The following is a 72,089-nucleotide window of genomic DNA, read 5'->3' as shown; positions in this document are numbered from 1 at the left end:
CCTTGCTTTAAGGCGTCACAATATATCACAAAATCATCATTCCCTTCAGGTAATGACAATATAGGTGCCGTAGTTAACTTTTTCTTTAACAATTGAAATGCTTTCTCTTGTTCATCTTTCCATTCAAATTTTTTCCCTTTATGCGTTAATGCAGTCAAAGGTTTTTCTATTCTGGAAAAGTCTTGGATGAACCTTCTGTAGTAACCAGCTAGTCCTAAAAATTGGCGTATATGCTTCGGAGTTTTCAGGGTTTCCCACTTTTCAATGGTTTCAATCTTTGCTGGATCCATCTGAATACCTTCTTTGTTCACTATGTGACCGAGGAATTGAACTTCTTCCAACCAAAATGCACACTTTGAAAACTTAGCGTACAATTTTTCTCTCCTTAACAACTCTAGCACTTTTCTCAAATGTTCTTCGTTCTCTTGGTCATTCTTTGAGTAAATAAGTATGTCATCGATGAAAACAATGACAAACTTGTCAAGGTATGGTCCACACACTCGGTTCATGAGGTCCATGAACATAGCTGGTGCGTTAGTCAACCCAAACGGCATAACCATAAACTGTAATGACCGTAACGCGTCCTAAAAGCAGTCTTTGGAATATCATGTAAGGACCCGCCCTAATCCATCTGGACGAATACATTACATTTTGTTTCATCGCGAGGTACTTGACCTCTATATGATACATTTTACAAACATTGCATTCGTTTTTAAAAGACAAACTTTCATTACATCGAAAGTTGACGGCATGCATACCATTTCATAATATATCCAACTATAATTGACTTAATAATAATCTTGATGAACTCGACGACTCGAATGTAACGTCTTTTGAAATTTGTCATGAATGACTCCAAGTAATATCTCTAGTATGAGCAAATGCACAGCGGAAGATTTCTTTAATACCTGAGAATAAACATACTTTAAAGTGTCAACCAAAAAGTTGGTGAGTTCATTAGTTTATCCTAATCATTCATTTTCATCATTTTAATAGACCACGAGAATTTCATTTTCATTTATCATAAATATACGTCCCATGCATAGAGACAAAAAACAATCATATGGATTGAACACCTGGTAACCGACATTAACAAAATACATCTAGAATATCCCCATATATAAATATCGAAGTACTAAAGCAGTTCAAGTTCTCTGACTGGGGCGTGTCAAAGCCCATAGATCTATCTTTAGGATTCGCATCAATTGGTGGCAATTATAATAAACACCAATTCTTAGGCTACCAAGTTCAACAAGGGCGATATCCGGTATAACGATTCAACCATATAATGTAGTTTCGATTACTTGTGTCTATTTCGTAAAGCATTTATAAAAGCTCATGTATTCTCAGTCCCAAAAATATATATATTGCAAAAGCATTTAAAAAGGGAGCAAATGAAACTCACCATACGATATTTTGTAGTAAAAATATGCATATGACGATACTGAACAATGCAGGGTTGGCCTCAGATTCACGAACCTATATCATTTTTATGTATATCAACACACATATAATTAACATGTAATAATAATCAAACTCGTTTGTATATATTAACTATATACTACTTATTTAAAATAGTAATACAATATTTATATAGTTATCATATATGTATTTGATATATTTTTATATAAATAACTTTTAGTTTGTTAATATAATGATTTTAATAATACTAAAGCCGTGTTGGATAATAATAATATTTAGGTTTCATAATAAAATATTAACTTTTGATAATAATACTAGTTATTTTATTTGTTGTAATAATAAGAATGATAATAATAATATATTGAAATAATGATACTTATAATAATGATAATACTAGTAATAAAAATAATGATAATAATAATATTAATGATAAAATCATGTTTAAGGATAATAATAATAATGATAAAATAATAATAATAATAATAATAATAATAATAATAATAATAATAATAACAATAATAATAATAATAATAATAATAATAATAATAATAATAATAATAATAACAATAATAATAATAATAATAAAATTGGAGTAATAATAATACTACCTCACTTGAAAAAGCTCCAAAAAGAAAATAACTGCATTAAACAGGGCTTGAACTCGTGACCTCCCACTAATCCGAAACCATCACTAACCACTCCGCTGTTTCTACTTTTGTATTTATTCTTCCAGCTAAAACTATTTAAACCAATTATTTTCATTTTGGCCCAATAATACCAAATGGAACACGGCCCAACTTTCCTAGTCCAAAGAGGACTCCTTCGGGCTAACATATATCCAACTCTTTCTCAAAAAAATAAATAATAAATAACACCACAGTCGGGATTGAACCGGTGACCTCTCGTTCGCTTAACACCCCTTTAACCATCGATCTGTCTACTTTTTTTCTGTTTATAAGTGCCACTTATATTTTTTTTGTATAACCCGTTCTGTCTTCTTCTTCTTTTTCTTCGAGTTCACAGACCCCAAATAACAATTAATTTTAAGTAGCAGCGGTTATGATTCTTCTTAGCTATTATGACCCAATCATACTTTTATTTAACACTATATATGTATCCTAATATCAATATTAAGCACATCTAATCTCTAAATCTCTTCATCATCTTATTTCAATATATAGTTATCGTCATCATCAATTATATCATTTATCAACTCATTATCGTGATCCTTTCATGATCATCTTCATTTCATTACCAAAATAATCATCTAAATCATCATCATCTTATCGTTCTCCCATGGTTATCATCACTTTTAATATTCATTTTACTTTCCATAATCACTAATCATAATGGGCAAATATTCGGCACTTAATAATACTAGAGTAACTAATATATCAATAACTTTTAGAGACAAAGTTTAGTGGGAGATATTTCTTTCGGTTTCTTTTAATCAAGTGGGGTTATCCACTTTGTGTTTGTCGACCCAAAAGAAGCAAGAAATATTGCATTTATATTCAAGTAGCAAGTGGGTTTTGGCTTTCGGTTTCAACAACTAAAGTGGAGCAGACCTCATGTTGATCGACCAACAATTTCCAACTTGATCCACTTGCGTGTATATGATGGTGTATTGATTAAATATGTTCATTATTTACATGTTGACAAAACTTTAGCTGTGACCCGCCATCCATATTAAATTAGTTATCATCATTAATTATTATCATCAATCATTCTCACATTCGTAATATAAACAGAATCAGGAGGCGAGTATAGCAGAAGGATCATACAGTTGAAAGTATAGCAACTTAGTTGGAGGCAGGAAGGGGAAAAAATATATAGTAACAGAAGCTGCAGCAAACATGTTGACAGTTGGTGATGGTTATTGTTATTCGAAAATAGAAATAGGAGTGTTAGCAGTGGCGGTGGTTGTGGTGGATATGGTGATCGATGGCAATAGAGAAAGAAGAAAGGGAAACGTGGAAAGTGATGAGGATTGAGGTTCTTGGTGGTGGTGATCATATGTAATAGTAGCTCGTTAATGGGTTTTTGTTGAGTGGGTTTCTTTAAACTATAGCTAGAACAAGTGAAGATGGTGGTTAATTAGTTCGTTAAACAGAAATATCGAGCATGGTGGTGATGTGGTAATGGGTTTCGGACTAGAAGTAGAAACAGTAGACATGGAAGCAAGAATTCAAATAACAGCGGTTTAGTTTCATTCGTTATTGATTGACAGAAAAATATAGTTATCCGTGGTAGTAAATGGTTGTTGTTGGTGGTGTTTTTGAGAGGTTAAGGGTGCCGGATGGGTTGTCTTAGTTGAAGAAGATGGTGGCGGACATGGTGATGGTTTGTGGTGTCGAACCAATGATCACAAGAGACTATGGTGGTGGTGATAGAATTATAAGTATAATGGATTTGGGAAAGGATGATTTTTCATGTGCGTTTATGTATATAATCCTATAAGGAAATATGTGGTGGTGGTTGCTATCCTAATACCCATGTGAATATACATATGCTAAATTATTAGATGGAACGAAACAAGATACATATAAAGTCTAAAAGATAACCAGTAATAATTTTAAACATATTCGCCTAATCAATTCACGGATATCAATCGAAAACAGAAGTAAATATAATATAGATAAAGATAGGAATTGATAGATAGGGATGGGTAACAGGAAGGTAGTCTATTAAACAAGAATCTGTAAACGGGAGTGGTGATGTTTAATATCTTAGTTGCATATGTATATGTGTGATATATAAGAGTTAGGTGATAATTAGAAACAATGAAATCCCACCAATACTCCAATCACGGATTAAAGATGCTTGCATCTGGAAAAGTAGAAAAGGACTTGAAACCGATTTTGGAAGCTATCTGTTTGATTATTTAATATTAATAATAAATAATATAAATATTATTAATAATAATGCTTTTAATATTAATAATAATAATAAAAGTAATAACAATAATACTCATACCAATGATAATGATAAAATTTAAATAAAAAAATAATAAGTTTAATAATAGTTAATAATAATGCTAATAATAATTATAAATAATAATCGAAACTTCCAGTGAGTATTACAATTATTTAATATTTATTTTTAATATACTTTTATTTATATATACACATGTTTTTAAATAATTATTAAAATATCATATTTCGTAACAACAATATTTTAAATTATACTTCAAATTATTATATATATATATACACACACACACACACACACACATAACTATTTACAATTAGTTGTTCGTGAATCGTCGAGAACAGTTGAAGGGTAATTGCATATATGAAGCAGTTGAATTTTTTTTTTTAGAATTAACATTACAGACTTTGCTTATCATGTCGGAAACATATAAAGATTAGGTTTAAATTTGATCGGAAATTTCCGGGTCGTCACAGTACCTACCCGTTAAGGAAATTTTGTCCCAAAATTTGATCGAGGTTGTCATAGCTAACAATAAAAATGTTTTCATGATGAATATGAGTTGATAAAATAGAGTTTTATCATTATTGAGTAATATAGATAAAACAATTCGATTATGTGAAGCGTACTTGTGAAGCTGTCACAAAAGATTGAGATAGAAATTTAACTTTTGACGTAGTCACGGTGAATTTCCAAAATTTAAGGAAATTAAAGAAAATTTTCGTAATCTATATAAGATCTGATTCTTCGGTGAAAAAGTTAATTAAGATTTTTTTAATTAAATGCGATGATCTGCCTCGATTGCTCGGTCCGGTATTTCCACTATAAATGAACTTCTTCTGTTCCATTACTTCCTACCACTCTCATTTTCTATGTTTTAATTCATACTTTCAAATCATCAGTCTATATGCTTCATCCAGTTTTAATTCTGGATATATTCCTGACTTTCATATCGATCATTCTCCTTTTTCATCTACCACCGGAGGAATCTGTTTACTTCTACTTTGCTCTTGGGGTTATTGTGTTAATCATACTCCCGTGTCTTTATACTGCTTTTCATATTAATGTACACAGTTTGTGATTTCTGTGTTGTTGTTGAGTTTTATATCTTCCCTTATGTTTCGGAGCTCTTTGTTTTTTTTATTTTCTTCTCGACCTCTAGTAAAACGAGTAACGGTCCAGAATTCGTAAGTATGGAGTTTCGAATGATTATAGTATTCTAACCAGAAAGGAATGTATTAGCACGATTTGGTTTGTCAAATTACCAGAATCCCTGAGGATGGAACTATCAAGAATATATTTTCTTAATATGTTCAAAGGTTAAGTAGAATGAAAGAGTTATGTAACATAGTTCATGATAAAGGTATGATCTGTGATCCTTTATCACGTTTCATTAGAAACTCAGCATGACTTACTGTAATATAATCACGTTGCCCGGGCGTCATTATATTATACTAACCCATGCTTCAATTCCCAACACTTCTCAACAATTCATTCATAATTTATACTTAGATTTTACAGAAGTTTCCAATATAATGGAATACAGAAAACACGAAGAGGTAGATAATTTCGAACAAGAATATTTATGAAAATATCCTCAGAAATATTGAAGATATTTATGATGATATTTTGGAATTTCTAAGTTCGAAGGTTGATGAAGAAAAATCTTCCGCAAGATTTTAACATGACTTCGGAGCAAGATATTCTCTAAAGATTTCATCGGATCCAGAATTACCTGGATTCTTTGAATATAGGGTTTGGTCCTTGTTTTCGTCCTTAGTCTCCTTCATGGTTACCTCAATCCGTTTTTCAGTATCAAATTTTCTATCGAGCGTTCCCAACACTCCATTCTTTATTATCAAACTTTTGGCCGTTTAGACTATCTACAATTTTGCTGTTTCCTCTGCATTTATGCTACCATATTTGAATCATCGGTTATCAATCCGAGGTGGTTTCAAGAGAATTGTGTTTTTAGATGATTAAATGCTGATGGTAATATGGTGGAGTATAAAAGGTTCCCCGGTAACAATAAAATAGAACACATATATATCAAGGTTATAATTCTAACGAAAAGTCGAAGTTGACTTGCTGGAGCTGTGACAAAATTGGCTAATTTGAAAAGGAATTGCAAAGTTATTTTCGGTAATAACAAAGCCAAAGGAGCTAGCACAGATACGTGTTAAACGTTTACTCAGGTTCCGAGTGTTTTCAGGTGCATAACTATATGCATACATCTTTCCTTTTGTGGATGAAGTGCGATTGATTCATCCTCTCGATTGAGGTGTTTTCAAGAATCATGAAAGGTTTGAACGCAAATTGTAATCGTCAAGATACAAATGAGGTTTAAGATGAAATCAAGTTATAAAGGATGTTTAAGATGAAATCAAGTGGCAACTTGAGGAAATATTTAACTGTAGTAGATGAAATTTATTTACGATCTTTTAAGTCAAAAGTGTTGTAATTAATATTTCCTACTCTTTTAATACTTTTTAATTGTCCAATGATAGTAGTCCAATAGTCCAATAGTTCAAACAAAAGTAGTATATTATAAGGATATAGTCATATAGGAACAGTTAGCTAGGAACAGTCAGCTAGAATTTGGTTAGTATAGATTTAAAATTTTACGTAGTTAATTAATTAGTTACTAATCAATTTTATTTTGTTCATTATTTTCTTCATTATGCCACTTGTCAAATCTTGATTTGGATTCTAATAAGTCAGAATCCAAATATTAAATTGAATGAAATTGGTTATTCTATGGTGAACGGATACGTATATCTGTGGATGTAAGTAGAATAGTAAGTGACTGTTGAATCAGTTTCGAAGAATGTACAGTGTAACTTATTAATGTGAAAACTAAATATTCCTCGGGTATTACCTACCCGTTAAAATATTTTCACCATTAACAGTTTGCACAAAAGGATTTTTAATCACAATCTTTATGAAAATATATATACATATATATTTTCTTCAGATGTAATCATAGATTTAATGAGTCAATAAAATATTAATCTCATGTAATTTACCGTTAGAACTAGAATACCTAATCTTTAAAACTTTAGAGATTACATAGTCGCCATGTCGAACGAAGATAATCGATGTAAAAGGATATGCAGAACGAAGATTATGTTCGAGGTATAGATTGTGATGTTGAGGCGTGTGTTGTTGAAACTTGGGTTGTTGGTGGTACTGTTGGTGCCAGTGATGTTGCTAAAGCTGGTACATTTTGCACCACATTTTTCAAAGTCATTATTCGAGTGCGAGCTCGTTGACTTCTTCTATTATTCCAGTTTGATTGGCGGTTGGAACAAGCGGGTGAATAAGGTTTAGAATTGTAGATAGAATATAATCGTGACAAGCTACCCTAAAAATGAGAGTGAAAATGGTGTTTCGGACTGGTTCGCCGGTAAGTGCTTCAGGTTCTTTGTCCAGAGGTGAATTCGGTTGGTGGAAAGGATCGACTTATTATCGTCTTCATTGATTAAGTCGACTACGAACCCATCATATGAATTGGGGATGGCTGATTGGTTGATTCATTCTGGTTACACTGCTTTCGGAGCTCAAATGGTAATTCATATCGGAATAGCTTTCGAATCCGAGGAATTCGAACTGGTTGAGGAATCCATCTTGTACGATCAGGGAATTGATTTGTGATATGAAATAGATTATAGGACTTAGATTGATATTCCAAAATCCCATAGGTTACAGAGGATTCTTTGGAACTGTCAAGCAAAGTTTACAGTAATAGATACGCTATGATATGAATTTTGTCTATACACTATTCATGCAATCAATGCAGTAAGATGTGTCTAGACTAAGAATGATAAGCAAATGATTCCCTAAGAATGATAAGCAGGTAACTTTCGAGATAAGCAAAACTTTTGACATGCACACACGGTCAAAGTCCAGACTCACTAATGCATCTTAACAACTATCAGTTAGACACACTAATGCCAGACCTGGTTCGCTAAGACCACTGCTCTGATACCACCTGTAAGGACCCGTCCTAATCCATCTGGACGAATACATTACATTTGGTTACATCGCGAGGTACTTGACCTCTATATGATACATTTTACAAACATTGCATTCGTTTTTAAAAGACAAACTTTCATTACATCGAAAGTTGACGACATGCATACCATTTCATAATATATCCAACTATAATTGACTTAATAATAATCTTGATGAACTCGATGACTTGAATGCAACGTCTTTTGAAATATGTCATGAACGACTCCAAGTAATATCTCTAATATGAGCAAATGCACAGCGGAAGATTTCTTTCATACCTGAGAATAAACATGCTTTAAAGTGTCAACCAAAAGGTTGGTGAGTTCGTTAGTTTATCATAATCATTTATTTTCATCATTTTAATAGACCACAAGAATTTCATTTTCATTTCTCATAAATATACGTCCCATGCATAGAGACGAAAATCATTCATATGGATTGAACACCTGGTAACCGACATTAACAAAATGCATCTAGAATATCCCCATATATAAATATCGAGGTACTAAAGCAGTTCAAATTCTCTGACTGAGGCGTGTCAAAGCCCATAGATCTATCTTTAGGATTCGCGTCAATTGGTGGCAATTATAATAAACACCAATTCTTAGGCTACCAAGTTCAACAAGGGCGATATCCGTTATAACGATTCAACCATAGAATTTAGTTTCGATTACTTGTGTCTATTTTGTAAAGTATTTATAAAAGCGCATGTATTCTCAGTCCCAAAAATATATATATTGCAAAAGCATTTAAAAAGGGAGCAAATGAAACTCACCATACGATATTTTGTAGTAAAAATATGCATATGACGATACTGAACAATGCAGGGTTGGCCTCAGATTCACGAACCTATAACATTTTTATGTATATCAACACGCATATAATTAACATGTAATAATAATCAAACTCGTTTGTATATATTAACAATATACTACTTATTTAAAATAGTAATACAATATTTATATAGTTATCATATATGTATTTGATATATTTTTATATAAATAACTTTTAGTTTGTTAATATAATGATTTTAATAATACTAAAGCAGTGTTTGATAATAATAATATTTAGGTTTCATAATAAAATATTAACTTTTGATAATAATACTAGTTATTTTATTTGTTGTAATAATAAGAATGATAATAATAATAATATATTGAAATAATGATACTTTTAATAATGATAATACTAGTAATAAAAATAATGATAATAATAATATTAATGATAAAATCATGTTTAAGGATAATAATAATAATGATAAAATAATAATAATAATAATAATAACAATAATAATAATAATAATAATAATAATAATAATAATAATAATAATAATAATAATAATAATAATAATAAAAATAGGAGTAATAATAATACTACCTCACTTGAAAAAGCTCCAAAAAGAAAATAACTACCTTAAACAGGGCTTGAACCCGTGACCTCCCGCTAATCCGAAACCATCACTAACCACTCCGCTGTTTCTACTTTTGTATTTATTCTTCCAGCTAAAACTATTTAAACCAATTATTTTCATTTCGGCCCAATAATACCAAATGGGACACGGCCCAACTTTCCTAGTCCAAAGAGGACTCCTTCGGCCCAACATATATCCAACTCTTTCTCAAAAAAATAAAAATAAATAACACCACAGTCGGGATTGAACCGGTGACCTCTCGTTCGCTTAACACCCCTTTAACCATCGATCTGTCTACTTTTTTTCTGTTTATAAGTGCCACTTATATTTTTTTTGTATAACCCGTTCTGTCTTCTTCTTCTTTTTCTTCAAGTTCACAGACCCCAAACAACAATTAATTTTAAGTAGCAGCGGTTATGATTCTTCTTAGCTATTATGACCCAATCATACTTTTATTTAACACTATATATGTATCCTAATATCAATATTAAGCACATCTAATCTCTAAATCTCTTCATCATCTTATTTCAATATATAGTTATCGTCATCATCAATTATATCATTTATCAACTCATTATCGTGATCCTTTCATGATCATCTTCATTTCATTACCAAAATAATCATCTAAATCATCATCATCTTATCGTTCTTCCATGGTTATCATCACTTTTAATATTCATTTTACTTTCCATAATCACTAATCATAATGGGCAAATATTCGGCACTTAATAATACTAGAGTAACTAATATATCAATAACTTTTAGAGACAAAGTTTAGTGGGAGATATTTCTTTCTGTTTCTTTTAATCAAGTGGGGTTATCCACTTTGTGTTTGTCGACCCAAAAGAAGCAAGAAATATTGCATTTATATTCAAGTAGCAAGTGGGTTTTGGCTTTCGGTTTCAACAACTAAAGTGGAGCAGACCTCATGTTGATCGACCAACAATTTCCAACTTGATCCACTTGCGTGTATATGATGGTGTATTGATTAAATATGTTCATTATTTACATGTTGACAAAACTTTAGCTGTGACCCGCCATCCATATTAAATTAGTTATCATCATTAATTATTATCATCAATCATTCTCACATTCGTAATATAAACAGAATCAGGAGGCGAGTATAGCAGAAGGATCATACAGTTGAAAGTATAGCAACTTAGTTGGAGGCAGGAAGGGGAAAAAATATATAGTAACAGAAGCTGCAGCAAACATGTTGACAGTTGGTGATGGTTATTGTTATTCGAAAATAGAAATAGGAGTGTTAGCAGTGGCGGTGGTTGTGGTGGATATGGTGATCGATGGCAATAGAGAAAGAAGAAAGGGAAACGTGGAAAGTGATGAGGATTGAGGTTCTCGGTGGTGGTGATCATATGTAATAGTAGCTCGTTAATGGGTTTTTGTTGAGTGGGTTTCTTTAAACTATAGCTAGAACAAGTGAAGATGGTGGTTAATTAGTTCATTAAACAGAAATATCGAGCATGGTGGTGATGTGGTAATGGGTTTCGGACTAGAAGTAGAAACAGTAGACATGGAAGCAAGAATTCGAATAACAGCGGTTTAGTTTCATTCGTTATTGATTGACAGAAAAATATAGTTATCCGTGGTAGTAAATGGTTGTTGTTGGTGGTGTTTTTGAGAGGTTAAGGGTGCCGGATGGGTTGTCTTAGTTGAAGAAGATGGTGGCGAACATGGTGATGGTTTGTGGTATCGAACCAATGATCACAAGAGACTATGGTGGTGGTGATAGAATTATAAGTATAATGGATTTGGGAAAGGATGATTTTTCATGTGCGTTTATGTATATAATCCTATAAGGAAATATGTGGTGGTGGTTGCTATCCTAATACCCATGTGAATATACATATGCTAAATTATTAGATGGAACGAAACAAGAAACATATAAAGTCTAAAAGGTAACCAGTAATAATTTTAAACATATTCGCCTAATCAATTCACGGATATCAATCGAAAACGGAAGTAGATATAATATAGATAAAGATAGGAATTGATAGATAGGGATGGGTAACAGGAAGGTAGTCTATTAAACAAGAATATGTAAACGGGTGTGGTGATGTTTAATATCCTAGTTGCATATGTATATGTGTGATATATAAGAGTTAGGTGATAATTAGAAACAATGAAATCCCACCAATACTCCAATCACAGATTAAAGATGCTTGCATCTGGAAAAGTAGAAAAGGACTTGAAACTGATTTTGGAAGCTATCTGTTTAATTATTTAATATTAATAATAAATAATATAAATATTATTAATAATAATGCTTTTAATATTAATAATAATAATAAAAGTAATAACGATAATACTCATACCAATGATAATGATAGAATTTAAAAAAAAATACTAAGTTTAATAATAGTTAATAATAATGCTAATAATAATTATAAATAATAATCGAAACTTCCAGTGAGTATTACAATTATTTAATATTTATTTTTAATATACTTTTATTTATATATAGATATGTTTTTAAATAATTATTAAAATATCGTATTTCGTAACAACAATATTTTAAATTAAACTTTAAATTATATATATATATATATACACACACACACACACACACATAACTATTTATAATTAGTTGTTCGTGAATCGTCGAGAACATTTGAAGGGTAATTGCATATATTAAACAGTTGAATTTTTTCTTTTTTTTGAGAATTAACATTACAGACTTTGCTTATCATGTCGGAAACATATAAAGATTAGGTTTAAATTTGATTGGAAATTTCCGGATCGTCACATATCATCCTCCTTCACCCGCATTTGATGATACCCAGAACGTAAATCAATCTTCGAATAAACCGACGAGCCTTGTAGTTGATCAAATAAGTCGTCGATTCTCGGTAGTGGGTAGCGGTTCTTGATGGTAAGTTTGTTCAACTCTCGGTAGTTGATACATAACCTAAATGTACCATCCTTCTTCTTGACAAACAAAACAGGAGCTCCCCACGGTGATATGCTTGGTCGAATGAAACCACGCTCTAAAAGTTCTTGTAACTGACTTTGTAATTCTTTCATTTTGCTGGGTGCGAGTCTGTATGGAGCACGAGCTATTGATGCAGCTCCTGGTATAAGGTCTATTTGAAATTCAATGGATCGATGTGGGGGTAATCCCGGTAATTCTTTCGGAAATACATCGGGAAATTCTTTTGCGACGGGAACATCACTGATGTTCTTTTCTTCAGGTTTAACTTCCTTGATGTGTGCTAGAATGACGTAACAACCTTTTCTTATTAGTTTTTGCACCTTCAAACTACTAATAAGATTTAATTTTGCGTTGTTCTTTTCTCCGTACACCATTAAAGGTTTTCCTTTTTCACGCATAATGTGAATCGCATTTTTGTAACAAACGACCTCTGCTCTCACCTTTTTCAACCAGTCCATGCCAATTATTACATCAAAACTCCTTAAATCGACTGGTATTAAATCAATTTTAAACGTTTCATCCCCCAGTTTAATTTCTCTTTCCCGACATATATTATCTGCTGAAATTAATTTTCCGTTTGCTAATTCGAGTAAAAATTTATTATCCAAAGGCGTCAGTGGACAACTTAATTTAGCACAAAAATCTCTACTCATATAGCTTCTATCCGCACCCGAATCAAATAAAACATAAGCAGATGTATTGTCAATAAGAAATGTACCCGTAACAAGCTCCGGGTCTTCCTGCGCTTCTGCCGCATTAATATTGAAAGCTCTTTCGCGGCCTTGCCCATTAGTATTCCCTTGGTTTGGGCAATTTCTAATAATGTGTCCCGGTTTTCCACATTTATAACAAACTACGTCGGCATTATTTGTTCCGACCTTATTTGTTTCTTTATTTTTGTTGTTCTTTGGTCCGTAAACCTCACATTTTGCCGCGCCATGACCACTTCTCTTACACTTGGTGCAAACTGTTGTGCAAAACGCATTCGGATGGTACTCTGCACACCTGAAGCATGGTTGTTTCTGTTGTTTGTTGTTATTGAGGTTGTTGTTTGGATTGTTATTGTTGTTGAAACGGTTGTTGTAGTTGTTGTTGTTGTTGGGACGTTTGTTGTAGTTATTTTTAGGATTGCGGTTATTGTTGCGATTGTTGTTGCGGTTGTGGTTGTAATTGTTATTGTTGTTGTACTGGTGACTCTTGTCACCGTTTTCCTCCCACTTCCTCTTGAGTTGTTTCGTGTTGGCTTCTTCGGTCGCCTGTTCTTTAATTCTCCCCTCAATCTGATTTATGAGTTTATGAGCCATTCGAATTGCCTTCTGTATGGAAGCGGGCTCGTGTGAACTCACATCTTCTTGAATCCTTACTGGTAACCCTTTTACAAACGCGTCGATCTTCTCTTCTTCATCTTCGAACGCTCCCGGACACAATAGGCATAACTCTGTGAATCGTCGTTCATATGTGGTAATGTCAAATCCTTATGTTCGTAACTCTCTAAGTTCTACCTTGAGCTTATTGACTTCGTTTCTAGGACGGTACTGCTCGTTCATCAATTGCTTGAATGCCGACCACATTAGTGCGTAAGCAGTATTTTGTCCTACCTGTTCAAGATAGGTGTTCCACCACGTTAACGCAGTACCTGTGGAGGTATGCGTAGCGTACTTAACTTTGTCCTCTTCAGTACACTTACTTATGGCAAACACCGATTCGACCTTCTCGGTCCACCGTTTCAATCCAATTGGTCCTTCGGTTCCATCAAATTCCAAAGGTTTGCAGGCAGTGAATTCTTTGTAGGAGCATCCTACACGATTTCTTGTGGAATTAGTTCCACTGCTAGATCCAGAGTTATTGTTATTTTGCATCGTAGTCTGTACTGCGGCTATGTTTGCTGCAAGGAAAACACGGAAGTCTTCCTCACTCATGTTCAAATTCTGACGAGTTGCCGGTGCCATTTCCTTCAAAAATAGCCCAAAGAATTAAGTTAATTATATAGAATTTTAAGAGAAGTCAATAGTATTTCGTAGCATAGTATGAACTCATTTATAAAAGCTTTTTCTTCATATTAGCGTTTTATAGTTTTAATTCGGGTAGTACCTACCCGTTAAGTTCATACTTAGTAGCTAATATACAATTCAACTACTATAATTCTCTATGAAAAAACTGATTATAATAATATTTCGCGTTCAAATTTTATACAATATTTACAAACTTACAATAACGCTATTATACATATAGGATGAAATATAGCACATAATAACTTTGCTATTCAGCAGCTATAAAATCAATTCTAGTTAATACGTAAGTCGTTCAGCAAAAGAAATAAAGACACGTAATTCATAAGTCCAGAAACAAGTAATGCATTCTGGTTTTACTAAGACGACTTCCCATCCTTGGTCTTGTGGAAAGTAACTGTTATGACCATTGGCTAGGCAGCATGTTGTAATGTCGTCAAAAGGACGAGGGTTTTGCAATGTCTAACAACCCCGTAATAATCTAAAAACCTTGTTTCTCACCCCAACTACTGAATCCGTCACTTGTGGGAAGGTTTTATTTAAAAGTTGTAATCCGATATTCTTTTTCTCACTTTGGTAAGAAGCGAACATCACTAACCCGTTAGTATAACATGCTTCTTTATGTTGCATGTTAGAAGCTCTTTCTAACTCACGAAATCCTATGTTGGGATATGTTGAGTCAAAATAGGTTCTTAACCCGTAGCGTAAAATTGCATTTGGGTTCCCTGCATTTAACGCTTTAAAGAAAACACGGCGTAACTTACGGTCTCCCCAATGTGATATACCCCATCTATCAAAGGAAAGCCTTTTATAAACTAAGGCATTTCTGGAAAGTCTTTCAAATATTTGACAAGTTAATTTCGCCATAACTAAATGTGCTGATGAATTCTGACTGACTCTAGACAAGATTTCCTCAATCATATCCTCTAATAGGTCTTCTAAAATATTCAGTTGTCTACCCTTAACGTCCATTTTGTTTTTATACTGCAAAATAGACAAGGATTAGATTCGTAAAATATAATTAACAAACAATACAAGCAATTTTTACATAGAACATAAAAGTACAAGAACACTACAATACATATAATGCACAACATGATTACAACCCTCTAATCCGAATAACTGGTTTCATCTTCTTCGGACTTGGTTCGTTTTCCTAATTTTCTAGGGATATATGGTGTTCCTCTAATATGAGCCGTCGTTTTCCACAATGGTTTAGAAAAACCTGGTGGTTTAGAGGTTCCCGGGTTATTGTTACATTTTAAGAAATACGGACGTTGTCGATACATATAAAGTTCATCGGGGTTGGAATCAGGTTTCTATATTTTTATACCTTTTTCCTTATTATTTTCTTTTGCTTTATTAAATTGGGTCGAGGTAATTTCTATAACATCATCGGAATCCTCATCGGAAAATTGGTAATCTTCCCAATATTTTGCTTCCTTGGCGGAAACACCATTGACCATTTTTGACTTTGGTCCGTTGGTTGAGGATTTTCTTTTATTTAATCGATTTACTATAGGTATCAATATTTCTTCCTCCGGAACCTCTTCTTCTTCCGGTTCTTCCTCTTCCGGTTCCTCTTCTTCCGGTTCCTCCTCTTCCGGTTCCTCCTCTTCCGGTTCCTCTTCGGGAATTTGTGAATCTTCCCAAAGTATATTCGACTCTTCATTATTATTAGGTGAGTCGATGAGATTTGTACTAGAGGTAGACATCTATCACATAATATCAAATACATTAAGAGATTAATATATCACATAATATTTACATGTTAATAATATATGGTTTCCAACAAAAAATGTTAAACAATCGTTTTTGAAGAAAAACACGGTCGAAGTCCAGACTCACTAATGCATCCTAACAAACTTGGTAAGACACACTAATGCAAAAATTCTGGTTCTCTAAGACCAACGCTCGGATACCAACTGAAATGTCCCGTTCATATTGATTATAAACGTTCCATATTAATTGATTTCGTTGCGAGGTTTTGACCTCTATATGAGACGTTTTTCAAAGACTGCATTGGTTTTTAAAACAAACCATAACCTTTATTTTATCGACAAGATTAAAAAGTCACCACCTAGATTATCCAAAAATGATAATCTAAAATATCACACTTACACACTACCAATACATATTGGTTTACAATATTAATATGTTACAACAAAGTAAATCTCGAATGCAGTTTTAAACAATATTATACAAGCATGCTGACACCAAAACTTGTTCATATTTTAGCATGCAACAGCAGAAGCTCTTAATAATCACCTGAGAATAAACATGCTTTAAACGTCGACAAAAATGTTGGTGAGTTATAGGTTTAACCTATATATTTATCAAATCGTAATAATAGACCACAAGATTTCATATTTCAATAAACATCCCATACATAGAGATAAAAATCATTCATATGGTGAACACCTGGTAACCGACCTTAACAAGATGCATATAGAATATCCCCTATCATTCCGAGACTCCCTTCGGACATGATGAATTCGAAGTACTAAAGCATCCGGTACTTTGGATGGGGCTCGTTGGGCCCAATAGATCTATCTTTAGGATTCACGTCAATTAGGGTGTCTGTTCCCTAATTCTTAGATTACCAGACTAAAAAGGGGCATATTCAGTTTAATAATCCAGCCATAGAATGTAGTTTCATTTACTTGTGTCTATTTTGTAAAACATTTATAAAACTGCATGTATTCTCATCCCAAAATATTAGATTTTAAAAGTGGGACTATAACTCACTTTCACATATTTTTACTTCGTCGGGAAGTAAGACTTGGCCACTGGTCTATTCACGAACCTATAACAAATATGTACATATATATCAAAGAATGTTCAAAATATATTTACAATATTTTTAATACATTTTGCTGTTTAAGTTTATTAAGTCAGCTGTCCTCGTTAGTAACCTACAACTAGTTGTCCACAATTAGATGTACACAAAATAAAGCAATATATATTATCTCGAATCAATCCACGACCTCGTGTATACAAGCCTCAGGCTAGATCACAACTCAAAGTATATATAATATTTTGGAATCAACCTCAACCCTGTATAGCTAACTCCAACATTACTGCATATAGAGTGTCTATGGTTGTTCCGAAATATATATATATAGATGGGTCGATATGATATGTCAAAACATTGTATTCGTGTCTATGGTATCCCAAGATTACATAATATATTAGAATACATGTATAATACAATATAAGTTAGCTAGGATATGATTAATATAGATTTGTTACCAATTTTCACGTAGCTACAACAAGAAAAATTATCCAATCTTGTTTTACCCATAACTTCTTCGTTTTAAATCCGTTTTGAGTGATTCAAGTTGCTATGGTTTCATATTGAACTTTAGTTTATGAATCTAAACATAAAAATTATAAGTTTATAGTCGGAAATACAGGTTACAAGTCATTTTTGTAAAGGTAGTCATTTCAGTCGAAAGAACGACGTCTAGATGACCATTTTGGAAAACATACTTTCACTTTGAGTTTAACCATGATTTTTGGATATAGTTTCATGTTCATAAGAAAAATCATTTTCCCAGAAGAACAACTTTTAAATCAAATTTTATCATAGTTTTTAATTAACTAACCCAAAACAGCCCGCGGTGTTACTACGACGGCTTATATCCAGTTTTACGGTGTTTTTCGTGTTTTTAGGTTTTAAATCATTAATTTAGCATATCATATAGATATAGAACATGTGTTTAGTTGATTTTAAAAGTCAAGTTAGAATGATTAACTTTTGTTTGCGAACAAGTTTAGAATTAACTAAACTATGTTCTAGTGATTACAAGCTTAAACCTTCGAATAAGGTAGTTTTATATATATGAATCTAATGATGTTATGAACATCATTACTACCTCAGGTTTTGTGGATAAACCTACTGGAAATGAGAAAAATAGATCTAGCTTCAAAGGATCCTTGGATGGCTTGAAAGTTCTTGAAGCAAAATCATGACACGAAAACAAGTTCAAGTAAGATTTCCACTCGAAATAAGATTGTTAAAGTTATAGAAATTGAATCAAAGTTTGAATATGAGTATTACCTTGTATTAGAAAGATATCTTACTGTAAATAATAAAGATTTCTTGAGGTTGGATGATCACTCAAAGTGGATTTGCAAGATTGGAAGTAAGCTAGCAAACTTGGAAGTGTTGTTGGTGTGTTCTTGAGTAGTTGTTTTATAACTTGGTTTATGTATGGATTTATGAACTAGATTGAGCCAGATTTAGATGAAGATGATGAAGAACACTTAGAAAAATGGAAGAACACTTGAGAGAGAGTAGTTTGATTCAAGAAAATTGCAAAGTGAATGTGTTTGTGGTACTCCATCTTCACGTGAACTTAGGCCTTCCATATAGGCTCCATTAGTTTGTTGTTTTGTTAGATATTTCTTGCTAGATGTTAAATGATGGTTCCCAATGTGTTAGGTGACTCACAAGGGCTGATAAGAGCTGATCATTGAAGTGTATATATTAATAGTAAATACATTTAGAAGCTGTGTATTATACGAGTACAAATACGAGTGCATACGAGTAGAATTGTTGATGAAAATGAATGAAGATGTAATTGTAAGCATTTTTGTTAAGTAGAAGTACTTTGATAAGTGTCTTGAAGTCTTTCAAAAGTGTAAGAATACATATTAAAACACTACATGTATATACATTTTAACTGAGTCGTTAAGTCATCGTTAGTCGTTACATGTAAGTGTTGTTTTGAAACCTTTAGGTTAACGATCTTGTTAAATGTTGTTAACCCATTGTTTATTATATCTAAAGAGATGTTAAATTAATACATTATCATGATATTACGATATATTAATATATATTAGTATGATATATATACAGTTAAATGTCGGGACAACGATAATCGTTACATATATGTCTCGTTTCGAAACCCTTAAGTTAGTAGTCTTGTTTTTACATATGTAGTTCATTGTTAATATACTTAATGATATGTTTACTTATCATTTATCATGTTTATATATAGTGTAACAATATATTAAAATGATTCATATGTAATTAGTAAAACGTTGTTATAATGATAATCGTTATATATATCGTTTTCAAGTTTCTTAATTCAATAGTCTCATTTTTATGTATATAACTCATTGTTAAAATACCTAATGAGATACTTACTTATCATAATATCATGTTAACTATATATATATATATATATATATATATATATATATATATATATATATCCATATATATGTCATCATATAGTTTTTACAAGTTTTAACGTTCGTGAATCACCGGTCAACTTGGGTGGTCAATTGTCTATATGAAACCTATTTCAATTAATCAAGTCTTAACAAGTTTGATTGCTTAACATGTTGGAAATACTTAATCATGTAAATATCAATTTCATTTAATATATATAAACATGGAAAAGTTCGGGTCACTACAGTACCTACCCGTTAAATAAATTTTGTCCCGAAATTTTAAGCAGTTGGAGGTGTTGACGTATCTTCTGGAAATAAGTGCGGGTATTTCTTCTTCATCTTATCTTCTGGAAATAAGAGTATCTTATTATTCTATCTATAGATATTGAATGAGATGGAAGCTGTGGTGCAACCGGTACTTGTTGACTCAGAGTTTCATCGATTTTAAACTATAGAAGGTATGTTCTTTGTTAAATTTTGCTAATTATAAATGATCTCTTTCAAGTGGTTTTGTAATGAAAATATTATTTATGGTCATCGTTTTAGATGGAATTGAGTTGATCAATTACTTAATTTAAAACATTGTGTGTCTCTTGCGAGTACTTTCTCATTGATCAGTTATGACTTATAATTGGTTGTCTTCATGAAGTTCTATTTGGTTACTTAACTTGAAAGGAGATTTGTATTTGCATGATTCAAGGAGGATTTGCGCATACGGCTTTTGTGCACCGGTTTCGAAAAAGAAGTTAATGTCATCTATATGCTTTAGAGGGTACTTCCAACAACAACAAAAAAAATATGTGAGGGACATGATTGTAGTTCTAGACATCTTATTGAAGTGGTTTATTTTATGATCGTGTGAATTAAACATGTCTTGTCTACTATAGTTACAGCTAAGTAATTTTGCTGATGTATTAACAATATGAAATTATAACGACAGATAAGCTCATAGACATGTGATTTTCTTGATTCTATTTATGTATATAGTCAATAGTCAGATATATAAGATATGAGATAATTTTAACCCGAGGTCACTATATCTTGAATTAATTTAGGTTGAAGCAAACGTAAAGTAACACTCCCGCAACAACAGCTTATTTGGGTAACTGCTCCAACCTCTACGCATCCTGTTTAATAGGATCTACTGCTCTTGATTTGTAGTTGGTACTAAACGTAGCAAGATAGAACGGGTTGGGTTGACGTATGGTTATAGCAGCCACAACATCTATTAAAATAGAAGGTCAGCTGTTTGCTGCAATGCTGCTGTCCAAATAGCTTTACACGTGAATAGGTTGGAATAAAAGGTTTCATATAAGTTGCTTTATATAACCTACCCGACGTTGATTATGTAGCTATAACTATTTTAGCACCATAGCGCTTGCTTCCTTTTGATAAAAGATCTGCAGCTCTATGAATACACATACTTAAATTGACATGCCATAAATCTTGGTCTCAATGATCATGGTTTTATGTTGTATTTTTTTAAAGTGTGTCCAGTTCAAATCCAATCCACCGGTTGCTGAAAACATAAATTATTTCATGGGCTTTGCATTATGCGCGGCCAAGAACACACTAGTCTAACTACAAACTCTAAAACTTTTATATTTACCAGTGTCATAGATGAAAATTTACAATTTTACAAATTCATTCTATCTTATCTAATTACAAACTTCGCAAACTCAACAAAACTTTACAATTTTAACAATATTTTTATTTAAATTATTGAAGCTTTTACATTTAATTACCATTATTAAATAAGTTACATGTAATAGTAAATTTAATAAAGTATGTTTAATTCACGACAATGATGACATGTTTTTAGAATGAATTTTCTTGTGTAGTATAATATTTATATTTTACAGAGAAAAAAATTTATGCTTATTTCATAGTTATGAAATATTTTAACATTCTTTTGAATATTTGAAAAAGTATTCGTTATTCTGCTCAACCAACTAGATAAAGATGCAAATGAATCAACTAAGGTTCCGTTTGATTCACGAAATTTCAAGAGAATTTAATGAAATTTGTACTGAATTCCTTATACCATTCCATTTGGTTGACATATTTTTAAAAGAATTACGGAGTAAATTACTTAGAATGTTTATATTCCTTCATCCATAGAATTTTCATTGGTTAAGATGTTAATGGATTTGAATTTCTCCAACATTGAATCCATGAAAAATCAAAACATCCTCAAATATTCATGTTTATATTTTACGTGCATTTCGACCCGCGTTTTGGACGTGCGTTTTCGACGCGCATTTTTTACGCACGTTTTGGATGTGCGTTTTGGGCGTGCATTTTGAGCGCGTTTTTGGCTCACGCTTTCAATTCGCGAGTCTGAGAATGAAAAAGAAAATTGAAAACATATGTATAGCTTTTAGTTATTTTATGAAATGAAATTCAAATTCATTTAATGTCAATAGAAACACATTACTCATATTCCATGGATTTATTAATTCTAATTCTATCGGATTTCATTTTTTTTTTTTTTTGACACATTACATTCATTCCAAAACAGTCTTCCAATCAAATTGGCCTAAAATTTGAATAAATATGAACCTAGATATGACATCGTTAATTTTATAAGTGCGTTGCATGTAATATGTAAATTTATGATTTCGTAAATGTTAATGTCGGGCATTGAGCACGTGCGTTAAATGACTGTTAATGAACGAAAAAACTTTAACTATATAATATTTGATTAGTAAGAATTAGAAATTGACTATTAGTTGTTTGATCACAAATTCACAAACAAAAGTAACAAATTTGATTGATAAAAGGGCACGTAGCATCAAGGTTGTAAAATAATATTGTATTAAGAAACATCAATTTGATATTAATGTCAACTCTACTACTGAAGTTTTAATAGCAAAGAAGGTTTTCCTGATTTAATAAGAAAATAACTTTCTAGTCATTTTATTTAAGTTGTACTTGTTTATTTTGTTATTTTGGTTTTAGAAAATAAATCTTGGATTTAATAAAAGATGACAAGTGGAATTAAATTTTATTGATTTTAATTAAGTTGTATATTTTGTTATTTTATTTTTAGAAAATATATCGTTGAAATTAATTCAATAAAAGATGATATGTGACAGAAAGATTTAACGCACATATCATCTTCTCATTACCCCGCTGCTATATATATATATATATATATATATATATATATATATATATATATATATATATATATATATATATATATATATATATATATATATATATATATATATATATATAAGATGTATAGATATTTTTTTTTGAACAACAGTTTGAGATCACTCGGAGGACTAAACCATCCACGCGGTAAAACCTTCCTCCCCCACTGTCCCCGCAACGCGATGTGCAGTAGACACCCTTGAGTGGAATCCAAGGGTTAAGGGCATCCTTGTGTGCAATGCTGCACCCCACGAGAGTTGAACTTCTGACCTCTCGCTAAAATAAACAGACCATTACCACATGACCTACAACACAAGGTCATATATATATATATATATATATATATATATATATATATATATATATATATATATATATATATATATGTGTGTGTGTGTGTGTGTGTGTGTGTGTGTGTGTGTGTGTGTGTGTATGGTGAGGATCCAGAGAGAATTAAGGGTAAGAGAGAACTCATAAAACTCACAGACTAAGCTCAATATGAACGTAGATTGACTCAATCTGTGTGCAGATTGAGCTCAATCTATGAGTTCTATAGAATCTTTCTCTCACCCTTAGAGCACAGGGTGTTCGTGTCTTTGCACTAAGGTCAATTTCAGTGTCTATTTGGGACACCGAATTTGACTAAAGTGGAGGTGTCCACATTGTCTATTTCAGTGTCCATTTTTTATTTTTTATTTTTTAATTGAGTTTTAATATTTTATTTAAATTAATTTAATATAATAAAAACAAAATACTAAATTGAAATTCATGAAATAAACTACATTACATTTATTAAAATTCATAAAATAAACTAGATTGCATTTTTTCAAAACATTCATAAAATAAACTAGATAACGTAATAATTCGTCTCATAAAATTCATAAGTCGACTCGAAGATTCCATAAATGCTCAACCAAATCAGATCGTAAGCCTTCATGCACTTCTCTATCACGTAGCTCCATTGTTCTTCTTGCACGAGCGTCGCACCTATCGATCCAAGTGCGTTGTATATGTTGAACGGACTCAACTACCCAATCATTTTCATCAAGGTTGTAACCATTGTCTTCGATAATGATGTTGTGTATTACGATGCACATATACATAAGTTGTCTCATTAGTTTCACCTCGTAAGACCATGCGGGTTGTTGAAGAATATGCCAACGACCTTGTAGGATCCCAAAAGTTCTTTCAACATCTTTGTGAGCGCTCGCTTGTTTCTTTGTAAAGTAAGAACGTTTTTCGCCAACGACACTTGAATTTTCTTAACAATGCCGCCCATGTTGGGTAAATACCATCAGCTAAGTAGTACCCTCTTTTGTACTGAACACCGTTTATATGATAAGGGACGTCGGGCATTTCCTCATTAAGCATTGAGTTGAACAAATCACTAGTGTTTAACACATTTATATCGTTGTTTGAACCCGCCACACCACAATACGCATGCCAAATTCCATTATCATACGAGGTGACGACTTCAAGCATAATAGTTGGGTGACTGTGATCGCCTCGCATATATTGGCCTCTCCACGCAACTGGACATTTTGCCCAAGCCCTGTGCATACAATCTATACTACCCAGCATGCCCGGAAAACCATGAATCCTTTCATGAACTTCACATAAACGTGGAATGTCGTGCAAAGTAGGCTCTCTTAAGTAAACATTCGTGTACAAATCAATGATACACTTACAAAAGATGTGTAGAGATTTCCGGCCAACTCGTTAAGACATTTACAGATACTCGTCCAAAGCATCTGGTGTATAACTGTGTGCTAGCTGACGTAGTACGTCTGTCATCTTTAGATGTGTACTAATTCTCCACTTACCACGTGAATCTTGTCTTCGATGAAAGCACATAAAATAATACGGCAATGGATTTGCTGAGTAGCTTAGAATATCATTCATAATTCTAAGAAAAACACATCGCTGCATTAGAAATCTTCGTATGAAATTTTCATCCGTATATTTGCAACTCTCGTCAAAATAATTGTCCATCAAACGTTCATGTGTTTAATAATGATTACGACATATATAACGACGTGAGTTTACATCATCTTCATCTTCAAAAGATAATTCTTCAAGTAAGTTTAGTGTATAGTTGGTGAACGAGTCGTGAGAAGAACTCGAAGATGACGACATTTTGTGATTAATGGTGTTGTATTAAAATGATAATTTAAATATTGTATAGAGAAAGTGGTAAAAAAGAGATATAATTGTGCGTGTAAAATGAGTAAAATAAGTGTGGTATTTAAAAAAGAGAGAGGAAAACAAGCCGTTGAACTGCTAGTTTTTGAAAATCAAACACGAAAAACGGCTAGTTCACCACCGTCTGTCACCCGATGCTGAAAACCGACACCGAGATCGATGGTGGTCCGGTGTCGACCGACCGTTGATCCCACCGTCGACTTCGGTCGACGCCGAAAATGGACGGCAAACACCGGATGCTCTTAGTTCTCTCTGAATCCCTTCAGTATATATATATATATATATATATATATATATATATATATATATATATATATACAGTGGCGGATCCATGATATTTTTCACCGGGGGCGAAATTTTTTTTAAAACCAGAGCAATTTTTTGAGTAAAATATGGAGGTTTTAGGGCAAAAAATTGAAGTGTTTTGGCAAAATTTGAAGATTTGTGGGTAAAATTTGAAAAATTTTGGGCAAAATTTGAACGTTTTGGGGCAAAAAAAAAATTCACCGGGGGCAAAGTCGAAAAATTCAAAAATTTTACACTAAAATTTCAAAATCCACCGGGGGCGGGCGCCCCTCCCTCTTACACTCTAAATCCGCCAGTGTATATATATATATATATATATATATATATATATATATATAAAGGTGAGAACTGCTAGAACTATTTAATTTAATAGTTTTTATGCATTTAAATGCAACAAATTACATGCAAATGTAAATTAATGCACATATCATTAACAAACATATGTTCATTAGCTCACATTACATGTTAAATTGTTAATTATATGAAACTGTTCACATGTTCGGAAACAAATATGCACATGTGAACAAGAAACTATATATTTAATTATATATGTAATATATAAGTGTTTTTCAACTATTTTATGTTCATTCATACTCTTCATCAAGGTTTATTTGTGATTCAGTCTAGTTACATGTGAAAATCTTTATAAATCAAAAGTTCTCGCAGTTCTCGCTTTTTTTATGATTCTCGTTTGAACTTTTTGCTATATATATATGTTACTCCATCCGTCCCATTATAAGGTTTTTTTCAGTTCAACTTTAACTCTAAATAATTTTATTTTTGTTATGTAATTTTTTACAAAAATAATATGAATGGATTATTTTTTAATTGTATTTTAATGGATATAAATTTCATTAAGTATTATATATAATACAAATAAAATTATTTAGAGTTAAAGTTAAACAAAGAAGACTCTGAAAAGTCATATTTGACACTTGTAACGAGAGGAGGAGTATGTATATATATTTTATATATTATTTTCTTTAAATTTTAATTTAGAAACAAAAAAAAATTACGTAAGTGGTAAAAAAATATGTACTCCGTGTCTCGCGGAGCACCATGAAACTATTTTTTACTTCTCAAATCCACCGCCCCTGTCGTTTAAACTTAATTCATCATTTATCTTACGTATCGTCCCCATTCTCCTTAAACTTAATTCATTGCACGTAAGTTTAACTATCTTTCAAATTTTTTTGTTTTGTTTTAACGCAAATGGCATTCATGGCGTTCGAATATATCCGTTTATCGTCTTTATTTCGTATAAATTCGAAATATAACCGGAATTTGGACATAGTGTTGGAATGATGGCGTTATTGTTATTAATTTTGATTATGTTTTTATTTATGTAATCACTAATCATTAGTGTTTAATTGTGTTTAGTGTTATGTTTATTTTTTTAATTGTTTATATACGGACTTGGGCAATCGAGCCAGAAGTGATCCAATTAATTAAATGATGATAAACGGAATTAGGGCATAATGTTGGAATCATGCTGACTTGTAATTCTAAATATGGAAGTTTAGCTTTTCCCAGATCTCTTTTGATTGTTTTCTTAGGCTTAGAATTTGATTGTGAGTTCATGTAGAGGTAGAAAAGGTATGAAATAAACTAACAGCTGAACATAATATAAATGCTGAAATAGGCTAAAGTTAATTTGAAAAATTCAGTGCTAAACATATCAAATTAACAGAAACCAATTGTATACGGTCTTTTTTTTTTATTTCTATGAGGAAAATAGCTCCTGACCCAACCCGACCTGTTCAACCCATCTAAAATCTGACATTTTTTGACCCATGACCTGTTTCGACCCAAACTCATATGATCCTTAACTAGACCCGTTTGCTAGATTTAGAAATGTGCATTCTCTTTATTTCTATTTAGTGTGTCCTGTTTCTTGCTTTATGTTACTTATAATAACTTGCAGATAGAGTGAGAATGGATGCAGAAGGCGATCGACTAAGCAGCTTGTCAGACGACCTCATCATCAAAATTCTATCTTATATCGACACCAAACATGCTATCAAAATTAGTATTTTGTCATCTAGATGGAAGAATACTTGGAAGTCAATCCGACATCTCGATTTATCTACTGACGATTTTACTTCATTAAACAGATTCCATGAGTTCACTCGTGTCTTCTCTTCATGCAATAATGAAATAGAATTGTCGTCTGTTAAACTAACTGTTCGTGGAGGATTTTACCAAGTGGTTGTCAAAAAAGTTATAAACTATGCGTTTTTGCACAATGTCCAAAAGATGACTATTATATGTTTAGACAAAAAGCGTACGGAAATACCTCTTTCTCTTTTCATTTCCCAATCTCTCAAAGATCTCACTTTGGTTGGATCTACTAGATATTATTGTTTTCAACTCGATAGGATCAAATCATCTTGGGACCTACCAGCTTTAACAACGTTGCAACTTGATCATGTTATGTTTGTTAACGAGAGATCTAACGAGTCCGGTAGTCTTTTCTCTAAATGCCCAAACTTAAAGAATCTTACCTTTTCTAACTGCATGATAAATGATCATAATCATTACACCATTTCCCATCCTCAACTATCAAATCTCACACTTAAAAATGGTGACTATTCGGCTGTTAATGTGGTTGCATCTCACCTGAAAAATCTCACTGTTGTAAATTGCCGAGGGGATCTTATGATTTCTGCACCTGAGTTGTCCTCATTGATGTATAAAAATACATTTTATCTTCCTTTTTTACAAGATTGTTTGTCTTCTTTGGAAAAAGTGGATTTCTATATTTATCATTCAGACGGTCCTTCAATTATTGACATTCTTCAACAGTTCCCCAATGTTAAATATCTTACGCTTGGATTGGAAATTGCACAGGTATTCGTTATTTAATGTTTATACGTGCATTGATCAGCAATCCACTTCACTTTTTCTGATTTATATAAAAATTTCAGGTTCTTGCATCATGTGTGGACCTAGTCTCACATCTACCTTCTCCATTTGGTAAGTTAACGAGTCTCAAGATCTATCCAGGGTGGAAGGAAAGACTGCAGGAGGGATAGAAAATAAACATGCCTACCGAAATAAAAAAACTATCTACTAGATGGCTCTCCAAATGCCACTGTCTCAATATACTCATTTGAGGTTCTACACTTTAATATATAATATATAATATATATATGATGATATGATGATAAACGGGGATTACTTTAAATTATAAACTGTTTGTTAACACGCAGGAGAAGAAAGCATTGCAGGATGCCACATTAGCACAACAAATAATGGCCACATTGCAGGAGGTTGGAGGAGGTGAAAATTGAGTGTGAGATAAATAAAAATCATCAATCTAATTTTATAGTTGCCACAGCTAGTAATAAACTTCAAAATTATCAATCAATTTTATAGCAGCAATTACATATCCACTTGAACCATCAATTAAGGAACATATTTGCTAAAGGCGTATGTCTTGTAAAATATTTTCACAATTGATGTTTATTATTTTAATTTATTATTGCTAAGTCACTGTCATTAACATTTTTCAGTAACAAAACTTCAATATATCTTTGAACATCCATCCAAATATCTATATTGATATCCACTAAAAATTTTAGACACTTTGTACTTATAAAGTGTTTAACTTAGTTTCATTTTGATATGCCAATTGCTTACTCGTGAAAACAAACACTTGGCAAACACAGGTAAAGAATTGATTTTTACGTCCGAGGCTCCTCGTATTCCAAGACGCGATATGCATAACTAATTTTTACGTGGGGGTTTGCTAGCAGCAAGCAAACCTTTTTTGAAGTTTTCAAAAGTACGTTTGTCTTTCTTAGGTTTTTAGAGTTGATCAATTTTCTTTTGAGTTGATTGATATACTAATCCTCAACTAGTAATTCATCAGCTTTTGGTGTATTATACGTAAGCTTCAGATTTTAGATCGTTACTTTCTTTTGTAAGCTTATATAATATAATCATATGCTTTTAGTGTATTATACATGGGTTTCAGATTTCAAATTTTTAAGCTTTTTAATTTTAGTTGATATGAATAAAGTGTTCATGCTTTTGATGGAATAAAAGTGGTATTCAAATTGACCGAGTTATCAGGATACAATTTGATTGAGGCCCGTTGGCACGTTGTGTTTGATTTAATATTCCTTATTTTTAGGTCATTTACTTTCTAGTTGTTTAATGGGCCGTTAGTGCCTTTTTTTTAACTCTGTTTGTTTTAATGTTTTTGGTATCTAAAGACGTTCAATAAACACAGAAAAGGCAAGCAAGTTTTTATGCCAAATTGATTGTGATATAGCATACACCACATTTGGTATCATAGTGTAAATCATTCTTAATAAACGAGAGATTGCAATTTATGTGTTTAGAGAATGAGTGACGAGAAGACTTTAATTTAGTTTCCACGTTTCGATGGTTATCATGACCATTGGAGCGAGCTTATGGAGAATCTGTTACGAGCCAAAGTTTTGTAGGAAATCATAGAAAAAGGTTTCGAGGAACCAGAAATCAAAAGGTGATCGGAAGAAAGATCACAAGTCAGGCATTATCTTGTTTTTTTAAGGAAATTGATCGATCCATCTTTGAGTAGATTTTGGATCGTAGTACATCAAAGATTGTGTGGGAATCAATGAAAATCAAGTTTGGAGGAAAGACAAAAGTGAAAAGATCACTTCTTAACTCGCCGCGAATGAAATTGAAGTGTTGTCAATGAAGAACGATGAATCTATTACTGATTATTTTGGAAGAATGATGGTTGTTTCGAATAAGATGTGCAACAATGGTGAAACGATGCTCGAATCTAAAGTTGTTGAGAAGATATTACACACTCTGACAGACAAGTTTACGTATATCGTGGTATATATTGAAGAGTCACGAAACACTGAGCATATGTCAATTGATGAGTTGCAAAGGTCTCTAGTTTTCCATGAACAAAAATACAAACGAGTTGAGAATGAAAGAGATGATCAGGCGTTTAAAGTCGAAGCATACTCAAAAACTCGAGGCATACATAGAGGAAGATCTTCTTATCTGGGCAGAGGACGTGGTCGTAGTAGGAGCAGTTTTGACAAATCCATGATATAGTGCTATAATTTCCATTCTTTGGGACATTTTCAATATGAATGTTCCAAGTAGAATAAGGAGATCAACTATGCAGAACTCGATGAAGAAGATTAACGTCTACTAATGGTGTATACTTATTTGTATGAACCTCGAACCATAAATGTATAGTTTTTGGACACGGGATGTTCGAACACATGTGTAAGAACAAAGGTACATTTACTGAGTTAGATACATCATTTACTCATAGTGTCAAATTGGAGAACAATGTTAGAATGAAGGTTAATGGGAAAGGCGTGGTCAATCTAAACGTAAACATAATCAGCTACTCCATTGGTTAAGTATATTATGTCCCTGAACTTAATAATAATTTATTAAGTATAGGGCAACTGCAAGAGAAAGGTTTGGCAATCTTGTTTAAGGATGGTATTTGCACTATATACCATCTTAATCGTGGGAAAGTTGCTAGTTTACACATGTCTACAAATTGCATGCATACATTGCAAGTTGGTTTAGGTGTAGCAAAGCATACTAGCTGTTTACAAGCTAGCGGCTTGGAAGTGTTGAAGTTATGGCATCACAAGTATGCACATTTGAGTTACAAAGGGTTGAATACTTTGTACCACAAAAACATGGTGGAAGGGTTGCCATGTATTTCTAAGTTGTGACGCCTGCATGAAGGGAAAGCAACATCGTATCTCCATTCCAAAGTCAAGTTCATGGAGGGCTACTGAATGTATATAACTCGTTCATGCACATCTTTGTGGGCCAATTCCGCCCATTAAAAATGGTGATAAGTGATGCGTTAACTATCCGATTCACTTTTAAAGGAAATCATGGGTATATTTCCTAAAATGCAAGTTAGATCATTCCATTATTTTGAGATATTCAAGGCTCTGGTCGAGAAGGAAATAGGTCAGCCCATTAAGTGATTATGAACGAATCGTGATGGTGAGTTTAACTCATTTGAAGATTTCTGTATAAAAATGGTGTGAAGGGTTAAATACTTTGTACCACAAAAACATGGTGGAAGGGTTGCCATGTATTTGTACAAATCCTGTAATTGACCCCTGCATGAAGGGAAATCAACATCGTATCTCCATTCCAAAGTCAAGGTTATGGAGGGATACTAAATGTCTACAACTCGTTCATGAAGATCTTTGTGGGCCAATTATGCCCATTTCAAGTGGTGATAAGAGATACATGTTCTATCTAATCGATGACTCTTTAAGGAAATCGTGGGTATATTTCCTAAAAGGCAAGTCAGGATCATTCCACTATTTTAAGATATTCAAGGCTCTGGTCGAGAAGAAACCAGGTCAGCCCATTTAGTGCTTATGAACAAATCGTGGTGATGAGTTTAACTCAACTGGATTTGAATATTTCTCTAAAAAGCATGGTGTGAAACGTCAATTAAAAATTGTATACACGCTACAACAAAATGGAGTGACAGAACGTAAAAAGCGTACAATAATGAATCTAGTGATCTATTCTATTTGAAAAGAATGCTCCTAAAAGTTTTTGGGCAGAGGCGGTTGGTTGGACAAATCATGTTTTAAATAGGTTTCCAACATTAGCTATTAAATATGTAACTGTTGAAGAGGCATGGCCGGGTTTTGGGTTTTTGGATGTGTTGGGGATGTCCATGTTCCAGATGCTCGAAGAATGAAGTTAGAAAATAAAAGCATAAAATGTGTTCTTTTAGGTTTCAAAAGTGAATCTAAAGGCTATCATATGTTTGATCCTACAACTAAGAAGATAATCACTAGTCGTGATGTAGTCTTCGATAAAGAACAAGCCTGGGAGTACAACTCAAGTTATAAAGCCAGTCAATTGGTATAATTAGAATGGAATGATCAAAGTAACAGTAAGGAACACAATGAGCTAATTGTGTCTGATTGTGATGAAGCTGAAACAAATCAACATCAAGAAACTCAAGCAGAGATGCATCAACATGAAGCTGAAGAAAGTCAACCAGTAAGTGATTCTTTGGCAATATGGTAAGGGTTGGATCGAAGAGAAATGAGAGCACATGTATGGTCAAGTGTTTATGTTTCGGGTGATGGTTTGTGTGATGAAGAAGATGAGTCACATGTAATGTTTATGGTAACTTCTGATCCAGTAAATTATGATGAAGTTGTAGAACATGAGAAATGGAGAAATTCTATGGATGAGGAAATAAGTGCCACAGAAAACTATCAAACGTGGAAGTTAGTTGATTTGCCTAGCAGAGCTTAACACATTTGTGTCAAGTGAGTATATAAGACTAAGTTGGATAATCGCGAAATATCAGTAAATACCAAGCCAGATTAGTCGTTAAGGGCTCTACTCACAACAGCAAGGGGTGGATTATATTGAGGTATTCGCTCGTGTAGGTAGATTAGATACGATCAGAATTATCATTTTATAAGCAGCTTTAAGAGGATGGAAGTTACATCAATTAGATGTAAAATAAAATCCTCTTTCTTACATGGAGAGCTACTAGAAGACATATTTGTAGAGCAACCGAGGGGTTATGAGAAGAAAGTGTTAGGATATTAGGACCCAAACAACGCTAGTAATTCTACAAGACTACTAGCCGAGTAGTGATTCTATCAAGATCACTCAAACCCACTTAATGAACGAAAGATAATAAATGCGTAAATGTAAGAACGACACAAGATATAACGTGGTTATATGCAATCGGTGTGATTGCTTTAGTCCACGGACCAACTAGAGAGTGTTTATTACTGAGAATCTGTATTTGGTGTGTTACAATTGCATACAATGAGTTCTACATATAGGAGAAAACAAGAACACCATGACAACTAGCTAGGAATCTTCATCATGACAAGTAATCATCTTGTTTACCAACTAGCCATGCTTTCCACCTTGTAATGGCATGATCACAGCCCTAATTTTAGGTGTAAAGTGATTAACTTTGCACCTAAAGTGAAAGGAGGCCAAAGCATGCTCGGATGTAAAGGTTGCAACTTGCCAACTTGCTGCCAGACACCAGATGCGCCGCATCTGATGTGTGATGCGCCGCATCACTTGCTTTTCACGTTCCAAATTCATGTACCAGCACTCGATGCACCGCATTGAGATGGTGATGCGCCGCATCTGACCCCTGATGCGCCATATCAGCTCAATGCTCCGCATCAATAAATCTCGGACTATTTTGCTCGATGAATGCGCCGCATCCATGTCAAGATGCGCCGCATTTGACTGCTTCACGCTTCCCGAAATCTGCAAAATCCGTGCAAGTGTTGGAACAGTTTTTTTTTTTTCTTCTCGTTTTGTATAAATGTCTCCATAATCTAACAAATCTCCCACTTGGAGACTTTGAACAAAACTCCAATCATATCAATGAATTAACCAAGAACATTAAACCACCTTCGATTATCGCCAAATACCATTTGGGACACGCACGCTCAACACATTCTTCGGATGAGTAGACTTTCGATAAAAGGTCTTCAATACTACTTGTTAAACTTGTAACACCATTCACATCTCTAGCTGGGGTCTTCTCTCATCAATTCATGAGAAGACCAATTGAGGTAATGCAAAACCTCAATTTCTCCGCCGTAACCACCTTAGTAAACATATCGGCAGGATTCTTCTTACCAAGGATTTTCTCCAAGAATAAAGTGCGATCATTTATATGTTGCCGAATAAAATGATACCTTATCTTGATGTGTTTCGTTCGACTATGAAACACTGGATTCTTCCCAAGATGAACCGCACTTTGATTATCACAAGACAAGATGCAATAGTCTTGTCTTTTACCCAACTCACCTAAGAAGTTCTTCAACCACACTAGCTCTTTAGAAGCTTCCGCAATAGCCATGTATTCGGCTTCGGTGGTTGACAAAGCAACACTCTTTTGCAATCGAGATAACCAACTAATCGCCGTCTTCCCCATTGTGAAAACATAACCCGTAGTGCTTTTCCCCGAATCATCACATCCACCCAAATTAGCATCCGCATAACCTCTAAGTATGAGATTGTTTTTGGAGAAACACAATCCCATATTAGAAGTACCTTTCAAATAACGAAGCAACCATTTGACCGCTTCCCAATGCTCTTTTCCCGGATTAGACAAATAACGACTTACAACTCCCACTGCTTGAGCAATATCGGGTCTTGTACAAACCATGGCATACATAATACTACCCACAGCCGATGCATATGGAACCTTTTCCATATCCTTCTTGTCTCTTTCCGTCTTTGGTGATTGACTTTTCGATAACTTTAAGGTGCTTCCCAAAGGCATAGAACGGGCCTTTGAATCTTCCATGTTGAACCTCTCTACTACTTTCTCAATATATTTGGATTGAGACAAGTATAGAGTACCCTTCACACGATCACGCACAATACTCATGCCAAGTATTTGCCTAGCACCGCCAAGATCTTTCATCTCGAATTCTCGGGAAAGTAATCCCTTCAACTTGTTAATTTCGGACATGTTTGAACCTGCAAGTAACATGTCATCAACATACAACAATAAGATTATATATGAAGACTTGAATTTCTTCAAGTAGCAACAGTGATCCGCTTCACATCTTAAATTTTTTACTTTAAACACTTGGTTACCATTAGAAATACTAGTAAAATAGTAGTTGTATTAGAATCTAGTGCTCTCTGATAAAGAACAGCCATAGTCTTATATACTGACTACCCAATTCTAGTAAAATTTTTCAAAATTTTCAATTAAATGAACTCAAAATCATGTTTATACATATTTATGAACGATAAAACTAGGTGTTAACACCGAAATTATTGTTACCTCGGAAAGGACATAAATTGAGAAACAAACCAAAATGTTAAAATTCATTTAAAATGGAATAGAGGACAATAAAAAGGAAAATAAAAGCCAAGTGTGGGAAAAATTACCAAGTTATCTTAAACATATGTCACATATTTCTGTAACAAATAATTGAAGATACTTTTGCTTTGGACTAAACTAAACTGTTTTACCCGATGAAAGAAAAGAAGAGATGGATCTACACGATGAATCAATTCCATCGTTAAAAGGAAGTAAAGTCTTTCGAAAAAGAAACGCGCTTCTTGATTTAGGTCATGAAGTTGTCGTCCAGACCAGCTGTAGGTTGATGAAAAATCTAGAAAAGTCATCTCTAAAATCAGCAGGAAATCCACGGACCTCAGCATCAAACAGGGTCGCCAAGTGGTCAGACTTATCCTAACCATGAGAGGATCTGTCTCGTACAATGGGGGGCACCGTGCAAATTAGCTTGATAAGACTAATAAATCAGATCCCCAGAAAGTATAATCTCCTTAAAGATTAAAAATCAGCTTATAAGCCTGATACTACTCAATCCTTGAGATTGGCCTTAAAGATTGAGAATTCAAACTCATGGAATTCAATGATATCTAAACTCGAGTTTGAACGAGAAAATATTTTGATCAAAATTACAAACCGATTTGTTTTCTGAAAACTCATTTTCAATGCGTTCATTACCATTGAACGTAAAATTCTAGGAATTCACCTGAAATTCATTAGGTCACCTGAACCAAATCGGGTGTCAACCGTAAGAACGGTGGTTGCATAGCATGGTCAAAGACAGGACCTTGTGCCAGACCGGAAAATTATAAGGGTGAGCTTTACTATTGCTCCTACAAAGGATAGTAATTGCGTCTGACACGTTATAGACCATAATTAAAAGCATGTCAGGGGACATTGCCTTAACAGTTGCTTGTTCAACGCTTTCCTTTACAACCGGACGGTAGTTTATCGAAAGGTAATATTCGAAGCAAGTATACTGGACGTGTTGCTTTCCTAATACAAGGTTAGCAAGTGGGTGACACAAAACCATAAGTTTTGAGCTAAAATTTTCAAATCTAAAACCCACCAAACCCACAAAAAGAATTTGTAAACACCGGTGAAGGGTTATTCCGGAAAACTTATCTAGGGTAAAAGCTAGATTTAATTTTCAAAAAAATCAAATGTTTTCATAAAGATCCAATTTCCTAAAGGATCTAAATTTTCATAAGTCATGTGGGACTGTAAACCATATCGTTACTACCATTGTTTATACCGCCGTATTGAAATCACTGATGTACAAAGTGTGAAGAATAAAGAAGTGATTCTAGTATTTCAAGACTATATTGCTTGAGGACAAGCAACGCTCAAGTGTGGGAATATTTGATAATGCTAAAAACAAACATATATTTCGTAGCATTATCCCTCAAGAAAGACAAGCTTTTAGTAGCAATTGTTCTATTTACAAGTGATATTCGTTTAAATAATAAAAGGTGAAGACAAAAGACAGATTCGGCGAATTGAAGATGCAAACGACCAAAAAGATCAAAAGTACAAAATACAATCAATAAGTTTCCAATTATTGATAAGAAACGTCTCAAAATTAAAAGAGTATAAGATTCAAAACGCAAAGTACAAGATATTAAATTGTACGCAAGGACGTTCGAAAATCCGAAACTGGGACCAGAGTCAACTCTCAACGCTCGACGCAACGGACTAAAAATTTCAAGTCAACTATGCACATGAATATAATATAATATATAATTAGTTCTTAAAATTAATATATATATTATATTATATTTAAAAACCGTCGGCATAAAAAAAACAAAGACTTTTGAGTCTCCCCAGCTGGCCATGCGATCGCATGAGCATCTTTTCCAGATCACAGGCCTATAAAAATCGAGCTTTGGTGTAACACAAAACACATCTTTTTCTATCTCTCAATATATCTATACCTAATATTTATATTTATATTTTAATTTTAATTTTAAAATTACTTTTAAATCCTAATAATAAGGGTATGTTAGCAAATGTTGTAAGGGTGTAAGTCGAAATTCTGTCCGTGTAACGCTACGCTATTTTTAATCATTGTAAGTTATGTTCAACCTTTTTAATTTAATGTCTCGTAGCTAAGTTATTATTATGCTTATTTAATCCGAAGTAATCATGATGTTGGGCTAAAAATATTAAAATTGGGTAATTGAGCTTTGTACCATAATTGGGGTTTGGACAAAAGAACGACACTTGTGGAAATTAGACTATGGGCTATTAATGGGCTTTATATTTGTTTAACTAAATGATAGTTTGTTAATTTTAATATAAAGATTTACAATTGGACGTCCCTATAAATAACCATATACACTCAATCGGACACGATGGGCGGGATATTTATATGTACGAATAATCGTTCATTTAACCGGACACGAGAATGGATTAATAGCCACTAGAATTATTAAAACAGGGGTGAAATTATGTACAAGGACACTTGGCATAATTGATAACAAAGTATTAAAACCTTGGGTTACACTCAGTCGATAACCTGGTGTAATTATTAAACAAAGTATTAAAATCTTGTTACAGTTTAAGTCCCCAATTAGTTGGAATATTTGACTTCGGGTATAAGGATAATTTGACGAGGACACTCGCACTTTATATTTATGACTGATGGACTGTTATGGACAAAAACCAGACGGACATATTAAATAATCCAGGACAAAGGACAATTAACCCATGGGCATAAAACTAAAATCAACACGTCAAACATCATGATTACGGAAGTTTAAATAAGCATAATTCTTTTATTTCATATTTAATTTCCTTTATTTTATATTTAATTGCATTTCTAATTATCGCACTTTTATTTATTGTTATTGTATTTAATTGCACTTTTAATTATCGTACTTTTTAATTATCGCAAGTTTATTTTATCGCACTTTTATTTATCGCAATTTCATTATCGTTATTTACTTTACGCTTTAAATTAAGTCTTTTATTTATTTAATATTTTACATTTTGTTTTAACTGCGACTAAAGTTTTAAAATCGACAAACCGGTCATTAAACGGTAAAAACCCCCTTTTATAATAATAATAATATTACTTATATATATATTTGTATTTTTATAAATTTAAACTAATATAGCGTTAAGCTTTGTGAAAAAGATTCCCTGTGGAACGAACCGGACTTACTAAAAACTACACTACTGTACGATTAGGTACACTGCCTATAAGTGTTGTAGCAAGGTTTAAGTATATCCATTCTATAAATAAATAAATATCTTGTGTAAAATTGTATCGTATTTAATAGTATTTCCTGCTAAAATTTAATAGTATTTTATACCCCTTAGCTTTAACTATCATTCACCTTTAAGAGATCTCCCATGGATGAGATGCCCACATATAGAATTGAAAGGTTGGACACATTCTAGCATTAACCAACCACTGAATAACTTTATACTTGATACGAGAAACTAATACGGACCAACACGTATACTACCATTAAAAATGACATCATTCCTTGCTAGCCAAATCGCCTAAAGTGTAGCCAGCCTAATTAGCGTCCAAAAACAACTTGCATTGATATTCAACCCATTAAACCAATCAAGAGAAAATTCCACCATAGAAGATGGTATAACCCATTCAATGTTCCACTATCTAAACAAAGAACTCCACAGTTTATACGAATATGAACAATGCATCACGAGATGCTCTATCGACTCCACATAATTAGCAAACCGCACACATTTATTATCTGAATCTCTCAAACAATTTCGGTAGCTTAAGAATTCCTTAACCGGCACACCACCTTGACTCACAAGTTAACGAAAAAAAGCAACTTTGTACGGGACTTTAGATTTCCAAACAATCTTAATTAATTCAATCAAAATCCGTGCTAATATTAGAAGATAACATAACCCGAACCCCTTCCGCAAGCGAATACAATTTATCGACTGAGTGTACCCATTCAACTACATCCTCCTACGCCACATCTAATTTAAATGGCTGCAACAAAATTAACAGGATCTGTTTTTGACCCAATTCATAAGCGTCTAAAATGTCAGCAAGTCCCAACTCCCAAACCATAAGCGTCTAAAATGTCAGCAAGTCCTAACCTATGGCCTTTATCTTTATTACCTAAGCCCCTTGTATTCCAAGTAGCTAATTTCATTGTAAACTAGTTTTCTCATTACTATCAAACATACCCTCTAGGAAATTACCAAACACATCATCTTTCTTCCCTTCTTTATTTCCTTTAGATGTTAAAAGTTTACCTTTAACCTTGATAGGTTTTCGTGTCATGCTCTGTTCAGTATCACGATTAGAATCACAATGTGCATCATTCACTTCTGCAGACCGAGTCTCCATCTCCAAGTCCATATCTTCATTTAAATCGCGGGATTTGTTCTTTTTACTTTTTGTGACCTTTTGAAGGGTGACCTGCTCTTGTCTCCTTAATATGTTTTAGTTTCGCTTTTTGAGCATTCTTCTTATAAAAAGCACAAGTCGATCTGCAATCTTGAGTAAGACAAATAGACAATCGTGTTTATCTAGTTTTTCATGAGAAAATCTTGCCTTGTGGAAAAAGGACGGTTTAACTGGACTTTCTACATCAAAATAAGAATGAGCATGGGCCGGCCCTATAAACTGATGTTTTCAACATTTGACTTTTCATGTTCCTGGTCGTATTGTTTCCGTGATGAAAGTCATCCTGTGCATCCATAAAGCTGCTTTCCAGGTTTCTTTGTAAGTTATTTGGCATGTTTCTTACAAAAGGGACCGTTTCAACAAACTTTATAGGTTCAAAAGCAGCTTTTTTCTCCATCACCACCCCTCTGTATTTCTCATAAACTTTTAAATTTAAATCGGGAGATGTGCTGTTAACCAGTGGTTGATTGCTATTATCCACCGGATCATTAACAACTTCAAAATTTGAATTTTGATTTAAAGTTTCATCCCTATTTTCAGGTACCAAAGTGACCGGTTCAGGTACCGGAATTTCTCAGTTAAAATGTTCTTCTTCCACATTGAACGGCTCGCCAGAATTATCACTAAGCCCTCCAGAATAATGATCGGTGTTATCATCAATGGACTTATTAATATCATTCACAAACACATCCATATCATCCGGCACTATATGAACTAAAGGATCAAAATACTCCCCAACTTCATGAGCCCACAAGTTTATTGTGCTTCTATCCATTAAAACCGTTGTCGTCTGTTTGTTCAAGATACTAGCAGAAAAAACTTCCATAAAAACAAACAATGATCCAGCTTGAATAAGGTTGTGTGATCCTTTAGGAACAAACAAGATTTCCCCAAAATCTTTCACAGCTGCAGATATATTTTCCACACAGCCATAATCCACCGGAATACCACGAACTTCCACCCAAGTCAATCTTGAATACCTTCCACGTCTACCAGACATTGGGACAATTTTCAGAAATTGATCAACACCTCTACTGTATAAGGGCCCATGGCACACCCTTTGACTAGTCTGAACAAAAGGTTTAATTCATCTTCATGGCATTATCTATACTCAAAAAACCCAAACACTTTTCCAAAGGAAATCGAGATTTATAGCAACTACTTCTAAATTAACTAGTTCTAAATCATCATCAACAACTTCCATGGCATCATCTCAGAAAAAATTATTGGCATCATCTAACGGAAATCATCATCACCTTCAATGTGGATTTTGGGTTTGTGATTTACTCAGATCCTTATAATTCAGCAAATCTATGTTTGTGTAACGTCTAACCACCCGCAGACATAATAAGATTTGCAATAAGAAAAAACAAACACCACATAAAAGTTTCTTTCTAAGTGTCTTGCTAGACACTGAATTAGACCATCACGACGACAACTACTTGTGTTCTTATTATCTTTTTAGCCATACATATAGAATGTTACTTTAGGTAACAAATTTGCATCACTTATATCTATAGAATTAACCCAACACGTATTCACTAACTTTAAATGGGCCAAGAGTAAATGTTTGGTCCCAAACACTACAAACATGACCAGCATTAGTTTGGTTACGATTTGATAACTCAAAATCATTAGAAGTTGTGATGTGGTCCAGCGGTTGGTGGCCTGCCTCCTTGGGCGGGGTTATTATCGCTGCATCAGTATAGTCGAAACGGGAGATGATCGCAACGGGTGGTTTAGTCCCCTCAGGTGATCCGAATCGTTGTTCAAAAAAAAAAAAAAAACTCAAAAGCATTATATACTTGATCAAAAATGCATTAAAGATCTAAAGTTGCATTTTAATGCATGTATCTAAAACATTTATATCTCAACGGCCAACACACTCCCAACTTGATCAGCCCTCAGGGGGCTGACACTCATAGACCACAGTAGAAAATTGAACTGAAAACCAACTATTGTCTAATCCATATTTGAGGCTTAACCCCACATGAAATGCATTATCGATTTTATTTTGATTACTGCATATTTGTCCAATCAATCAAAAAGTTCAGCTAAGGTAACAAAAAGATAATAGAAAATAAACAAACACTTTAGCTATTCAAACGATACAACGTAAACAGCATTTTATGGTAGATCAATCACTAATCCCAGAACCCGAAAAAGGATAACGAAAACTATGAATCAAGCAGGTGAAGGCTGCTCGACTTGAGTTGTAAAGGGGATTGGCTTTGTTGGTGCTGGCAAACGGCCGATGCTATCAACTTTGTCCATCTGTTTAGGTGGAGGTCTTGCTGCTTTTGGTAAAAGTCTACCCTTCTTCTCAAACCACTCGGGTTTTAGTAGAGCACGAAAACCGAGCTTGTTGTAATACACTTTTCTTACGGACCCACCCGCTGCTTCAACCGCTTCTTTTGCACGAACTGTCACCCTTGACACCTGCAAATTATATTTTGTTGCATAAACAAACAGTAAAATTGCTGTATGTACAATTGTACGTATCAGGTTACCTTGCAAGTGCGTATGATCTTCATAGTCCAGATATGATAAAGATATTTTAGTATAACATAAACAGCAAGACACTTATAGTTGGTTTTGCCCAAATGGTCAAAGATGGGTTAACTTCAGCTTGTTTCATTGGTCTTTCAGGTTTATTTGGGCAAAGCTAAATGGGTCCAAATAGATTAAACCCACTCAAAAATTTACAAATCATCATAATGGGTTTGATCAGGCTGGATTGACCCGCTATTTAATTCTTTTTTGGTTTTAACTACAAATAAAAATTTTAAGTACTAGATATGACTACAAGGTTATACTACTAAAAAAAAATATTAATCTACCTTTTAGGACTAAACTAATATAGGTGACTAGTACAAGGTTGCAAGAATTTACTTCTCATAACATATAACAAATATTTAAACCTGCATTATTGACCAGACAATAAGGGCTTGACAATTTTAAAAATTTTCACTTTCGAGAAAATTCCTATTTTATACCATGAGCACCTTGGTCTAAAAAGGCTAAAGGCGCTTCGAGGAGCTGGGGACAAAGCTGAGAGCCTCACAAAGATGAAACAACTATAATTAAAGTGTGATTTCTTCATCACGATTTTTAGTCGTTTTAGTATTCAAATTGCTTCGTCATAATTTTTCCATATCTTATAAATGCTTACGTGTCACAAATACTTCACTTGCAACATAAAAGTAGTCAAAATTAAAGTGTGATTGCTTCAATTTGGTGTTTCAGACTATGGAGACATGAGCTGTTTAGTTGTTTTAGGAACTTGCACTTAGGGTACAAAATAGCCCATTAGAGCATAGTAGTAAGAAGCACAAAAGTACTAGTAAAAATCCACCAATTACACAAGGCGCCTAAGGCACCGCCTTATGTAAAGGTCTCGTAGAAGGGCCCAGCGCCTAGCGCACTTTTTAAAACCAAGTGAACCAGACATCTTAAAATCCTTCAATAGTGATATGTTCAAAAAATCTTATTGGCTATTTTGGCTCTCACATGTATATCACCGATTTTAAGTAATTACTACAAAAATAGCAAATAACTTGAATCTAAAACAGAACAATCGCAACTTGTGTGAAAGGCATAAGCAAAATAGATCCAATCTTATACACTACTGAACTGACAAAGCATGATTTATTATTAGAATTAAAGAAAAAATACGAGGTATCATCAATACTAGTCTAGATGAAACAAAAAGAAGATGACCTCGAGATGAATTGGCCACTGAATCTGTTCTGCACCACGCCCCATCAACCTCACTCCATCTCTAATTTGCTTTCCTATTGCCCCTGTATCCTATATTTCAAAACACGATGCTAAACATTTGATATTTAATAATAATAAAACTAGTCTAGAAAAGAAGATAAATATGATACAATACAATAATATTACCTTGAGAGTTTTCATCGTGATGAGCTCTGAAGAGTCAATCTTCCCTGCATTGATCAACCGTGCGATCTTTCCCAAACCAACTGGCTGCCAAAAAAAAAAAAAAAGAAAAAAAAAAAAAGGTTATCTTATAGAACAAAAACAAGCTTATTCAATGTAACAATATCACCATAGCCGGATATAAAATTTTAAGATAAATTGTTTTTTTTTAAAAAAAACAAAAAACAGGTTAGCTTATATGCCTAAAGTTTAGAAATTGTTCGCTAGTCTGTAAGGTAACTGTAATTTATGACCATCATATCTCTCTTGATGAAAATTTGAATTTTGAATACATATAACACTCCATGAACGAGTACCCAAGTAACAAATTTCTACAATACTTGGCCTAAATTTCACATATAAATGGATTTCTAACAGCATATTTAGGTAAATACAAATCGATTTCTAGCTTAGACGCCGATATATGAATAGATGTATATTGATACTGTATATTTCTAAACTAATCCAATTTCTAGTCTGATGAACTATGAGTGGCTACGAAATACAATCATATACTCAAAGTAATAACTGAACATATTAGCAAAACAACTAGTTATAATATAATTTTAGGCATATAAGCCTAACTCTCTGATAACATTATACTTTCAAAACGTAAATGAATTGTTTTAATTTATTCGAAACCAGTCTATCCAATTACGCATAATCTAGTTATAATACACAAGCCCTACTTACAAATATTATTGATGCTAACAAATACCAAATGAAACTATATCCTAATCTTCAGTTTATATAGGGTTGTAATTGTAATTCACCACAGATAATAATTGATGAATAACATTACAAAAAGATCACATTTTCTAGAGAAATAGTGAGCTATCGTGTGTTGAAACTGATGTAAAACCATACATCAAAACTATATTATACATTATACTTATACAACATCAGTGAAATTGAAAATATGATGATATAATACCTGAAATTCAAGTGAAAAGGGATTATTAAAACCCCTTTTGGGCATTCTACGTCTCAAAGGGGTTTGACCTCCTTCAAAACCAAACTTATGAGTACCTCTTGCTTTCTGACCTTTATGACCCCGACCCGCAGTTTTTCCTTTACCCGACCCGATTCCACGACCTTTTCTCGTTTTCTGTTTTGTTGCACCTTTGTTATTTCTCAAATCGTTTAAGCTCAACAAACTACTGTAGGCTCGATGCTGCGTATCCCCAAATGAATTGCTAAAAATTGGTTTCTGGATAACTAGGTTATTACTAATTGTTGGAGTCGATTTGATTATGGTGTGAATTGATGCATTTTTAATGGTGTTTGATAATAATACACCGAATGGGATTCTTCCTCTACTCAACATTTGATTACTTGATTTGATTTCGGGAAATTGTGATTGTGATGAATACTAATTCGAGGGTTTGATTTAGTTGAACATGACGATGGAAATGGGCTGAAATTTTATATAGCAAGTGCTGGCCCAAGTAAAGTGCTGGCCCAAGTAATAATTTTGGCTCTAAATTTCCTTTTTGATTTGGTAGTCAAGGGTAAGATCCATCGCCAAATAGCTCAGAGTTGGGGCTCGATTTCACACTCTCTGAGGTGCTGTTTGTTTTTTAAGATGTTTTTGTCTGAAGATCTACGGAGCATGCCTGTTAAGAAGATGTGGTCTGAAGGTCTGTATGTTGAATAATGAAGACTTTTTATTTTTATTTCTGCAACATAACTTAATTCTATCTGCAGCACTTAGAATCACATTTCTAAGTCTGAGAGACTGCAGACATAATAAGACATTATTTTATCTTTTGTCTTCAGAAAAACAAACTGTCTGCAATAAAAACGTCTGCGGGCGCGCAGACATAAGACATAATAAGGTCTGCAAACAGGAAAACAAACAAAAGATTACTCCGTATTACACCTCCAGGTAAAATCTTTTTTTTTTTTTTTTTTTGTATTGTATTCATTTATTATCCGTTATAGAAAAAGTTCAAACCTTTTTATATTTGTTTCATATTCTTATTTCTTACTCAAGGGCGGTACTTAGGCTATGCACAGGAAGGGTTGCTCGCCCCATTCGGCTTTAAAAAAAGTACACTAATTTTTTTTTTCTTTTTATTAAAAAATAAATTTTTTTTAAGTGTTTATTTCTTGTCACTAGTTTTAACCCCGTGTTCTGCCACTAGTGAGATTGTGTAGAGAAATCGAGTTAAAATGATTTGTTAATTTTTATTGATGCATGTTCTCAGATCAAGAGACGCTGTAGAGTTCTGGTAGCAACCAATTTTATATTGTGTTTTGTTATATTGTAATGTCATCAATTAGAAATTGTACACTTACGAAGGTTAGAAATTAATATCATTACCACTGTGCACCGATAAGAATTTGCTGTAAATCATGGCCCTTTGGAATCTTTTTCAGGGCTTCGCCCGTTTTCCTTTTAAGTTGTTAAAACCGTTTTGAGTCATTTTTTAACTACATTGTCAGCTTACCCGCGGTGACGGTACCAGAATTTTTTTTCACCGGGGACAAAAAAAAAAAAAATTTAAAACCGTAGCAATTTTTTGGCCAAAATATTGAGGTTTTGGGACAGAAAATGGAGGTTTTTAGGCAAATTATGGAGGTTTTTAGGCAAAATTTGAAGGTTTGTGGGCAAAATTTGAAAATTTTGGAGTAAAATTTAGAGATTTTTGGGCAAATTTTGTAAGTTTTGGGGCAAAATATTTAAGTTTTGGGGCAAAAAAAAAATCCACGGAGAGCAAAGTCGAAAAATCCAAAATTTTTACACTGAAAATTGTAAATCCACTGGGGGCGGCTTCCCCCGCTTGTCCCTTCATAAAATCGCCCCTGCTTACTCGTTTGAATCCGTTACAAGATGTTTTGATATGAAGTTGACAAAGATGGTACACATAGATAGCAGAGGCCGAATGCCGAATGGTCTGCATTAGTAAATGGGGGGACGATAGAGTTTAATAGGTCATACAAAGCAAGAATCATGAAAATGATCTAATTATACATCTTTTTGGTACATAACAAATCGAACCCGACAGTAGTTCAAGGATACTTGATAATATAAAAATAAGAAGTCGTTAAAAATCCATGAAAAGCACAACTTAAATATCATTTGAAATGATGGACTAAAAGTACATAAGTTTTCAAGCCATAGGAGTATGACCATAAACAACTTTCGACCTCAATATCATTAGTAATGATAAACTAAACCTACTTATTTTCTGTATATAAGGCAACAGATTTCAGTGAAACGCGCAACTTCAGAATAAAAGCACCAGTTAATTTTTTGTTTCATCACGAATTAGGGTTCATACACCCAAATCATACCCCAAGAACCCCAATACTTCAAGTTATTAGGTCCTTGACTCAACACCTACCCATCCCCTAACCAAAAACCAAAATCACACTATAAAATCAAGTTAGGGTTTTTACCACAAGTGTATAGGAACACTAGAACACAACTACAACAAGCTAGAACTTCAATGAGGGTTGGATTTAATTAGCTTCCTCTTCTCAATAATCAATTTTCTCTCTCTAGATCTTTCTCACTCTAAGGTTGGTGTGTGTTTGAAAGTGATGAAGTGTGACCTCACCATAAGGTTATATATATATATATATATATATATATATATATATATATATATATATATATATATATATATATATATATGTGTGTGTGTGTGTGTGTGTGTGTGTGTGTGTGTGTGTGTGGTGAGGATCCAGAGAAAACCAAAGGTAAGAGAGAACTCATAGAACTCACTGACTAAGCTCAATCGGTATGCAGATTGACTCAATCTGTGAGTTCCATGGAATCTCTCTCTCGCCCTTAGTTCTCATGCAATCCCTTCAATATATATATATATATATATATATATATATATATATATATATATATATATATATATATATATATATATATATATATATATATATGTATAGTGCGATCAATGGTGAAGTAACTAATTGGGGGAAGCGGGAGGAAGCAATTTTTTTTCGTTTTTTTAAAAAAAAAAACTTTGTTCACGAACATTATAGATTGGATGAAAATATGAACATTTAAAAATAACACTTTTTGATAAATGTTTTTATTTTGGCGGAAAAACGCTAGAAGAAATAATATATAACAATTATCGTGTGTTTTCGAGCGTATTTTGAGGGTTTAGAAATTAGGGTTTAGATATTAGAGTTTAGATATTAGAGTTTAGAAATTTAGGGTTTAGGGTTTAGATTTAGAATTTAGATTGAGTTTTTAACACGAACGGTTTAGAGTTTAGGGTTTAGTGTTTTGGGTTTAGGGAATAAACCTAAAATCCTAAACTCTAAATCGGGCTAAATTTTGACAAAAATTACATCACAAAACATGGAAAAAAAAACGTTCAAAGATTAACATTTTTCACGATCAATATTATCTTGAATGTTATTTTTGTCGATCATTTTTCTGCATAAATAATAACATTAATCACGAAGTGTCCTTTTTAAATATTCATATTTTCGTATGATAAAAATTAGAAAAAAAATCAAATTTTTAAAAAAAAAAAATTTACTTCACCCACTTCCCCCCAATTTGTTAATTCCCACTGATACTACCCTTATATATATATATATATATATATATATATATATATATATATATATATATAAGGAGTAGGATCAGTGGGAAGTAACCAATTGGGGGAAGCGGGGGGAAGTATATATATATATATATATATATATATATATATATATATATATATATATATATATATATATATATATATATATATATTGAAAAAACTTTGTTCACGAACATTATAGATTGGATGAAAATATGAACATTTAATAAAGAAACTTTGTGATAAATATTTTTATATTGGCGGGAAAACTCTCGATAAATTAATATATAACAATTATCGTGTTTTTTGAGCGTATTTTGAGGTTTTAGATATTATGGTTTAGAAATTTGGGGTTTAGAAATTTAGGGTTTATGGTTTAGATTTAGGATTTAGATTGAGTTTTTAACACGAACGATTTAGAGTTTATGGTTTAAGGTTTAGGGTTCGGCAGTGGCGAAGCTTAAACTTTAATATTGAGGGGGCGAAATAATTTAAAGAAAATATAGTGGCTTGCATATAAATAAAACATACGTGGAAGCTTTGGAATGTTTAGCCTCCTGATTTTATTTTCAGTTATGGCTAGGTTGTCTCATGACATACGAAGTAATGATTTAAACCTAAATCACTATTTATTTATATTATTAGGTTAGTAGCTATTAATAAAAGGGAGGTGATCCTCACACATCACTTTTAGATCAATGTACTGTAACACCCTAGGCAAATCCCACATCGCCCACGAACATGAGTGATCATGGGATTATAAGGTAATACTCACGCTTAAATGACACAACGCGTTTTGGGATCACAGGCAGATCAGATGTGCGAGTACGTTGCAGTTAAGCGTGCTCGAGCGAGAGCACTACCAGGATGGGTGACCTCCTGGGAAAGTGCTTCTCGTGTGTGGTCGCCAAGAAAAAGCCGTACGCCTGCGGGCAAAGCGGACAATATTGTGGTCATGTTAAGCTGGGGTGTTACAGAATGGTATCAGAGCCACTCATGTGCCGTTGGGGGTGGTGGGGCAAACCTCATCGAGGACGATGAGTCCCTAAGGGGGGTGAATGTAACACCCTAGGCAAATCCCACATCGCCCACGAACATGAGTGATCATGGGATTATAAGGTAATACTCACGCTTAAATGACACAACGCGTTTTGGAATCACAGGCAGATCAGATGTGCGAGTACGTTGCAGTTAAGCGTGCTCGAGCGAGAGCACTACCAGGATGGGTGACCTCCTGGGAAAGTGCTTCTCGTGTGTGGTCGCCAAGAAAAAGCCGTACGCCTGCGGGCAAAGCGGACAATATTGTGGTCATGTTAAGCTGGGGTGTTACATGTACATCTAATTATCTATTTTACCTTTAATTATACTTACAATAATAATATAAGTTCAACTCCGTAGATTAATCTATGGGCATAACTGTAAATTTATGAGACAAAAATGTACATGAATCAAAAAGTGGTGAGTGAAGATCTCTTATTAATAAAAACTATAATACTAATACTAATAATAATTATAATTAATTAATAATAATACCATAATAGTAACAAAAACAACACCATAAAAATATTTTATTGAATAAGATAGAAAGAAGAATATATGAGATGAACCTCTTTGATTGAGACAATAATCTAAGTTTCACGGAAGCAAACGCAACGGGGGAAGTAAGCGCATGGACTTTTTATATAAAGTTTGAAGAAAAAAAAAAACTTAACTGAAATGCCACAATAACATTATTTGGGGGGCTAGAATCAAAACTTGGTACATATGGTCCCTACATAAAACTAAATTGCTACTAAGGACAAAAGTTTCTGGGGTGGCTAGAGCCCACTCCTGCCCTTTATAAGCTTCGCCATTGGGGTTCGGGATTTTGATTTAGGGTTTAGGGATTATACCCAAAACAATAAGCCCTAAACCCTAAACTATAAATCGGGCTAAATTTTTACTAAAAGTACTTCACAAAACATGAAAAATAACGTTAACATTATTTACGATCAATATTATCTTGAATGTTATTTTTGTCGATCGTTTTCCCGCCTAAATAATAACATTCATGACGAAGTGTCTTTTTTAAATGTTCATATTTTCGTGTGATCTTGATTCCTGAAAAAAATTAAAAAAAATAATAATTTTTCTTCCTCCAGCTTTCCCTCGATCGGTTACTTCCCCATTATATATATATATATATATATATATATATATATATATATATATATATATATATATATATATATATATATAGGCAGTATCAATGGGGAAGTAACCAATCGGGGGGAAGCGATTTTTTTTTTCTTTTTTTTTTTTGAATTTTTTTTCCGGCGTCAAGATCACACGAAAATATGAACATTTAGAAAAAAGACACTTCGTGATGAATGTTATTATTTAAACGGAAAAACGATCGACAAAAATAACATTCAAGATAATATTGTTCGTGAAGAATGTGAACGTTTTTTTCATGTTTTGTGAAGTAAAATTTAGCCCGATTTAGAGTTTAGGGTTTAGGGTTTATTCCATAAACCCAAAACACCAAACCCAAAACCCTAAACTCTAAACCGTTCGTGTTAAAAATTCAATCTAAATCCTAAATCTAAACCCTAAATCTAAACCCTAAACCCTAAACTTCTAAACCCTAATATCTAAACCCTATAAACCCTAATATCTAAACCCTAATATCTAAAACCTCAACATACGCTCGAAAAACACGATAATTGTTATATATTACTTCTTCGAGCGTTTTTCAGCCAAAATAAAAACATCCATCACAAAGTGTCTTTATTAAATGTTCATATTTTCATCCAAACTATAATGTTCGTGAACAAAGTTTTTTCAAAAAACAAAAAAAAAAATTGCTTTCCCCCGATTGGTTACTTCCCCTTGATCCTACCACTATATATATATATATATATATATATATATATATATATATATATATATATATATATATATAGTGGTATGATCAACAGAGAAGTAACCATTCGGGGGGAAGCGGGGGGAAGCAAAAACTTTTTTTTTTTTTTTCGTTTTTTGAAAAAACTTTGTTCACGAACATTATAGATGAGATGAAAATATGAACATTTAATAGAGACACTTTGTGATAAATGTTTTTATTTTGGCGGAAAAACGCTCGAAGAAGTAATATATAACAATTATCGTATTTTTCGAGCGTATTTTGAGGTTTTAGCTATTGGGGTTTAGATATTAGTGTTTAGATATTAGGGTTTATAGGGTTTAGATATTAGAGTTTAGAAATTTAGGGTTTAGGGTTTAGATTTAGGATTTAGATTGAGTTTTTAACACGAACGGTTTAGAGTTTAGGGTTTAGGGTTTAGGGTTTAGGGTTTGGTGTTTTGGTGTTTTACAATCACATGTGATTGAAAAAAAAATCAAAATTTTTTTTTTTTGAGTTTTTTTTTTTAAACTTTTTTAAACTTTTTTTTTTCAAAATGTTTTTTAAACTTTTTTTTAGATTTAGCATTTCAATCACATGAAATTGTAAAACCCAATCACATGTGATTGTAAAACACAATCGCATGTGATTCTGCATATCAAATTGAAACAACCCAACCCGTATTAAAACCGGCTCATAAAAATTTTCCTTTTAATACGCGTTAAATAATACTTTAGGTCCCATTACACAATTTCCAAAACATATTCGTTACCAAAGTAAGTTCAACGAACTTAAAACATACATTAATAGTTTAAACTCCCTAATGCAATGGTTCATTAATTAAATCGTAAACCGGTTATAATCATTATGACCCGACTAGTTACGTTTACACAAAATCGAGCATGGTGATTTGGGACTACGCTACCCAAATCCTAATCGAGTCCGAAAGCAAGAACTTCTAAGCAACCTAGCCAAGATCTCTAATCCCCAAGCTTACCCGAGCCGCCAAGCATACGAACCTATAAAAATATCAACAACGAGAGGGTAAGCTAACGCTTAGTGAATGACAATATACTACATACATATATATGTATAAAATGGACACGCCACACAATATCAATATCGCATACCGAAGCATCCAAGTATAAGGCAACTACACTAAGCATACCGTACGATCTCTAAGCAACAAGCTAAAGATATCAACAAGTATAAGTTCACCAACGACGATGTGAACAACGCCAATAAGCTACACCCGAAGGGTTAGCTACATCACAACAATACGTCAATATATATATATATATATATATATATATATATATATATATATATATATAACAATATATATACAACAATATATAAACGCCCAAGGTTAACCAATCGTAAAAAGGAATGGTACTCGAATTTCCCATCGATGTTCATAACAACCGTTAGTGTACAACACATATATCACTAACCCTTGGACAACACATATCTGTTTATAAAATCGTTAGTGTACAACACATATAACATTAAATTGGACAACATATATCCATTCATAAAACCGTTAGTGTACAACGCATATATCACTAACTTGGACAACACATATCCATACAATAAACCGTTAGCATACAACACATATATCGCTAACTCGGACCACATACATCCGTTCATAAAGGCCGTTAGTGTACAACGACATATATCACTAACTTGGACAACACATATCCGTTCCTACAAATAAATACATTATATACATACATGTATACTTATTCCACTCACAACCACGTGTGATAACATACACCCAAAGTGTGTACTTCGCCAAAGGTGGTCAACCAAAACGCACAACCGTGCCAATTGGACCCGTACACAAGTCCATCAAATCCACCTATACGTGAAGTGAGCTCTATAGTCGAGAACCACTTCACCCGACCCGCACCCATACTGCACATACATATGCACCTAGGATATTAACACTCACCGTGTCGCCTTGAAGAAATGCTTCCAAGTAATCCGCAACTCGTCAATGGAAAGTACCTAATCCATTATCACAAATTCAACAACACACTTAGATTGGATCTACAAACCAACCCAATTCGACACTTAGTGCAATTTCGACCCAAATGCACTTCCAAGGACAAACCGCGCCCAAACTAGCCAATAATCACTAACACAAGTGATAATGGTCCTAATATGCCAATTAAACCCGAACACAAGTGTTAAACACTTATCGTTCTCAAAATCGCCCATAAACCCTAATTTTGACCCATAAGGTCAAAATCTCACCATTTACAAGTTTTGACACCAAAACGTATTTAACTCGGTTTCATACATCAACTTAATCCATTTTAAGTTTATAAACCTCAACGAATCGACATTCAGGTTATAATCCTCAACAAACCCTAATTTCGACTCTAGTCAAAGTTAGTCAACCACAAGAACCCTAAAGGTCTCCAAATCATCAATAATCACTAACACTAGTGATTATACACCATTCTCAAGTCTTAAACGTGGTTAAATCATTAACCAACCCAAAACCCGCCTTTAACAACAATAAACCCGAATATTGGTGTTAATCTCCAATTAACAACTAAATGGGTTTCACCTATGAATCATACAATCAAAAGCCCCAAATTTGAATGATGAACACGAAAATGAAATTCGGAGTTAGAGCTTACCACTAGTATCATCCTGTAGCTAAGAACGAGGAGAACAAGCTTGTCAACTACGCCAAAGATCAAAGCCCACTTCTTCCTTTCCAAAATCCCACTTGAATCACTTGAGGATTTTAAGTTTTGAGAGGAAAATAGGAAAGAAAAGGAAAAAGAAAATAAGAAATGAAATGAGTGGATGAGGTTAAAGCCTCAAATCTGGCTCAAACGTGAAAAGACCAAAATGCCCTTGAACTTCATTTAAAATTACAAGAATCTGGTGCCAGTTCGTGCAGTATGCCGCGCCGCGGCCTTAAATATCGCGCCGCGACATTTGACTAAGTCTGGGATCATTTTAAACCTAACTTCTGATCTTTGTTTCAGTAGAATGCCGCGCCGCGGCCTCGTTTGTCGCGCCGCGACCCAAAGCTCAACCTGAGCCCTTCTCCCGCGTACAAGACTTTAACACCCGAACACGTCTCAAAATCCTTCAAACTCTAGTCGTACCCACACAATACACCTATATATCATGTACGGAGAAAAACGGGGTGTTACAACTCTCCCCCACTTAATTTTGATCACGTCCTCGTGATCCTAGTCACGAACCCAACGGACCCACACTCAATGGTTCTCGAACATGTATTCCGAACCAACTTCTACCACAATTTCACTAACCCGAAGGTTAACCAAATGACAAATTACACACCTGCTCGCATTCTGAGACGTACAATACACCCAACAACCGAAATCTACAACGATCTCTTAGACAATTCTTCTCAAAGAGTTACCCTTAACAACTAAATCGTCACCCGCGATTTATCAAATTCCACAATTCCGAGCACTAGCACTAACTCAATCCCTCACATCGGGAAAATTCAACAAATTTCGTACCGAGGTTTCAACTCCTAGCGTACCATACAAAGTACATCGCTAGTAACAACCACAAACCAAGACAAGGTCAACCATCAAACCGAAGAAGACCGAATTTAAGCGAATCCTTACGGATAATACTCATCACTAAACATCCCTTGTAGTGCGCAATACAACCAATACGCAACTACCGTAACATCATAACAAATGGTTAAGACCGATAACGCCCAAAACGACTATGGTAACGTTAATCCCAAGGCGTACAAAATCGACTGTTGTCACACCCGTAACATCATGTGAGCGAAGCACGACTATCGCTTTACTAATCATACAACATGGTCCTCACGACCCCACCATCGGCGTATAAAACGACCGACAGTTCCCACAACATGGTCCTTACGACCCCACCATCGGTGTATAAAACAACCGACAGATCACACAACCCGAAGGCTGGCCGAAAACACACGCGCCTTAGTGAATCCGAACTACACGAGACTCACTCCTCAATACAATGACCGAAACCACACACGATCCACTACCATGATGAAGTCAGCGGACCCGAAGATCATGCTTCACCAATCTCAACACCGGATGAAGTCAGCGGACCCCGTCAACGATCATGCTTCACCGATATAACACCTCGCTCATGATGAAGTCAGCGGACCCCGAAGGTCATGCTCCACCAATCGCATACTCTCATGATGAAGTCAGCCGACCCTAAAGGTCATGCTTCATCAATCACCAATACTATGATGAAGTCAGCGGACTCCGAAAGTCATGCTTCATCAATCAACGCCCTTTTGGCCTCGAACGACGAGTAGCGTAACATCGCGCTCTGCTACGCCATAGTGAATCCTAACGGATACCACTAACCATTCACACACTCGATCAAGAACCACCTATATCAAACATAGGCACAAAACAATAATTCTCTAGAAGAGAATCCGACACACACCTCCCTTAACCGAAGGATTTCACCTTGCTCACCAAACACGTCCATTACCTCTCAACGAGATTTACCACATTACCACCTCGGTGATAATTCAAATCCAAATCATAAGTACAATTTATCCGAAATTGTAATCTACCACAAATCGACCAAAACCAGGTCTCGACAACATTTTCCGGATCTACCAAAAGCATCATCCAAAATCTCACACTAAAACTTCCTCGTGCGGGAGTGTAACTCCCCCACTTGGAACTACGTCCCATATCCACAACTCGTACAACCGTACAATGTTACCAAAGGTAGAATTTACAAACGATTGGCTCACACGACCCATCACCATATCTTGCTCCAGCCTTGAGCACACGAAGGATTTAAATCAATCCTTAAACACTTCGAACAAAAAGTGTACCACGATTACACAAACCACACCCTCGCAATCATCCAATTGCTCTAGTTTGTCAATTTCCACCTAGTCACTCATGTACCTAAGGGTTTCACTCCGGTACCCTAAGTACAATGTAACCACAACACAATCGGAGTCGAACACCACGCTAGTAGGTATAAAAGAGGCACCTAATGTCGCGTCACGTAGACTCCTTTACCAACATACATCGAGATCCAAAACACTCGATCTCAAGGTTTTCAACCACCCGACGAACCTCATGGTTCATCAACTTTCACAATATAGCGAACACGCGCTTAATAATCGAACACCAAAACCCATTTCCATGGCTTGGTAGAAACATTTCCAAATACTAAGGAATCCTTGGTTGCACCAAGTCTTACGCCCTTCGCCCATTAACCAAAACATCACCATAGGGTACTTCCATTAGGAACGTCACCCATAACAACAATATGCACAACACAAGGCATTTTACAAACTCAAATTCAACGGCACTTAATAAATAATCAAAGGGCATATTTATTAAAACGAAACGTACCTTAACGTCTCCTTGCCGCACCCGTCCCCGCTAACTTGGTACATTTCGACTTACGATGTCCTTCTTCTTGGCAATTGAAACACACCATACCATCACCCTTTGGTACCGAACATTCCCAAGACTTGTGACCCCTCATGCCACAATTGTAACATCTAGATGCACTAGAATCCGGTATACCCGTCCGCGTACCACCCGTGCTCACACTCGGACCCTTAGTCCTCTTACTCGGAGCACCATACGAAACAACCCTTCTCTCACTTGAAGGTTCACCAATCTTTGATCGCGTATACGACTCGAAACCTCTAGCCACGGCGAATAATTCCGCAAATGATTTCGCGTGACCCCGGCAAATCTTATTCTTCAAGTCATCATTCAAGGTTCGATAGAAATCTTGCATCAACAAATTATCATTCCCCAAATACTCCGGGCAAAAACGAGCCTTCGCCATAAAGGTTGTCTTGAGAGTATTCAACTCCATAGAACCCTGTTGCAAATTTCGCAACTCATTACGCATTTCCGACAAATCGGCTGAAGTCCAGAATTCCTCAAAGAATTCCTTCTTAAACCCGTCCCATGATAACGCCATAAACGGTTCACCACCGACAAGATCAATCTTACCATCCAACCAATCCTTTGCTCTACCCCGCAACAAGCTCGTAGCGAGCCTCGTCCTCTTCTCGGGAGGACATTCAATTGTTCAAAAACACCCTTCGACCTCTGAGATCCAAGTTGTGCTTATCAAAGGATCCGGTTCTCCGTCGTACATCGGGGGTTTAGTCCTCATGAAGCTTTTAAGACAACGCTCCATCTCACCACTACCTTGAAGTTCGGAATACTTCCTATCCATTTCTTCTCGAAACGCACTCATTTGCTCCGCAACGGCGGCCGCAACTCTAGCGTTAAACTCCACGTCGTTCGTCTCGATCCCATTTCCCGTTGCCATTCTAAGGAATGCAAAGCGATTAGATCACGAACGTATAAAGCTCACACACAATACCGCCCCCATCTTGCTAAACACTCGTCGTACATCACTTGTTAGACACGATTTGCACCCGTAATAAGGTTTGCAAGTCCTTATTACGCACACACGTCGTCTCAACTCGTTAGTACAACGACCACCTCGCTCGATGATATAACCAACACAACGACGATTCCACGCGATATAAACACACGCAAGGGAATAGCATCACAACACAAGCCAAAATTCCTAGTTAGTCCACCTACAAACAAGGCACTAACTATAACCTATTCAGACCCGTAATCCTACAAGTCCTGTAACAATAAGCACACTCAAAAGTCTAAGTCTAGGCACCTATCTCAAGTCGCCTAAATCTCTTAGACCATGCTCTGATACCACTTGAAACAACCCAACCCGTATTAAAACCGGCCCATAAAATTTTTTCCTTTTAATGCGCGTTAAATAATACTTTAGGTCCCATTACACAATTTCCAAAACATATTTGTTACCAAAGTAAGTTCAACGAACTTAAAACATACATTAATAGTTTAAACTCCCTAATGCAATGGTTCATTAATTAAATCGTAAACCGATTATAATCATTATGACCCGACTAGTTACGTTTACACTAAACCGAGCATGGTGATTTGGGACTACGCTACCCAAATCCTAATCGAGTCCGAAAGCAAGAAATTCTAAGCAACCTAGCCAAGATCTCTAATCCCCAAGCTTACCCAAGCCGCCAAGCATGCGAACCTATAAAAATATCAACAACGAGAGGTAAGCTAACGCTTAGTGAATGATAATATACTACATACATATATATGTATAAAATGGACACGCCACACAATATCAATACCGCATACCGAAGCATCCAAGTATAAGACAACTACACTAAGCATACCGTACGATCTCTAAGCAACAAGCTAAAGATATCAACAAGTATAAGTTCACCAACGACGATGTGAACAACGCCAATAATCTACACCCGGAGGGTTAGCTACATCACAACAATACATCAATATATATATATATATATATATATATATATATATATATATATATATATATATATATATATATATATATATATATATATATATAACAATATATAAACGCCCAAGGTTAACCAATCGTAAAAAGGAATGGTACTCGAATTTCCCATCGGTGTTCATAACAACCGTTAGTGTACAACACATATATCACTAACCCTTGGACAACACATATCCGTTTATAAAATCGTTAGTGTACAACACATATAACACTAAATTGGACAACATATATCCATTCATAAAACCGTAAGTGTACAACGCATATATCACTAACTTGGACAACACATATCCATACAATAAACCATTAGCATACAACACATATATCGCTAACTCGGACCACATACATCCGTTCATAAAGGCCGTTAGTGTACAACGACATATATCACTAACTTGGACAACACATATCCGTTCCTACAAATAAATACATTATATACATACATGTATACTTATTCCACTCACAACCACGTGTGATAACATACACCCAAAGTGTGTACTTCGCCAAAGGTGGTCAACCAAAACGCACAACCGTGCCAATTAGACCCATACACAAGTCCATCAAATCCACCTATACGTGAAGTGAGCTCTATAGCCGAGAATCACTTCACCCGACCCGCACCCATCCTACACATACATATGCACCTAGGATATTAACACTCACCGTGTCGCCTTGAAGAAATGCTTCCAAGTAATCCGCAACTCGTCAATGGAAAGTACCTAATCCATTATCACAAATTCAACAACACACTTAGATTGGATCTACAAACCAACCCAATTCGACACTTAGTGCAATTTCGACCCAAATGCACTTCCAAGGACAAACCGCGCCCAAACTAGCCAATAATCACTAACACAAGTGATAATGGTCCTAATATGCCAATTAAACCTGAACACAAGTGTTAAACACTTATCGTTCTCAAAATCGCCCATAAACCCTAATTTTGACCCATAAGGTCAAAATCTCACCATTTACAAGTTTTGACACCAAAACGTATTTAACTCGGTTTCATACATCAACTTAATCCATTTTAAGTTTATAAACCTCAACGAATCGACATTCGGGTTATAATCCTCAACAAACCCTAATTTCGACTCTAGTCAAAGTTAGTCAACCACAAGAACCCTAAAGGTCTCCAAATCATCAATAATCACTAACACTAGTGATTATACACCATTCTCAAGTCTTAAACGTGGTTAAATCATTAACCAACCCAAAACCCGCCTTTAACAACAATAAACCCGAATATTGGTGTTAATCTTCAATTAATAACTAAATGGGTTTTACCTATGAATCATACAATCAAAAGCCCCAAATTTGAATGATGAACACGAAAATGAAATTCGGAGTTAGAGCTTACCACTAGTATCACCTTGTAGCTAAGAACGAGGAGAACAAGCTTGTCAACTACGCCAAAGATCAAAGCCCACTTCTTCCTTTCCAAAATCCCACTTGAATCACTTGAGGATTTTAAGTTTTGAGAGGAAAATAGGAAAGAAAAGGAAAAAGAAAATAAGAAATGAAATGAGTGGATGAGGTTAAAGCCTCAAATCTGGCTCAAACGTGAAAAGACCAAAATGCCCTTGAACTTCATTTAAAATTACAAGAATCTGGTGCCAGTTCGTGCAGTATGCCGCGCCGCGACATTTGACTAAGTCTGGGATCATTTTAAACCTAACTTCTGATCTTTGTTTCAGTAGAATGCCGCGCCGCGGCCTCGTTTGTCGCGCCGCGACCCAAAGCTCAACCTGAGCCCTTCTCCCGCGTACAAGACTTTAACACCCGAACACGTCTCAAAATCCTTCAAACTCTAGTCGTACCCACACAATACACCTATATATCATGTACGGAGAAAAACGGGGTGTTACACAAATTCAATCACATGCGATTGAAAAAAAATTCAAATTCTTTTTTTCAAAAAAAAAAAATTCAACCGGATACAGACTTTAATTCGGTAATTTGATCAAGTTTGTTAGCGTTTCGTGATCATATCTTCAAAATTTCAGACTTTAATTCGGCGATTTGATCAAGTTTTGATCAAAAACTTGGTGTTTAAAGGTTTTAGCACAAATTTACTGAAATTCGTCATTTTACTAAAAAAAAAAAATTCAATCACATGTGATTGGATTCGACATGCAGAATCACATGTGATTGGATTTTACAATCACATGTGATTGGCATGCAGAATCACATGTGATTTACTGCATGTCAAATCCAATCACGTGTAATTGAAAAAAAAAATTCGAAAACAAAAAAAATTTCGAATTTTCTTTTCAAAAGATAAATTTTTTATTTTTTTTGTTTTAAAAAAAATTGAATTTTTTTAATCACATGTGATTATCGCGGCACGTGCCGCACTCTGATTGGTCCATTAAATCTCAACTTTTAATATTCCAAAAAAAAAAAAAATTTACGTGGTTGTAAAAAATATGTACTCCGTGTCCCGCGTAGCACCTTGAAACTCTTTTTTACTTCTCAAATCCACCGCCCCTGTCGTTTAAACTTAATTGACCATTTATCTCACGTATCGTCCCCATTCTCCTTAAACTTAATTCATTGCACGTAAGTTTACCTATCTTTCATTTTTTTGTTTTGTTTTAACGCAATTACGCAAATGTCATTCATGGCGTTCGAATATATCCGTTTATCGTCTTTATTTCGTATAAATTCGAAATATAACCGGAATTTGGACATAGTGTTGGAATGATGGCGTTATTGTTATTAATTTTGATTATGTTTTTATTTATGTAATCACTAATCATTAGTGTTTAATTGTGTTTAGTGTTATGTTTATTTTTTTAATTGTTTATATACGGACTTGGGCAATCGAGCCAGAAGTGATCCAATTAATTAAATGATGATAAACGGAATTAGGGCATAATGTTGGAATCATGCTGACGTGTAATTCTAAATATGGAAGTTTAGCTTTTCCCATATCTCTTTTGATTGTTTTCTTAGGCTTAGAATTTGATTATGAGTTCATGTAGAGGTAGAAAAGGTATGAAATAAACTAACAGCTGAACATAATATAAATGCTGAAATAGGCTAAAGTTAATTTGAAAAATTCAGTGCTAAACATATCAAATTAACAGAAACCAATTGTATACGGTCTTTTTTATTTATTTCTATGAGGAAAATAGCTCCTGACCCAACCCGACCCGTTCAACCCATCTAAAATCTGACATTTTTTGATCCATGACCTGTTTCGACCCAAACTCATATGATCCTTAACTAGACCCGTTTGCTAGATTTAGAAATGTGCATTCTCTTTATTTCTATTTAGTGTGTCCTGTTTCTTGCTTTATGTTACTAATAACTTGCAGATAGAGTGAGAATGGATGCAGAAGGCGATCGACTAAGCAGCTTGTCAGACGACCTCATCATCAAAATTCTATCTTATATCGACACCAAACATGCTATCAAAACTAGTATTTTGTCATCTAGATGGAAGAATACTTGGAAGTCAATCCGACATCTCGATTTATCTACTGACGATTTTACTTCATTAAACAGATTCCATGAGTTCACTCGTGTCTTCTCTTCATGCAATAATGAAATAGAATTGTCGTCTGTTAAACTAACTGTTCGTGGAGGATTTTACCAAGTGGTTGTCAAAAAAGTTATAAACTATGCGTTTTTGCACAATGTCCAAAAGATGACTATTATATGTTTAGACAAAAAGCGTATGGAAATACCTCTTTCTCTTTTCATTTCCCAATATCTCAAAGATCTCACTTTGGTTGGATCTACTAGATATTATTGTTTTCAACTCGATAGGATCAAATCATCTTGGGACCTACCAGCTTTAACAACATTGCAACTTGATCATGTTATGTTTGTTAACGAGAGATCTAACGAGTCCGGTAGTCTTTTCTCTAAATGCCCAAACTTAAAGAATCTTACCTTTTCTAACTGCATGATAAATGATCATAATCATTACACCATTTCCCATCCTCAACTATCAAATCTCACACTTAAAAATGGTGACTATTCGGCTGTTAATGTGGTTGCATCTCACCTGAAAAATCTCACTGTTGTAAATTGCCGAGGGGATCTTATGATTTCTGCACCGGAGTTGTCCTCATTGATGTATAAAAATACATTTTATCTTCCTTTTTTACAAGATTGTTTGTCTTCTTTGGAAAAAGTGGATTTCTATATTTATCATTCAGACGGTCCTTCAATTATTGACATTCTTCAACAGTTCCCCAATGTTAAATATCTTACGCTTGGATTGGAAATTGCACAGGTATTCGTTATTTAATGTTTATACGTGCATTGATCAGCAATCCACATCACTTTTTCTGATTTATATAAAAATTTCAGGTTCTTGCATCATGTGTGGACCTAGTCTCACATCTATCTTCTCCATTTGGTAAGTTAACGAGTCTCAAGATCTATCCAGGGTGGAAGGAAAGACTGCAGGAGGGATTGAAAATAAACATGCCTACCGAAATAAAAAACTATCTACTAGATGGCTCTCCAAATGCCACTGTCTCAATATACTCATTTGAGGTTCTACACTTTAATATATAATATATAATATATATATGATGATATGATGATAAACGGGGATTACTTTAAATTATAAACTGTTTGTTAACACGCAGGAGAAGAAAGTATTGCAGGATGCCACATTAGCACAACAAATAATGGCCACGTTGCAGGGGGTTGGAGGAGGTGAAAATTGAGTGTGAGACAAATAAAAATCATCAATCTAATTTTATAGTTGCCACAGCTAGTAATAAACTTCAAAATTATCAATCAATTTTATAGCAGCAATTACAGATCCACTTGAACCATCAATTAAGGAACATATTTGCTAAAGGCGTATGTCTTGTAAAATATTTTCACAATTGATGTTTATTATTTTAATTTATTATTGCTAAGTCACTGTCATTAACATTTTTCAGTAACAAAACTTCAATATATCTTTGAACATCCATCCAAATATCTATATTGATATCCACTAAAAATTTTAGACACTTTGTACTTATAAAGTGTTTAACTTAGTTTCATTTTGATATGCCAATTGCTTACTCGTGAAAACAAACACTTGGCAAACACAGGTAAAGAATTGATTTTTACGTCCGAGGCTCCTCGTATTCCAAGACGCGATATGCATAACTAATTTTTACGTGGGGGTTTGCTAGCAACAAGCAAACCTTTTTTGAAGTTTTCAAAAGTATGTTTGTCTTTCTTAGTTTTTTAGAGTTGATCAATTTTCTTTTGAGTTGATTGATATACTAATCCTCAACTAGTAATTCATCAGCTTTTGGTGTATTATACGTAAGCTTCAGATTTTAGATCGTTACTTTCTTTTGTAAGCTTATATAATATAATCATATGCTTTTAGTGTATTATACATGGGTTTCAGATTTCAGATTTTTAAGCTTTTTAATTTTAGTTGATATGAATAAAGTGTTCATGCTTTTGATGGAATAAAAGTGGTATTCAAATTGACCGAGTTATCAGGATACAATTTGATTGAGGCCCGTTGGCACGTTGTGTTTGATTTAGTATTCCTTATTTTTAGGTCATTTACTTTCTAGTTGTTTAATGGGCCGTTAGTGCCTGTTTTTTTAACTCTGTTTGTTTTAATGTTTTTGGTATCTAAAGACGTTCAATAAACACAGAAAAGGCAAGCAAGTTTTTATGCCAAATTGATTGTGATATAGCATACACCATATTTGGTATCATAGTGTAAATCATTCTTAATAAACGAGAGATTGCAATTTATGTGTTTAGAGAATGAGTGACGAGAAGACTTTAATTTAGTTTCCACGTTTCGATGGTTATCATGACCATTGGAGCGAGCTTATGGAGAATCTGTTACGAGCCAAAGTTTTGTAGGAAATCATAGAAAAAGGTTTCGAGGAACCAGAAATCAAAAGGTGGTCGGAAGAAAGATCACCAAGTCAGGCATTATCTTGTTTTTTTCAGGAAATTGATCGATCCATCTTTGAGTAGATTTTGGATCGTAGTACATCAAAGATTGTGTGGGAATCAATGAAAATCAAGTTTGGAGGAAAGACAAAAGTGAAAAGATCACTTCTTAACTCGCCGCGAATGAAATTGAAGTGTTGTCAATGAAGAACGATGAATCTATTACTGATTATTTTGGAAGAATGATGGTTGTTTCGAATAAGATGTGCAACAATGGTGAAACGATGCTCAAATCTAAAGTTGTTGAGAAGATATTACACACTCTGACAGACAAGTTTACGTATATCGTGGTATATATTGAAGAGTCACGAAACACTGAGCATATGTCAATTGATGAGTTGCAAAGGTCTCTAGTTTTCCATGAACAAAAATACAAACGAGTTGAGAATGAAAGAGATGATCAGGCGTTTAAAGTCGAAGCCTACTCAAAAACTCGAGGCATACATAGAAGAAGATCTTCTTATCTGGGCAGAGGACGTGGTCGTAGTAGGAGCAGTTTTGACAAATCCATGATATAGTGCTATAATTTCCATTCTTTGGGACATTTTCAATATGAATGTTCCAAGTAGAATAAGGAGATCAACTATGCAGAACTCGATGAAGAAGATTAACGTCTACTAATGGTGTATACTTATTTGTATGAACCTCGAACCATAAATGTATAGTTTTTGGACACGGGATGTTTGAACACATGTGTAAGAACAAAGGTACATTTACTGAGTTAGATACATCATTTACTCATAGTGTCAAATTGGAGAACAATGTTAGAATGAAGGTTAGTGGGAAAGGCGTGGTCAATCTAAACGTAAACATAATCAGCTACTCCATTGGTTAAGTATATTATGTCCCTGAACTTAATAATAATTTATTAAGTATAGGGCAACTGCAAGAGAAAGGTTTGGCAATCTTGTTTATGGATGGTATTTGCACTATATACCATCTTAATCGTGGGAAAGTTGCTAGTTTACACATGTCTACAAATCGCATGCATACATTGCAAGTTGGTTTAGGTGTAGCAAAGCATACTAGCTGTTTACAAGCTAGCGGCTTGGAAGTGTTGAAGTTATGGCATCACAAGTATGCACATTTGAGTTACAAAGGGTTGAATACTTTGTACCACAAAAACATGGTGGAAGGGTTGCCATGTATTTCTAAGTTGTGACGCCTGCATGAAGGGAAAGCAACATCGTATCTCCATTCCAAAGTCAAGTTCATGGAGGGCTACTAAATGTATATAACTCGTTCATGCACATCTTTGTGGGCCAATTCTGCCCATTTAAAATGGTGATAAGTGATACGTTAACTATCCGATTCACTTTTAAAGGAAATCATGGGTATATTTCCTAAAATGCAAGTTAGATCATTCCATTATTTTGAGATATTCAAGGCTCTGGTCGAGAAGGAAATAGGTCAGCCCATTAAGTGATTATGAACGAATCGTGATGGTGAGTTTAACTCATTTGAAGATTTCTGTATAAACATGGTGTGAAGGGTTAAATACTTTGTACCACAAAAACATGGTGGAAGGGTTGCCATGTATTTGTACAAATCCTGTAATTGACGCCTGCATGAAGGGAAATCATCATCGTATCTCCATTCCAAAGTCAAGGTTATGGAGGGCTACTAAATGTCTACAACTCGTTCATGAAGATCTTTGTGGGCCAATTATGCCCATTTCAAGTGGTGATAAGAGATACATGTTCTATCTAATCGATGACTCTTTAAGGAAATCGTGGGTATATTTCCTAAAAGGCAAGTCAGGATCATTCCACTATTTTAAGATATTCAAGGCTCTGGTCGAGAAGAAACCAGGTCAGCCCATTTAGTGCTTATGAACAAATCGTGGTGATGAGTTTAACTCAACTGGATTTGAATATTTCTCTAAAAAGCATGGTGTGAAACGTCAATTAAAAATTGTATACACGCTACAACAAAATGGAGTGACAGAACGTAAAAAGCGTACAATAATGAATCTAGTGATCTATTCTGTTTGAAAAGAATGCTCCTAAAAGTTTTTGGGCAGAGGCGGTTGGTTGGACAAATCATGTTTTAAATAGGTTTCCAACATTAGCTATTAAATATGTAACTGCTGAAGAGGCATGGCCGGGTTTTGGGTTTTTGGATGTGTAGGGGATGTCCATGTTCCAGATGCTCGAAGAATGAAGTTAGAAAATAAAAGCATAAAATGTGTTCTTTTAGGTTTCAAAAGTGAATCTAAAGGCTATCATATGTTTGATCCTACAACTAAGAAGATAATCACTAGTCGTGATGTAGTCTTCGATAAAGAACAAGCCTGGGAGTACAACTCAAGTTATAAAGCCAGTCAATTGGTATAATTAGAATGGAATGATCAAAGTAACAGTAAGGAACACAATGAGCTAATTGTGTCTGATTGTGATGAAGCTGAAACAAATCAACATCAAGAAACTCAAGCAGAGATGCATCAACATGAAGCTGAAGAAAGTCAACCAGTAAGTGATTCTTTGGCAATATGGTAAGGGTTGGATAGAAGAGAAATGAGAGCACATGTATGGTCAAGTGTTTATGTTTCGGGTGATGGTTTGTGTGATGAAGAAGATGAGTCACATGTAATGTTTATGGTAACTTCTGATCCAGTAAATTATGATGAAGTTGTAGAACATGAGAAATGGAGAAATTCTATGGATGAGGAAATAAGTGCCACAGAAAACTATCAAACGTGGAAGTTAGTTGATTTGCCTAGCAGAGCTTAACACATTTGTGTCAAGTGAGTATATAAGACTAAGTTGGATAATCGCGAAATATCAGTAAATACCAAGCCAGATTAGTCGTTAAGGGCTCTACTCACAACAGCAAGGGGTGGATTATATTGAGGTATTCGCTCGTGTAGGTAGATTAGATACGATCAGAATTATCATTTTATAAGCAGCTTTAAGAGGATGGAAGTTACATCAATTAGATGTAAAATAAAATCCTCTTTCTTACATGGAGAGCTACTAGAAGACATATTTGTGGAGCAACCGAGGGGTTATGAGAAGAAAGTGTTAGGATATTAGGACCCAAACAACGCTAGTAATTCTACAAGACTACTAGCCGAGTAGTGATTCTATCAAGATCACTCAAACCCACTTAATGAACGAAAGATAATAAATGCGTAAATGTAAGAACGACACAAGATATAACGTGGTTATATGCAATCGGTGTGATTGCTTTAGTCCACGGACCAACTAGAGAGTGTTTATTACTGAGAATCTGTATTTGGTGTGTTACAATTGCATACAATGAGTTCTACATATAGGAGAAAACAAGAACACCATGACAACTAGCTAGGAATCTTCATCATGACAAGTAATCATCTTGTTTACCAACTAGCCATGCTTTCCACCTTGTAATGGCATGATCACAGCCCTAATTTTAGGTGTAAAGTGATTAACTTTGCACCTAAAGTGAAAGGAGGCCAAAGCATGCTCGGATGTAAAGGTTGCAACTTGCCAACTTGCTGCCAGACACCAGATGCGCCGCATCTGATGTGTGATGCGCCGCATCACTTGCTTTTCACGTTCCAGATTCATGTACCAGCACTCGATGCGCCGCATCGAGATGGTGATGCGCCGCATCTGACCCCTGATGCGCCATATCAGCTCAATGCTCCGCATCAATAAATCTCGGACTATTTTGCTCGATGAATGCGCCGCATCCATGTCAAGATGCGCCGCATTTTACTGCTTCACGCTTCCCGAAATCTGCAAAATCCGTGCAAGTGTTGGAACAGTTTTTTTTTTCTCCTCGTTTTGTATAAATGTCTCCATAATCTAACAGAAAGGTAGTGAAACCATGGTTTGCAAGTTGAATAAAGTACGGGTTGAAGCAAGTGCCTCGAGCCTGGTTCAATTGAATTGAATCGTATTTTCTATTAGCCGATATATATATTCTAGTATACACTATCCTTATTTAGTAAAACCTATGTATAGCAACTAGCCAAAGTCAATATTTTATGTATAGCAAAGAGAGCATATCCCTGATTTGCAGGGCTATTAGTTAGCAATTGACAGGATACTTTTGTGTATATATACGAGATATTCATTGGAATGAAAGGCAAGAAAAGCCATTAAAGTTTCAAGTCAAGTCCAAGCGAACAAACATTCTTCATCAAGGTATCACATGGTAACTTCATTATTGTCTTTGTATACGTTGATGATTTACTTTATACCGGCAATAATGAACATATGTTAGCTGAGTTAAAAGTGAAATGAAGAGGGAATTTGATATGACTGATTTGGGAGATATGAAATACTTCCTTGATGTGCAAAAGGTAATTGGTGTTTTCATTTATAAATTAGTGATCGGTGCTTAATCTTTATATTTAGTTAATATTGTTTTTAGAAGGATTAAAATGGCTCACACCTATTTGTTATGATGACATAGTATTTCCTTCAATAAATTTTAACAAGGAATTTGTGTAAGACATCATTAAAGGTAATTTGAGAAATTTGAGTGGATTTATTAAAAACAATGTTGGAAACATCTGCCACATGTTATTAACTTGTGATTAACGTAGGAACAAATAATGAAAGGATAAAAATGACAAAATCTTGAAAGTTGAAGGACTTTTGTGTGTATATTCATAAATGACAAAACCTATTTGCTGGACGAATTGAAGATATTCACATCACGAACACAAAAAAAGACCTGCTGCTACGATTTATTACTTGCTGATGCTGCTGCTGCTGCTGTTGCTGCGTTTTTCTTCTTTTTTGGAGCCTAATCGACACTATTGCAACCTACAAATTCGTAAGTTGTAACTTCTTCATGATTGGCTATTTTTTTTACTTTCTAGTTGAAGGCTAATTTAGGATTGAATCCAATTGGGTTATGAGATAATCAAATCTTGGTCTGAATGTTTTTTGAATAATTACATGTTCCCTGAATTTGTTATTTAGTTATTAAAAACAACAGGTACAGTACTTGCTATTTAGAAATTGAAACCCGAACTTGTTTCTTTGCTCTAATATTAGTAGCAATTAGCAATATCAATTATGGTCAAGTTTTTGATTATTTTTAAGGTAACTTGTAATTTGATTTATATAATTCGAGTTTGCGTTTTTATCAATTATAATTGGGTTTCTTTAGTGTTTAATGCTACTGAAAATTAAGTCTTAAGAGCTTGTTTAGGACTGATAATTTGGTAAGAGTAATATACAAAGAGCTTGTTTTGTTATTCGAAATCGTAAGAAGAAGCTAGGTGTTAGAGCTTATTAACATCCATAACCAATTTATTCATAAGTGTTCAACGTGTTTTTATATCAATGATTTATTGACCCGGATTGATAACTGAATTGCATCCTTTAACTAGATCGTGTTCCTTTTATATTTATATTTCGGTTTAATCTATATATCCTCTACCTTTACTTACTTAGTATTAGTTATTACTTTAGCTTCTAGTTATTTGCTATAAATCAAAAGCACCATTATTGTTAACTGAAGAAATAATCTAAACCAGTAACTGAAGAACTAATCTAAACCAATATCTATGATTCATGGCGTTCAAATATATCCATTTACGGTTTATCGACTTTATTTAGTATAAATACAAAATATAAACGGAATTTGGAAGTGTTGGAATGATAACGTTATTGTTACTAAATTCGACTATGTATATTTATGTAATCACGAATCATTAGTGTTACTTTTATGGTTAGTGTTATGTCTATTTGATTAAATGATTATAAAACGGAATTAGGGCAAGCGAGCCAGAAGTGATACAATTGATTAAATGATGATAAATGGAATTAGGGCATTATGTTGGAATCATAATGTAATTCAAAATATGGAAGTTTTATCTTTTATTAGATCTCTATGATTGTTTTCTTAGGCTTAGAATCTGATTGGAGTTCATGTAGAGGTAGAAAAGGTATGAGATTTTGTTAAAACAAGAGTGCTAAACATCTGAACATAATATAATTGCTGAAATAGGCTACATTTAATTGTTAAAATTGAGTGCTAAACATAATAAACTAATTGTATACAACATAATAAACTACGGAGTAACAGCTGAACTCCTAAACATAAACCTATTGTATATGGTATTTTTTTTTTTTTTTATTTCTATGAGGAGAATAGCTCTCGACCCAACCCGACATGCGGATCGACCCAACTCGTTCTTCCCATGTAAAAGCTGACCCGTTTCGACCCAAACTCATATGATCCTTAATTAGACCCATATGCCAGATTTGGTAATGTGCATTCACTTTATTTCTATTTAGTGTGTTCTGATTTTTGCTTTATGTTATTAATAACTTGCAGCTTAGAGTGAGATGAATGTAGAACGCGATAGACTAAGTAGCTTGTCAGACGACCTCATCATCAAAATTCTCTCTTATAACGACACAAAACATGCTATCAAAACTAGTATTTTGTCATCTAGATGGAAGAATACTTGGAAGTCAATCCGACATCTTGAATTATCTACTGGCGATTTTACTTCATTAAACAGATTCCATGAGTTCGCTCGTGTTTTCTCTTCCCGCAACAATGAAATAGAATTTTCGTCTATTAAACTTAGTATTCGTGGAGGATTTACCCAAGCCTTTGTCAAAATAGTAATGAACTATGCATTTTCGCACAATGTCCAAAAGATGACTATTATATGTTTGGATGACTATTATATGACTACTAAATTCTTTAGTCAACTCCGTAAGATCAAATCATCTTGGGCCCTACCAACTTTAACAACGTTGCATCTTGATCATGTCATGTTCGTTAACGAGAATGCTAAGTCTGGTGGTCTGTTCTCTAAATGCCCAAACTTGAAGAATCTTACCTTATCTAACTGCACCATAAATGATGATAATCATTACACTATTTCCCATCCTCAACTTTCTAATCTCACGCTTCAAAATGGTTACTATTCGACTGTTAATGTGGTTGCACCTCACCTGAAGGATCTTACCGTTGTAGATTGTCGAGGGGATCTTATGATTTCTGCACCGGAGTTGTCCTCATTGATTTATAAAAATACGTTTTTGTTATAATTCAGTAGGCTTATAACTACCTTTAATGGTTATAAGAACAAAGAGAGAAAAAAAGAGAGAAGAAAGAGAGAAGAAATATTGATATTGATATTTCAAGAGAAATGGTACACCTTAAATGGCTACCATACATGTCTATTTATAGTATAAAATATTACTATGCAAGAAATATAATAATAATAAAATTAACATCCAATCTAGATATTTTATAACACTCCCCCTTGGATGATAATTTTATTAGAGAATAACTAGTACTGCCTCGTTAAAAACCTTGCTAAAGAAAACCCATTGGGATAAAACTTTAGCTAAGGAAAAAAGAGTGCAGCATAGAGTTGACTCCCCCTCAAGTAGGCAACGCCTGAGTTGTTACATCTTCTGAACATGCCTCATGCCAATATTATGAACGTGTGTTCTGAAAATAGCAGTTGGCAGTGCTTTGGTATAAAGATCAGCAGAGTTGTTGATTGAACGTATCTCATTTTAATCTGGTTGTCTTTTACGAGATCTTGAGTATATGAGAAGAATCTGAGGTTTTCATCT

The 72,089-nt window shown here is 34.2% G+C and overlaps 4 protein-coding genes across 4 annotated transcripts; 2 read left to right on the top strand and 2 right to left on the bottom strand.

The window, feature by feature from the left end:
- Positions 1 to 24,271: 24,271 nt before the first annotated feature.
- On the bottom strand, positions 24,272 to 24,877 carry LOC139903780 (uncharacterized). The gene is made up of 2 exons (XM_071885825.1): positions 24,816 to 24,877; positions 24,272 to 24,731 (listed from the first exon to the last, which is right to left on the bottom strand). Exons 1-2 carry the CDS (start codon positions 24,875 to 24,877, stop codon positions 24,272 to 24,274), a joined length of 522 nt encoding a protein of 173 aa, XP_071741926.1.
- A 2,649-nt stretch (positions 24,878 to 27,526) lies between these two features.
- LOC139903764 (putative FBD-associated F-box protein At5g22720) lies at positions 27,527 to 28,884 on the top strand. Its single transcript, XM_071885824.1, has 2 exons — positions 27,527 to 28,441; positions 28,804 to 28,884. The coding sequence occupies exons 1-2, from the start codon at positions 27,527 to 27,529 to the stop codon at positions 28,882 to 28,884; spliced, it is 996 nt and encodes a 331-aa protein (XP_071741925.1).
- A 12,923-nt stretch (positions 28,885 to 41,807) lies between these two features.
- On the bottom strand, positions 41,808 to 45,120 carry LOC139873723 (uncharacterized). Its single transcript, XM_071861625.1, has 4 exons — positions 44,693 to 45,120; positions 43,723 to 43,806; positions 43,537 to 43,626; positions 41,808 to 42,255 (listed from the first exon to the last, which is right to left on the bottom strand). The coding sequence occupies exons 1-4, from the start codon at positions 45,083 to 45,085 to the stop codon at positions 42,001 to 42,003; spliced, it is 822 nt and encodes a 273-aa protein (XP_071717726.1). The 5' UTR covers positions 45,086 to 45,120; the 3' UTR covers positions 41,808 to 42,000.
- Positions 45,121 to 61,930: 16,810 nt separating this feature from the next.
- Positions 61,931 to 63,287, top strand: LOC139903748 (putative F-box/FBD/LRR-repeat protein At4g13965). The gene is made up of 3 exons (XM_071885823.1): positions 61,931 to 62,845; positions 62,923 to 63,111; positions 63,207 to 63,287. The coding sequence occupies exons 1-3, from the start codon at positions 61,931 to 61,933 to the stop codon at positions 63,285 to 63,287; spliced, it is 1,185 nt and encodes a 394-aa protein (XP_071741924.1).
- Positions 63,288 to 72,089: the final 8,802 nt, after the last annotated feature.

The sequence above is a fragment of the Rutidosis leptorrhynchoides genome, chromosome 1, assembly GCF_046630445.1.
Source record: "Rutidosis leptorrhynchoides isolate AG116_Rl617_1_P2 chromosome 1, CSIRO_AGI_Rlap_v1, whole genome shotgun sequence".
Taxonomy (NCBI): Eukaryota; Viridiplantae; Streptophyta; class Magnoliopsida; order Asterales; family Asteraceae; genus Rutidosis; species Rutidosis leptorrhynchoides.
This window is presented reverse-complemented; position numbering and strand designations above follow the sequence as displayed.

What these genes read in the sequence shown, in the direction of transcription:
- LOC139873723 (XM_071861625.1), bottom strand. Translation starts at nt 45,085, where the DNA reads ATGTTGAGTAGAGGAAGAATCCCATTCGGTGTATTATTATCAAACACC. An exon ending in CCTTTTCACTTGAATTTCAG is followed by an intron (nt 43,807 to 44,692) that starts GTATTATATCAT and finishes TTTTTTTGGCAG; the next exon opens with CCAGTTGGTTTGGGAAAGAT. An exon ending in AGTGGCCAATTCATCTCGAG is followed by an intron (nt 42,256 to 43,536) that starts GTCATCTTCTTT and finishes TATAATTTGCAG; the next exon opens with GTGTCAAGGGTGACAGTTCG.
- LOC139903764 (XM_071885824.1), top strand. Translation starts at nt 27,527, where the DNA reads ATGGATGCAGAAGGCGATCGACTAAGCAGCTTGTCAGACGACCTCATC. An exon ending in TTGGATTGGAAATTGCACAG is followed by an intron (nt 28,442 to 28,803) that starts GTATTCGTTATT and finishes GTTAACACGCAG; the next exon opens with GAGAAGAAAGCATTGCAGGA.
- LOC139903748 (XM_071885823.1), top strand. Translation starts at nt 61,931, where the DNA reads ATGGATGCAGAAGGCGATCGACTAAGCAGCTTGTCAGACGACCTCATC. An exon ending in TTGGATTGGAAATTGCACAG is followed by an intron (nt 62,846 to 62,922) that starts GTATTCGTTATT and finishes TAAAAATTTCAG; the next exon opens with GTTCTTGCATCATGTGTGGA. An exon ending in TCTCAATATACTCATTTGAG is followed by an intron (nt 63,112 to 63,206) that starts GTTCTACACTTT and finishes GTTAACACGCAG; the next exon opens with GAGAAGAAAGTATTGCAGGA.
- LOC139903780 (XM_071885825.1), bottom strand. Translation starts at nt 24,877, where the DNA reads ATGACAGACGTACTACGTCAGCTAGCACACAGTTATACACCAGATGCT. An exon ending in GATGCTTTGGACGAGTATCT is followed by an intron (nt 24,732 to 24,815) that starts GTAAATGTCTTA and finishes TGTTTACTTAAG; the next exon opens with AGAGCCTACTTTGCACGACA.